Here is a 70,866-nt window from a genome sequence, read left to right on the forward strand (position 1 = left end):
TGGGTTTGTGAGGCCCAGAGCTCTGGCTAATACACAATGTGGAGTCCCCTCTGGTACAGGATGGGAGTGGGACAAGCCTTTCCCTGTGTAGTGAAGACTTTCACCCACATAGCCAAAGACTCAGACCTGCAGCTCCTGGATCCACCTGTGAGGACTGGCCAGGGACTTGGCATCTGGTTCATAGTGATAGAGGGGCTTTACTTCAGTGGCTGGCTCTCATTATCCAGCCTTGTGTGTGCACCTGGTGGAAGTTGTCAACATGAATTCACTTATGTCATCCCCTGTCAAAATGGAGGCAGGAAGATATGAAGATGGAGCCCTATGCCTGTGGCCCACATAACCACGAAATTCTTCAAAACTGCAGGTTCCCAAGTGAGCTCCTTGCACAAGGTTGTTTACCTAGCAACAGCTGTCTCCCCCATGATTGAAGCCAACTCCTTTCAAAAGACCCTGTGACCTATGGGCTTTCTTTCAAAATAGTTCTTGATGGCTTCTTCCTAAGACACATCCTGCTACAACCTTGAATGCCCCTGTGAGGTGACATAGCAAGCATATTCCAGAATGCATTTTACTGTAACTCATAAGTCAACTTGACATTTGAGAATGGGTCTCAGATGCACATTTTTGGTTGACCTTCTTTTGTGTAGGAATCAAAAGAATATCCATAGCAGGAAGTAAGGATAAGATAAGTAGAGTGTGGGACGGGATGATCAAAATGGCCCCATTTCATTGGATGCTGTGAAGTCCTGGGACCACATCTCATTGAACAGACACAGATTTCTGTGGTTTACACTGGACACTAGGTGAAGTGATCATGGAGGACACCAGGTTGTTTACACTTAGGTTCTCTTTATTTCTAATCATTTCTTTTCAGCCATCCACATAGGGGTAACACCCTGGGCTACCTCTCAAGCAGGGCTTACCTCTCAAAATTCATTCCTATTGCTTTTTTGTTTTTTCTGAATCTTTATAAGACTCTTGTCACCTAATGCCTCATGAAGTATCCAAGTCAACATTGCTACCTCCAAAGAACCCCTAGGTCCCTGGCAGGAAGCATCTATACCTGAGGTTTCTGTGCCCAAGTGCCCAGAGGAAGTTGTCAATGTCTCTACTAACTAGATAGAGCTACGCCCAAGACACTGGTTCAGCCCCTCTTCATACAGTGCCTGGTTATCACAGAAAGGACAGGCAATTATCAGCACTGTCGTTGGACATTTTAATGGCTGCACATTCATGGTCAGGTCATCCCCAAGCTGGCCCAGTTTCCTCAGGTGGTGTGCACTCTGAGCACCATAGACCTCCAGAGGGGAGGAATACATCGCTAGGCTTAAGTGGTGCAAGTCAAGGGTACGGCACCGTAGCTTCTCCAGGTCAGCCACAGACGAGGAATGTCTAACGTATTTGAAGGTGCTGAGCTGGTGCCTCAGTTCACGGCAGGCAGGATGGCAGTGAAAGGGGGCAGAGAACCCACAGTCCTCTAGGCCCGTGGTCTTCAGGGTGGCTGTGACTCTCCCTGTCAGAACTCGAGGAGCTCAGGACTAAAACAGGTCAAAGTGACACCACTCAGGTTCAGATGTTTTAGCTGGCAGGTGATTGAACACTGGGACAGATGCTTTGAGTCTGATTCTGCAAACTGGCAGTCATTCACTGAGAGGGTCTGCAAGGGGAACCTCAGGCACCTAAGAGAAATCAAGTAATCGGTTGTTGGAATTGGTGGACAGTGTTGGGTGGGGAGCAGGAATGACCTTAAGGTGGAGAAGAACTCCCACCCACTCTCCTAATCCCCCACAGCTGGCACAGGGCATGGAGATCCTTCCCAGCCATCCAGTGCACCATAGCCCTCTGCCTTCACATGGTGACAGTGTATGTGAAACATGGCTTCTCAACTGATTAGTGAATAAGACAAGCAGTGATATTCTGGTGTCTCCATCTCTGTGATATCCTTAGAACTGGCACGCAGTAGGTGCCCACAACATTTAGTGTGATGAAGAAAGGCTTCCTTGCGTCTGCAGGTCCAGCTCTCCATCCTCTTCCATCTTCCTCACCTGAGCACCTGGACTAGGTGACCTTCAAGGACAAAGACAGAATTCAGGGAATGCTCTAGCAAGGGGCCAGGTTGAGAAACTGAAAGATAGATTGGACGACCAGCTGTTCCTGCTCCTCTGGGAAGATGGAGGCAGGCACATGGATGTAAGAGAGAAGTAGTTTGAGATTTCTGATCTGGCCCAGGTAAGGAGCAAAGATAGCCAGTGTGGACAGCTGTCAGGGACAGTGCACTTGTACTTTTCACAAATCCAGCACTTGAAATTTTCACCTCCTGTGGGTGAAACAGCAGCTTCAGAATTCAGGCAAGGATACAACTTTCTACATTTTTTTTTTATACTGGATCACACTTGTCCAGGTTTACCTTAAACTTACAATACTCCTGACTCAGCCTCTGGAGTGGCAAGGAATGCATGTGTTCTCCAAGATATTGGGCCTTCCCTGTGCTTTTACACCACTTCCTCTACAGCTGCTGATCCCTTCTTTCTCTGTCTCACTTTTCTACACCCCCAACTCCTTCACAAAACCTGATCCCCTCTTCTGGCTTCTATGGGAAGAGGCAGGTACAGCCTCCTCAGCCATCCATGCAGCCATCCTAAGCATTTTGTATACCCTTGAAGTCCTGTCCCATAGGGTCCAAGCAATGACCTGGTGCTCTCTATTCCTCCTGACTGGTGCCATCAGAAGTCTCTGGTCTACCCTTAGTGCTCAACTCTCCCTGTCCACAGCTGTATCTCCCTGGATTCCCAGGGTCCTTCCTTTCAGGCTACCTGGGTTTCACTGACCTGGGCGATCCTGCTGGCCAAACAGCACATCTTGCAGCTCCAGTGTGACATGTGAGGCCTACAGATCTTATATCTTCATCAGGACACCCAAGGGAAGACAGGGGAAGGGCCAGGCCTACACCATGGTCTTTATGATCTCAGTGTATCTCCTTGCTAAGGCCTCCATGAAGAGAGGAGGGAAGAGCTCCCTGGGCAGTGTCTCCAGAGCAGAGATGTCCAGGGCCTCATTCCTCAGCAAACTCTATTCTGCCAGCTGCAGGAGGGTGGGTGGGGCCTTGTTGCTTATCCTGTTGGCTCTGTCGGGAAAGGAGCCTGGGAAGCATCAGGAAGAGGCAGAAAAACTAATCTCAAAATCAAAATTTAAATATCCTGAATGGCCTGGGGGTATGCTTCATTTGGCTTAGGGTTGCCCTGAGTTCAATTCCAGGCATGGGGACAGAAGGAGAGGGAAATTTCCCCTCTTTATCCTTCATGACTACCCCATGCTTCCATTTTCTCTCCATTCCTATTCACAAGGAGGAAAGTAGGTAATTAGGCAGAGAATGGGACTCAGCCTCCACATGGGGCCTACATTGAATCAAGATTCATCAAAGGGGACAGATGTAGCAGGCACCTGGGGTGGACAGTGAGGGAACAAGTGGACTCATGGGCTTGTGGCTGATGTGGTAGAGCTTCTGCATAGCAAAGGGGAAGCCCTGTACAGGAAACAAATAAGAAGCACCTGGATTCACTTTTAGTGATCAGCATTTGTGTTGTGGTTTTGGTTGAAGTTTAAACAAGAATTTAAGTATAAAAGGATAAAGCAAGGTTGCACAGGGGTTAAAGGGAGAAACATTTCCTGCTTGCCATGCAGAAAATGGGATTAAAGACTCTTACGTTGTGATGTTTAGAGATAATAAAGATATGAATTGCTTTGAAAATTATAAAGGAAATTTAGAACTTTCAAAGTATGCAGTAGGGTGTTAAAGTCATGTTTAACTTCCTTTGCTGGCTCAGAGCCAATGAGACTTGCTCTGGGGAAGTAGCTCAGTGGTTTTGAGCTTTTCTAGTTTGCCTGAGTTCCTGGGTCCCATCCCTACCACACCCCTTCATAAAAAGAGAACAATGATCAACAACTAAGAAATGAATCTGTGTGACATTAAGCAGCAACGAATGAGAATGTTATTTAATAAATACAAGAATAAAATGTTAGAGCTTGAATTGCTAAGCTTATTTATTAACACAGACTCTGAGTGTGTGTGTACGTGTGTGTGCATGTGTGTGTATGTGTGTATACGTGTGTGTGTGTGTGTGTGTGTGTATGTGTGTGTGTTTGACACTGGGTTTGAACCCAGAGCTTTGAGCCATATCTCCAGCTGAAGCTGGTTATTTTTTCCCAAGCAGTTTTAGAATCACAGGATAATTGGGCAGAAGCTCCACAGTTCCCATCCCCGGCACAGCCTCTCCCAGGAGCAGCAACTCTTCCAGAAGGGTTGAAATGCTACCATTCATAGACCTCAAAGGCACATCTTTACAAGTCATATATGGATGACCTTGGAGCTCCTTCAGTGAGTTTTGAACAGCATGGAATGAATGCTCTCATGGTACAATATCATACAGAAAGGTCTCGTGCCCTGAAATTCCCCTGTGCTCTAGCTGTTCACCCCTCCACCCCACCAAAATCTGCCAATCACTGAGGTTTATGATGTCTCAATGGTTGTGAGATTGCAGACTAAAGTGGCCTCTCAGATTGCCTTCTTTCACTTGGTAATTTGCATTTAGGATCCCCCTGTCTTTTCTTGGCTTGATGATTTTCTATCCTCTGGCTGAACCAGGGTTCAGTTGTTCATTCACCTAATAAAGGAAGTCTTGGTGCATGCCAAATGCTGGCAGGGAGGGAAGCAGCCATAACCATGCAGGTTCTCCAGTGCTATATTGGACAGCAAGGCTGTGACTTGTTTTACAAAGTCTTGCCTGTTAGAAGAACTGCCCATGACAGGGAAAAGACTGTGTCCCCATCACCCTGGGTTCCCACATCTGAGGATGGCACCTGGGAATTAGTACGAAGTGCTCATCACCTGCAGGTCACATGGAACCTCTACCCTCAGTGACAGCCACTAAAAAGCCAACTGGGAAAGAAGAACACAGCTGGCTAAAAGTAACGTGGAAGACACAGCACTCAGGCTGCTGCTCTCACTGCCTGTGTGTCAACGTCCAGCCTTCATAAGGGCTCATGAGCTGAACCTCACTTATTTCCATACATTTTCCCCAGAAATTCAGGACATCGTCACTGTCAAACTGTCCCACAACACACGCAGAGCAACGCCTTCCCTTACCTTCCCGGCATCCCAGGCCCCTCTCTAGAGGGTTTGGGTTAGTTGCTTCATTCCAGACCTTTCTGACTTCCTCTCCATTTGTTCATACACATGGAGGCCTCTGGTGTCATCTACCCTTCTAGAAAGGGTGTCTTACTGTGGAATGAGTCATGGTGCTTTTCCCACAGAAGTGGAAGGATTGAAGGTCTGTCCTCATTCTCATTGGCTGGCACAGAACATCCCATAGCTGAGGACTCAGGTGAGCGCTGTGTCTGTTTGTGGACATCTAGCTTCTTATGATTTGTTGCTGTTACTGAACCTGTGGCCCTAAGGATCTTGACCCACTGAAGCTTCTCTTTGACTTCTCAAAGTTTTCTCCTTGTTCTCAGCTCCATCTGTACTGAACCCTCCATTTCCCCTTCTGTTAGGTTATTTTCATCAGTATAAAGAGGCTCTCTGCAATCTTCTATTTAGAAGAAGATGCAGGCAGGCACTGGTGGCTCACACTTATAATCCTTACTAGCCACCTAGGAGGCAGAGATCAGGTAGATAGCAGTTTGAAACTAATCTAGCAAATAGTAAAAGATACCCTATCTAAAAAAATACCCAGAACAAAAACAGGGCTGGTAGAGCGGCCCCAAGTGGTAGATCACCTGTCTAGAAAGCATGAAACTCTGAGTTCAAACTCCACTATGGGGGAAAAGAGAAAAGCAAATGAAGTAAAAATAAAACTTCTTCCTTTGCCTCTATGTCTTTTTTTTTTTCTCTTTCATAGCACAACTTTACCACAGAGATCTCACATTTCCTTCTCACATAGGCTCAATGTGATCTTAAAGAAATATTGCAAATGCACAACAAAATACACTCAGTAATTAAAAACACTTGGGTCCTCACACCCAGATTTAATTTGTATGCAAATGAACATTTAGGCTAGTCAGATAGCTAACAGTAGGCAGGACAGAGAGGACAAAGGGGGCCCCTGCAGAAGTCCACTGGGAGAAGGAGAGCACTGAGAGTCGTCCATGTGACCTAAACCGACAGCAGTACATGAAGCAGACTCAATGGCTAATTTATCTGGGAAAAACATCTTGTCCAGCCTCCCAGTGACTTAATTGGGAAGAGGGAGGGCAGGGAGGACGGACATGAATGAGCACTACCATGGACTGCAGTCTGCTTGGATAGCTACTCACACCCTATTAACATTAAGGATGCTCGACCAATAGGCATACTGTATTTCCCACGTCTAATTAGCATAAAACTTGAGGAAAACCCAGAACCATGTGGATAAAAACCCTAGACACTGCCACCCCAGTGGCATCTCTCTTTGGGCGCTTTTATCACTTTTGCTTAAATAAACTTCCTATCGTTATGTTCACTCTTGGTTTTCTTGAATTCTTCGAATTCAGAAGACAATGACTGAGAAAAGAAAAAACCAATGTCATTACCTGTTCGTTCTATTTGCTCCAGATTTTCTAAAGCCTATTTTGACATGATCTGCTATCATTGAAGCCTGATCTTCCCTCCTGCCCCAAGATATCCATGTTTTAAAATTCCTTATTTATCATGAGAAAAGATACATTAATGAAATTGTCCAGCAATCTAATTAAAATGTCATGAATGTTAATTGAAGTTTGTTTTGAGACAAAGTCATACCCTGGACTGCTGATAGCTTCACCTTGAGATCCTCCTGATTCAGCCTCCTGAGTTTTCCCTAGAGTTTTATCTTATGTTCCTCATTTCTGTGTTCCCATGAGAAAAGATTTCCCACAAGTCAAAAACATGGTGGAAGTAATAGCAAAGGCTATAAGAATAGGGAAGTTTATGAAGAAAAGGAAGAGCTTACCTCCACACAGTAGAGCAGTGTTCTCAGAGAAGAGGATGTCATCCCCCTTAACTGTTTCCAGCTGTGATGAAGTTTAAGTGATGATTTTGGAGAGACTGTTATCAAATAATCAAGACAGCATTGGCTCTTTGGTCAATTATATCTCTTTATGAGTCTTACCACAATCCTTCTGTGACACATTGCAAAAGGAAAATAGAGAATGGGATTAAAAATTCTATAGCAAGCAGGGCACAGTGGCTCACGCCTGTAATCCTAGCTACTCGGGAGGCAGAGATCAAGAGGATCTTAATTTGAATCCAGCTACAGGCAAATAGTTCAGTAGACCCTATCTCAAAAAATTTATTATAAAAATAGGGATAGTGGAGTCACTCAAGCTGTAAAAGTGCCTGCCTTGCAAGTGTAAGGCCCTGAGTTCAAACCCAAGTGCCGTCAAAAAAAAAAAATTCCATAGCAACAGAATTGAGGCCTGAAAAGTCATCTGAACTATGCTTAAATTGCAAACAGACACCAAATTCAACTTGGGCCACTTCTTCTAAACACTCTACACTGAAAAAATCTAAGCCCACACACCAATCATATCCAGCCATCTACTGCTGATTGTGGAACTTGAACTTTCTAAGAAGGTGATGGAGGAAAAGGAAACTTTGAACTGGTGTGGTTGTGCCCCCACTGTGTTCATCCCCAGCTACTGCAGAATCTGAAGCCAGAGGATCAATAGCTCAAGATCAGGTTATGAAACAAGGCCAGATCTCTCTCTTTCTCCCCTGACTCCCACAGAGGATCGAACCCAGAACCTCCTTCATGCTAGACAAATGCTCTACCCTTGAGGCATGCCTGCAGGCTAGCTTCAAACTCCTAATCCTCCTGCCTCAAGTTCCTGAATAGCTGTGATAACAGGCCAGGGCCACCATATCAAGCTTGGCAAGAACCATCTCTAAACAACAAACAAACACCAAAGGCTAGTAGTTACAACCAGTCTAATAATTTGCTTTGTTTTCCTGTTTCCATCCTCAAAATACTTGCTCTGACAGATTTGGTTTCCTAATACTGAACCTCTTTCCTTCTGGTGTCTCCCGATTCATAAAGAGATTTTTCAATTCAAAAACAAATCTTAACATCTTGCTTGGCTCTATTTCCCAATCTAGAATCAGATAAAACTTCATTTAATCAAAAATAGAATAAGTCTTCCTATGAGTGAAACCCTATACAGCAAGAAACACCAGGCTAGAGGAACTGATTTCAAAGCCCATTTCCACCAAAAATAACAAAGATAAAGACACTGAGGAAAGCAGGGCATGGTGGCTTTGCCCTGCCTGTAATTCCTGCAAATAGGAGGTTGAGGCAGGAGGACAATGAGATAAGACTTTCCTGGGCTAGCTTGTGAGACAGTGAGATACTGTTGAGAAAGAAAGAAAAGGAAGCAAGGAAGGAGGCAGGAAGGGAGGGAAGGAAGAAGGGAGAGATGAAATGAGGGAGAGAGACCAAGAGCCGAGAAGAGGCACAGTAGCTGAGGCCTGGAGTCCCAGAATTCTGGCGTTTGGGGCAGGAGGATCACTTGAGCCCCAGACTCTCCATAGCAGCCTAGGAAACATAGAGAACCCCATCTCAAAAAGAAACAGAGACTGGGGTGTGGCTCAAGTACTAGAGGGCATGATGACAGGTAGGTGACTATGTCTTCATCCCTAATACGAACAAACAACCACAACAAGAAAACGAGTAAACAAATCAGGTCTTTGATTGCAGCGTTCTTCCTGTCTGAGGTAGGATGGGGAGATAGAGCCACTGAAGCTGGTCCCCATCAGATTATTCCTGGTTCCTCTTTAGGAATTAAAGGATTCAGGCTCATACTCCCAAGCCTTAGGCATACAAGATATTAGGTGTGTATCTTTGGTTACTTTTTAGAAAGGATTAAGGATAGAAAAGAAAAGAGATTCCATAGTTATACTGCTCTTAAAGATTTCCAGTCATGCAAATGAGATGCCCAGCTGAGTTGTGGCTAGTGGCAGAGCACTTGCCCAGCATGCTGGAGGCCCTGAGTTCCATCCCCAGCACTGCAAGAAAGAAAAAGCCTTCTCCTCCTAGTGCAATACAATAGCATGTCTACTTGCTGCATTTCCTACATTTTCAGATAGAATGAAAATGATGGTCTAGGCAAGAAGCAGGCCTGTAATCCCAGCTATGCTGAGGAGGAAATCTGGAGGAGGAAATCTGAAGGATGCCCATTTGAGGAGCCCACAGTAAAAAATAAAACGCCCTATCTAAAATATAACTAGAGCAAAAAATGCTGGGAGCCTGGTAGAAGTGGTAGAGCCTCTGCCTAACTATTGTGAATCTCTGAGTTCAAGCCCAAGACTGCCAAAAGAAAACAGAATGAAACAACAGAGATAAGATCCTGCAGGACTCCCTTTTCAGAAACTTAATGATGTGAAACTTAATTGTCACTTAACTATTTACACATTTATTTAAATGTGTCTGAATATTTGCTGTGTCTCATTTTTGACAGGAGGAGAGAAAGCTCAAGGCTAGCATGGGCAAAGTAGGGAGACCCTGGCTCAAAGAAAATGCAGGTATGCACACATACCCCCACAGGGTGGTGTTTCCTGGATGATTTTTAATGTGAATTATCTTTTCTGGTCTGTAGAAAGAGAGACTGAAGAGGTTTATTCCCCTTACCCATCATCCACTGCAGCAAGGGTTCCACACGTTAAAACACCATGGGCTCCCCTGACTTTTTGGGGGATGGTGTTCTCCTGCTGTAGTTTTTAGAACTGGGGTTGGCTCTGCAGGATCCTTGTGAGCTGTGGTCCAGGCTGAGAACCTGTGGGGAGGGCCTGTGTCCTACAGCTGTGCTGTGTTTAGGCAACAGGAGAGAAATCCTCAGTTTTAATAGAGCAGTGTAGCGATCAGTATAGTTCTACCACAGATTATATGAGAGATTTATGTAGCTAATTTTTCCTTGAAATATAAAATACCACAAACTTTTTGTTTGTTGTTTGTTTAGTGCTGAGGATCAAATCAAGGACAACTCCTATGCTAAGCCCTTGCCATACCAGAGAGCTACACCACAGCCCAAAGTACTTCAAGTTTTTTTTTTCATATGTGGAACATCCTAATATAATGAAAACCTTTCTGTGCTTGTAAGATTTAGCTTCAAATCAATCAAGTGGAAGACCAGGATCGATGACCGTCTATTATGAAATTCCTATTTGTTTTTGCAGTCTGAGGATGGAACACAGGTGATCTACCCACCCCTCACAATTACCTGGGACTGCAGGTGTTCACTGCCAAGCTTGGTCTGGATTCATTTTTTTAAAAATCTGGAGTTAGCCAAGCGCTTTGTCCATCTAAACAAATAGTATCTTTATTAGCCATAGGTCTTGTGCAGACAAGACCACTGATCTACCACAGAGCTATGACCCCAGACTGTCAGGGGCACTTCCCTGCCTCACACTTGGTAATGTGAGGGTCATGCAAGAGGAAATAATCACCACTAAAGTGGACTAAATTAGTGAGCAGATCCTTGGCCCCCAGCTATATCTAATTCCCTTCCCTGTTCTGAGTTTCGTCCACTGTGGTTTACATAGACAAAGCCTGTCTTAAGCACTACTGACCAAGGATACATCTGAAGTTATCGCTCAGTGATCGAGCCAAATACATGAGGCTGTGGGTTCCATTCCCATCACTGCAAGAAAAAGCAAAGGGCAGCTGAAAAATATTCTCTGCAACATTTTACACCAGAATCAGAGTGTGGAACAAGGACTGTTGTGTATTTGGGGACCTGAGCGCACACTCCAGAATACATGAAGTCTTTTTTAAGGCTGGATACTGCATGTGAAATACCCCCCCCCCCCAGTTCCTCTTTCACATCATGGCTGTAGGCACTGATGGCAGGACGTAGGCCTTTCCCCTGAGTGGGCACCCTCCCAACTCAGGAGGGGCCACAGCTTGCACCCTCAGTGGCTTTCAGACTTTGAAATGTCTGACTCCCCTGGTCTGAAAGTCAAGACAGCTCCCTGCCATGAGCCCCAGCACCCATTCTTTGACTTCAGCTTCTCAAGGCCAGTTAGCTGAGCCGATGAAATATGAAACTCCCTAGACCTCCTGGGGAGCCACAGTCTACATCTCCCTTCCTGCCCCAAACTCAGTATGGGATTAACAGAATTTGTTGTCCTGTACACAAATCCCAGTTTCTTCATCCATGAAGACAAAGTGTTCCATTCCTGATCCCTTGGACCCTCAAGAAAGCCCATGAGTTTTACACCACCCTGGGTCTTTCACAGGGTCGCATTAAGATCACCCAGCCAAACGGCACAGACCTCTCAGAGTCATTTTGTTCTGATTCTCTTCAAAGTGGCCTTGGCACCCACCTCACCCTCAGCCCTGCTCCTGAGCCTCCCCGAAGGCCCACGACCTGCTACCACCCAACATAGCACCCAGTGTGCTTTCGGTACATCAAGATAGCTATTGTTTTCTTTGAGAAGGACAGCAGTATCTTCATAAAGCTGACTTAACTCTGGAAAATTTGTGTAATTTTGATGTGGCCAAAATCTTCCTGCAATGATATTTTCAGCTTTATTTTTGTTCCTAATGTCAAGGTCAGATAAAACAATTATTTCACACTAAGAACTATAACAGGTCACATATGATAGAACTCTATCATCAGGTGAAGAGAATCGATGGGTGAGTCCTTGATTTTTACCCCATCTTTCAGTCTTTCCTTTTAAAAGTAGATATCTGGCCTGAGTGAGGCTCAGGTGGTAGAGCGCTCACCAAGCTAGTGGCACTGAGTTCCATCCAGAAGTATAAAGAAAAAAAGATGGATATCTAATTCACTGTCCCTGGAGAAAGCTAAAAACCAACTAGGGTTAACTGTGCTTTGGTTCAGGAATTGAATCACATAGTACATTCTGATTCCAATCTAATAGTTGAAAGGTGATGGTCTAAAGTATGAAAAGCCCACTTTTCTCACCTAGGAGTTCATCCTATTCCTGCCTCTGCCTACCAGCCACCTCAGGTGGCCTATAGCCAGTGCTCATAGCACCACCAGACAGAGCTGGAGACAGGCAACCTATGTATGCCTGGCTTTGGACCCTGGAGCAATCTCTCTTGCACTACTGGAATGTGCAGGGAAAGGGAAGAAAGCCTTTGGCTTATGTCAGCCCTAGGCCTGCCTCTAACCTGGGTAAAAATTCTCACATAACAAACACTGCCTGGGTTTTTAGATTTCACTTTGGGGTTGGAGGTCAACTACTATGGCAGTGTTCATTTGCTAACCTGGCCAGTTAGTCAAGTTAGATAGGAAGGTTAGAGAATAGCTGGCAGCCAGAAAAAAAAAAAAGAAAGGTGAGATATGATTAGACAGATAAATCAAAATTATTGAGGAAACATCCAGAAGGCTGAGCAAGGGTCACTGCCTGGCCTGCTGGGAGGCCTGAGCTCCTGCCAACCTCATACACACCTGGTTGGGATGAGGACACCCCATCCTACCTACCATCAATCAATCTCAAATGGTGGCAGGCAACCAAGATGCCATGAGGGAATTTCCTTTTTGTGTAGCCTCAAAATTCAGTGCTGGCTCTCATCCTAATCACTTTGATTTCTCCCTTACTTTATGGGATTTTTTTTTTTTTTGTCTGCTGGAGTTAGACCCTGCAGCCTTGTAGATGCTATTAAAGTATCCCACCACTGAGCTAAATTCCCAATCCCTTGCCATTTCTTGTTTTCTTTGTTCTTTTCTTCAGTGCTGGGGTCAAAATTCAGGACCTTATGTTTGCCAGGCACTCGATTTACCACTGAGCTGAATTCTTAATCCCCTTACAAATATTCTTAATGCAACACTTAAAAAGAAAGAACATCTAATTGGAAATTTATCTCTTCACACTTTAGTGTTTTGGGTGGCCCTAAAATGATTGATCATAAAATTTGTGGCTTTATGATTTTATAAGTTTGATATTCCTTTGTACTCAAAGATTACTCACATTCCATACAACAATTTTAAAGCAGAGTTGTGTTCTGATTTATTTCTTCTCCATAGCCCAGCATGGTGTTAAGTTCCCGGATGTGAACAGGTACACATGGGGACCTACATCTCAAAGGGTCTGTTCTCTTCTCTAACACCCAAGTGCTCTATAATACTGTTACATGACTTTCACAGTAGCTTTTTAAATTTTTTCACATTTGTTTAGGATAGAAATAGCTAGTAACCAGGGAGACAAAGATTGAAGGGAGAACAGGAATTCCTTTCCTTTAGTCTTTGATTTTTGCAATGTAGCCACCATCATCTACAGCTCTTGTAATTTAATTGTCATTCAAAATGTAGAAGGGAGCACCCTTCGATAGCTCAGCTGGTAGAGCGGAGGACTGTAGACTGCACACAAAATGTAGAAGGAAACATAGCAGTGTCTCAGACTTAAAGAACACTGTATGACTTGGGACTATGCCAGACACATAATAAGCACATAGCAGAAGACAGTAGGGACTTTAGCTGGCAGTGTCAGGATTTGCCTACACACAGTTCAATCACATGATACCCAGACCTTGAGAGCCTGGCACTAACACATCACTAGAATCTGCTGAATGGGGAGCCAAGGAATGTTAGGTCCCTGCCCAGGCTACATAGCTCACTAGGACCCTAAGCAGCTAGCAGATTAGAAGAGAACAATAAGGATGATTGTTTGTTCCTCTGTGACTCTCCACCCTCCTCCCTGGACTTTTCAGTGTCTCTCTGCTCCATCCCACCACTGTCCATCAGAAGAAGTAAAGCCCAAAGCATTGAGACTTGGTGCCCCTGGTGGCCACCATGTCCAGTGGAGCAGCACTAGGGGCAGACAGGGCATGCCCCTGGTGAAGAGGCTGGGCACAAGGTCGCAGATGGACCTGGAAAAGTGGTCTATCTTCATTTCTTCATCATGGTCCACAGGGAACAACTGTGGTAGGTGGATTGTGATCTGGCTGTGTGGGTGGGAATGGCAGTAGTGCAAAATAGTCCCTTAAGACAGTGAGAGAGATGGAGGGGCATGTGAGTGAAGGAATATCTCAGAAAAATGTTTGCAAGCCTTGTGACCTTGGGCAGATAAACTAAGGTCCTTAGCTCCAAATCCTCAATCCAATTGGGAGTAATAAATTAGTGCCTCCAATACTTAGTGGGAAACAGGTGCAATGTTTCTTCATTTGCAGGTTTGGAAAACAGAGAGGCTGAAGCATTTGGCCCGCCATTAATTCCAGCAACTGAGAGGCTTAGAACATGGAGTTTGTTCCATAGGGGTGGGTTGAGAGGCTACCTCTTCCTGATGCTCCCCAGGCTCCTTTCCCTAAAGAACCTTCAGAATGAGCATGAAGGCCCCACCCACCCTCCTGCAGCTGGCAGGTCAGAACCTGCAGAGAAAGAAGGCCTGGTCACCTCTCCTCTGGAGACACTGCCCATGGAGCTCTTCCCTCTGTTCATGGAGGCCTTTGCAGATCATAATTGTGGAGGACATGGTGCAGGCCTGGAACTTCCCAAGGCCCCTGGGGGCCTTGATGGAGACACAAGATCTGTAGACCTCACAGGTCAAACTGGAAGGGCTGGATGTGCTGCTTGGCCAGCAAGTTTATCCCAAGTGAGTACAACCCATGTAGCCTAGAAGGAAGGGCCCTGGGCATCCAGGGAGGTACAACTGTGGGCAGGAACAGTTGAGCACTGAGGGTAGACCAGAGGCTTCAGATGGCACTAGCCGGGAGGAATAGAGAATTCCACCACGGCATTGCTGGGCCCATATGGGACAGGACTTCAGGGGTGTTCAGATGCTTAAGATGGAGGTGTAGATGGCTGAGAAGGCTGTACTTGCCTTCTCAGAAGAGGGTATCGGGTTGGGTGAAGGAGTTGGAGGTGTAGAAAAGTGGGTCAGAGAAAGAAGGAACTTGGGCAACAATGCAATGATCCCTAGCAAAAAAGCAAAAAAAAACTAAATATGTAAAACGTTGGATACTTGTTGAGGCTCCTGTTTCATCCACAGGAGGTGGAAATTCATTCCAAGTGCTGAATTTGCAGAAAGTGCAAGTGCTCTGCCCCTGGCAGCTCTCCATGCTGGCTGCCTTTGCTCCTTTCCTAGGCCAGATGAGAAATGTTCCCAAACTACTTTTCTCCTACATCCATGTGCCAGCCTCAGGTCTCCAGAGGAGCAACTGGTTGCCCAATTCACCTCTTAGTTTCTCAACCTGGCCCACTTGCAGGAGCTTTCCCTGGACTCGGTCTCCTTCCTGGAAGGCCACTTGGACCAGGTGCTCAGGTGAGGAGGATGGAGAGCTTGCCCTGCAGACCCAAGGAGGCCCTGCCTCATCACAGTAAATTGCTTGGGCACCATTGCTTGCCAACACTGGCATTTCACAGAGATGAAGACAACAGAAGACCAGTGTCTGTCTTCTTCCAATCAGTCATGAAGCCAGGTCTCACATCCATAATCACCATGTGAAGGCAGAAGGCTCTGGTAGAGTAGATGACTGGGAAGGACCTCCATGCCCTGTGCCGGCTGTGGGGGAGCAGATCTAAGGCGAGTGAGTTGCATTCCACCTTAAGGTCATTCCCTGTTCCCCACACCCTCCTGTACACTAATTCCAACATCTGACTATTTGGTCTCTCTGTATGTGCCAGAGATCTCTCTTGCAGACCCTCTCAATGACTGACTGTCGGCTTGCAGAATCAGACTCAAAGCATCTGTCCCAGTGTTGGAGAGTCCACCAGGTAAAATGTCTGAATCTGTTTTGCTCTGAGTAAACCCATTTTAGCCCTGAGCCCCTCTGACTTCTGGTAGAGAGAGTTTCAGGCACCCTGCTGACCATGGACTTGGAGGACTATGGTATTCGTGACCCCCCCAGTTCACTGCCTTTCTGCTTCCCTGAGCCCTCACTACCAGTTCACTACAGTCAAGTACTTAAGGAACACTATGTCTGTGGCTGACCTAGAGAATCTGCCGTGTCATACCATCAGATGTGCCATTTAAGACAAGAGATGTACCCCACCCCTTTGAAGGTCTGTAGTGCTCCAAGGGCCCACCACCAGAGGAGACCGGGCCAGTTTGGGGATGAGCTGACCATGATTGTGAAGCCATAAAAACGTCCCAGCACAGTGTGGTTCAGTACAATTCCCTGTTGTCCTCTCTATGGCAACCAGGCACTGCTCAAATGGGGACCGAATCAGTGTTATGTGTTAGCTCTGTCTAGTTAGTGCAGACTTTGAACACTTTCTTTTGGGCACTTGGGAATAGAAACCTTGAGTGTAGGTGCTTCCTACTGGGGACCTAGGGGTTATTTGCAGGTGGCAATGTTCACCTGGGGACTTGGTAAGGCATTTGGGGATAAGTGTCTTATATAAATTCAGAAATAAGAATCCAAAAAAAAAAAGAAACAGCAAAGAGTTTCCAGAGGTAGAATCCTGTTTAAGTGGTACCCCAGAGCATTACACCTGTGTGGATGGTTATAAAGAAATGGTCAGAAATAAAGAGAACCTCAGTTGAAATCACCTGGTATCCTCCAGGATCACTTCATCTGGTGTCAGTGTAAACCACAGAAATCATTGTCTGCTCAATGAGGGGTGGCCCCAGGACTTCACAGCATCCAATGAAATGAGGCATTTTGAGCATCCCTCCCACACTCTACTTCTGTTTTCCTTACTTCCCATTTTGCCTGTTCTTTTGATTCCTACACAAAAGATGGTTGGCCAAAAATGTGCATCTGAGACTCACTCTCCAAAGTCAAGTTGGCTTATAAGGTACAGTGAACTGCATTCTGGAATATGCTTACTATATATCACTCCACATGTATATCCAAGGTTGAAGTGGGATGTGTTTTAGGAAAAAGAAGCCCTCATGAGCTATTTTGAAAGAAAGACAATTGGTCACAGGGCTTGTGCAAGGAGTTGGCATCAGCCATGGGGAAGACAGCTGTTGCTAGGTTAACACCTTTGTGCAAGGAGCTCACCTGGAATCCTGTGGTTTTGAAGAATGCCTTTCAAATGTGGACCATATGCTTAGGGCTCCACCTTCATAACTTCCTGCCTCCATTTTGATAGGGGTTGATGAAAGTGAATCCATGCTGATAACTTCCACCAGATGCACACACAAGGCTGGGAAGTGTCAGGTGGATAATGAGCGCCAGCCACTGGACCACAGCCCTTTCTATCACTACGAACCAGATGCCAAGTCTCTGGCCAGTCCTCACAAGTGGATCCAGGGACTTCAGGTCTGGGTCTTTGGCTGTGTGAGCAAAAGGCTTCACTGCAGGGGAAAGGATTGTTCCTCTCCCACTCTGCACTGGAGGGGACTCCACACTGTGTATTAGCCAGAGCTCTGGGCCTCACCAACCCCTGCCTGCCATCCTGGTGAGTTGAGCTAAAGTAGTTGTGTTCAGGAAAGACAACCACATTCCCTTAGAGAAATGTAAATCATATAGGTAAATAACATATTATGAATATTTGTCCATAGTAAAATGGTACATCCTTTTCAAGGGCTAGGTCATAGCAATGAGATACCTTGCGAATTCAGATCTCCTCTCCTGTCACGAGAGACTAAAGTGGTCACTGGTGAATTTCACATGTCCCCACAAGATTAATAATAGGTTCTCTGCGGCTAAATGAGTGACCTTTTCTGGGATGTTTTGTCCTAAAGAACAGCAGCTCTGGATTTAGAGGCTGGTGGTGTGGCAGGGTCACTGAGGCAAGAGCCAACTTGCCTGCCCATGAGGGTGGTCAGAGGAATGGAGATGATGTGCACAGTAAGAGCTCAAGAAATGTTGGGTTTTTTTCCTTTTCTACATTCATTCTCTTTGTTGCTATACTGTTTTTAAATCAGTACCTCACAATTGCTAGCCAGAGGCTCTACCATCTGAGCCACTCCACCAGCATGGTTCTTCCTTCAGTATCTTCCTAGGAGACATCCACCCAATCATATCCTTCAGTTATCCTCTGTTCCTGGTAAGTGAGAGGAAAGCAGGGACACCAGCACATAATGGGATGTCCCTTTTACCTGCAGTGCAATGTATCAGGGTTTATCCAAAAGGCAGAACTTTGACAGCCAGCAGTGGGACAAGATGGGGCACACCACTGATGCATCTCTAGTGAGCTTCTGAGAAATTTCCAAGTGACAGGATCTTCTCACCCCAGTTCAGACCACATGGAGTAAGTTACTGTTACCAGTATCTCTCTATATGGTTGTTGTTAGAATCTGCTGTTAGGGCTAGGTGTGTGACTAAGGTGGTAGAGCACTTGCCTAGCAAGTATGAGGTGCTGAGTTCAAACACCACTACTGCCAAAAAAATCTGCTCTTAGTTAAATATTATTTGGATTTGTGTTTTTATGTTGTAATTTATGTAAGTAGGCATTTAATATCTAAAGGCAGCTTAGTACTCTACTGTATATAATGCAGATTTTGAAGATCAATTAAGGAGAATTTTTTTAAAAAATACTGAGAATAGTATAATATTACAGCTGACCCAATGTACTACCTTACATTTGGACAAAGGCATGATTTTCAGAGGCATAGTAGCATCCCAGTGACACTAAGAAGGAAGTAGAGACTTCCTATGAACTTTCTGCCCCACACAGGCCAAGCCTTCCCCCGGAAAGACAGCTGCACCAGTGTGCTACAGGTGTTACGCCCTGCTCCCCTGATCTTCCAGGTTACCTGCCAGTTCAGTGTCACCTTCCTTGGCAGCAAGACTACAGAAATGCCCACCATAGCATGGCCTGGGGCTGAGGAATGCTGATGCTACCCAGTTTTACAGAGAACCTGAGCGAGTTGAGGAGTCTGGTGGCCCAGATCCATGGCATGGTCCTCTGCATCTCCCCACAGGTTGCCATGTCTCAGCTACTGCCGCCCCACCTGCCATGGGTCATCTACATGTGTGTGTGTGCCACAGATGGCTTCAGCCTGGGAGTGTTCCTGCTGCAGAGCAGAGTGTGCATTCCCCTGCACGATCACCCAGGCATGCACACGACACTCAGGGAGCTCCACAACACCATGCACATCAGCTGCATGGACCAGCTGGGGGCAGGTGGAGAGCAGGGGACAGGGGCCTTGCAGGAGAACTTCTAGCCTCTGCTTCAGGACCAGGAGCAGGAGGACCTATGGAGATGAGTCCTATGTTCACAGGAACACTATAGGGAGGACAAGGACCCCTGAGTTCTCTAGCCATTCCTGGACAACCTGCAACAGAGGGATGTGGTGAACAACCTGCTACCTTCCTAGGCTCCTGGCCCCACTCTATCACCTTGACCCCTCTGAGAATTCCACTAATAGAGGGTACTGAATCCCCTCAAGCCCAAGAAGAACTCTGGCTCTGCTAGTGACCTGCCCAGAGCAGTGTGGCTCCTGGACCCTACCACAACTGATGGCTTCTGAGGCAAGGAACAGCTCTATCCAGGTCCAAGGTCCTCTTTGAAGCCACCAGCTCCTGAAAGCAGCGGACCTAGGACATTTCCTGTATTAATAACAGGCTGCTTAGACCCTCCAGAGGACTCTCCCTGCCACAGCCTTCCCTTGAATCAGCAGCTGCTTCCCCTGCGGCCTTGGGAAACCTAGGCCACACAACAGTAGCAGCAGACAGGGGAATGTGTCAGGATGGGTAGGAGCCTTAGATGTGTGCTGGTGCCATCACTGCCAACCCAGCTTTGATGGGGGGCAGTGTGGACCTTCTGAAGTGCCCTCATTCTAAAGCCATAATGACAACGTTCTTCCACTTTCCCCATTCTACACAAAATACACTGAGTGGTTTTCTACTCCTACCTTGGATTTTTCTGCCCATGTAGTTTTAACTTATTATTGACTGTGTTTGACTTGGTGGTTTGAATTGTTTGTTTAGTTCAAGTCATTGGTAAAAACTAGGTTTCAAGAGTAGGGTTACTTTTAACACAAGCTATCTGTCCTGCATGGCTACTTCTCTAAAAACCAAGTCTCCTTTTCACAATTCTGGGCTCATCCTCAACACACAACTGTGCAGGTAGATGACAAGACTCCCTTTCTTCCTCCCTTGTATGGTGGCCACAATGAGCGGATGCAGGCAGTGGCTACTGACCAATTCAGCACCTACCTGTCTCAGTGTGTCTGATGGCTTAGATCTGATCATAGTGATAAGACCTCAGACCTGTCTGCTGAGCATTGTTTGGTGTAGACTCACCTTTAATGCAATGACTGTATTACCCTCGGGTAAATTTTTTCTTGTCCTAGTGTACCTTAAGATGAAACAGGGTTCTGTAATCTTCTGTGTTCTCTAAGAAGAAGATTCAGAGGTGCTGAAGTGTTCATGAATTCAGATGACTAACTGCAAAGCACCCTGAGCCAACAGCTGAATTCCAACCCCTGCTTCCTTCCAATCTCCTCAAATAAAATAGAGGAAAGGATAGTCCATGACCTGTTCAGTCTCCCAGGATTCCCACTGTCCAGAGCTGGGATTCCTGCTATGCTGCTGGTGGCCTTATGTCAGTCCCTCCTCAAACAGCAGAGCTAGTGCTTGCTTCATCAGGGCTGGTTTTCTGTAGGAAGATCGAAGGCACGGGTGACTTAGGCTGGAGAATTGAGAATTACCATCCTTCTAGACATTTTGGAAACAAAACTGGGATTAACCAGGGCCAACTCACAAGTCTTGCAATGAGCACTTGTGCTATCTGTAATCAATTTTATTTTTTTCCTTTAGTAGACTTAGCAACTCCCCATCCTTTCCAGGTACATTAACACCATTGCTTCAGATCGTGGAGATCTGTTTCCCTTTGATACTCTTTATAGGAGTCCTTTTTCACAAATCTGTTCATAAAAACAAACTGCAAAAATAAACACATTAAATTCTGAAAAAATAAAAGATGTTAATCATAATGATTTATGATTAATATGTTTTGTCAAATTGTATTAAATTTATAAAAATGCACCCACAAAACTGGGCACTGGTGGGTCACACCTGTAATCCTAACTATTCAGGAGGCAGAAATCAGGAGCATCGTGGTTCAAAGCCAGGAAAGGCAAATAGTTTGCAAGACGCTATTTCAAAAAAAAAAGTAGTGAGGGCCTGGTGAAGAGACTGAAGATGTAGGCCCTAGGTTCAAACCCCATTACCTCCAAAAAATGCCCTTGCAAAATCAAGGGACCCTATCTAAAAAATACTTAAAAAGCTAATGGACTGAGGGTATAACTCAATTGCTGGAATCCTTGCCTAGCAAGCTTGAGGCTCTGAGTTAGTCTCCAGTACTGTCCTAAAAAGTAATAAATCAATAAATCTTAAAAATAAATCAATCAATAAATACTGGGTGAATGTTAAATGTCACTTTTTTTTTTTTGCATCTATACTGGGAATGGTATAGTTTTTGTATTCTTCTGATGTAGAGTGTTACATTTCTTGACTTGCAAATGTTGAACTATCCTTGCATCCCTGGGATGGATCCACTAGATCACAGAGAATGATCTCCTTGATGTGTGCTGTATTCTTCTTGATAGTATTGCCTTGATGATTTGCATCTATGTTCATCAGGGATATTGGCTTACAGGTTCCCTCCTTCCCATATTTTTTCCTCTCCTCTCCTCTCCTCTCCACTTTTTAAAGTTTTTAAGTATATGGGTTTGAGTTCAGGCCCTCACATTTATGAGGCAGGAGCTCTACTGCTTGAGCCAGGCCTTTAGTCCTCTAAATTTCCCATTACTACTAACTTCTACTTTGCAGGGCATGGAGACAGGGGTTAGGGGATCACATTGAATAGGAACTCAATGACACATGGCTGTACTTGAACTTGGGATGCTCCTGTTTCCCACTCTAAAATGCTGATATTATGGAGTCCTGCTATGGACATCTCATGTTACTCCACTGTGGTCAGAAAAGTTACTTGAAATGATTTTAGTATTGTTAATTTGTTAAGATTTGTTTTGGGATCTAACATATGATCTGTCTTGGAGAATGTTCCATGTGCTGTTCAAAAGAATGTGAATTCTGCAGCTGTGGGGGGAATGTTCTATCAATGTCCATTCATTCTAGAGTGTAGTTTCAGTCTGATGATTGTTGATTTTCCCTCAGGGTGATCTGTCCATTGGTAAAGTGGGGGTATTGAAGACTACTACTATTATTGTGCTGTAGTCTATCTCTGCTTTTAGATTTAGTAAGATCTGCCTTCTACATTGTGGTGCTCCTGTAACTGGTGCACAGATATTCCCAATTGTTATATCTTCATTCTGGATTAACATCTTTGTCATTATATAATGACCTTCTTAACCTTTCTAAAGACAATTTCATCTGATGTGAGGTTAGCCATCCTGCTCTAATTTATTTTACATTGCGTGGAAGATCTATTTCCATCCCTTCCCTTTGCCTGAGCATGTCCTTACAGGGGAAGTGAGTATTTTCTAAATAGCAGGTGATTAAGTCTTTTTTTTCCTTAAAAAAAAAAAATCAGTCCAGTCATTGTAAGCCTTTCACTGGGTAATTATATTCATTTAAATTTAAGGTCATTATTGAAAGGTAGAGATTTTTCTTGCCAATTTTGCCTTTGATTTTCTTGTGGAACTTTTGTTCCTTTCTTTCTTCTCTGCTTTTATTGTTTGTTGGTTTTCTCTTGTGAAAAGACTTTTTTTCAGGATTTTTTTCTTTTTTCTTGGTACTGTGTTTTGAATCCAGGGCTTTGTGTTTGCTAGACAACTATTCCAGTACTTGAGACTTGACCCCACATCTTGAGTGAGTTTGGAACTTTTTGTTTGTTTGTTGATTTTGTTTTGTTGGTGCTGTAATTTAACACAGTGTTTCCAGCATGTTAGGCAAGCAACTTATCACTGAGCCCTAGGCCCTTATTGTGTTCCTTTTTTGAGACAGGGTTTCACTATGTAGCCCAGGCTGACCCTGAATTTGCAATCCGCCTGCCTCTGCCTCTGGAGTGCTGTGATTGTAGGCATGGATCATGCACACCTCTTTGAGGATGTTTTAATTTCTAACTTATGAACATCCTGAATTTTCTTCTTATGGCTCCTCTAGGATTTATATAAAATTTTATCATTATCAAAGTCTGTTCTAAGCAGATCACTAAACTTTGATCCCTTAAGTGCTCTGGGTCTCATCTTTCCCTTACAATTTACATCTAATTGGGATTCTTTGATCTTTGAGAACCTGTCACCTAATACTGCCAATTGACCTAGCTGAATTTCTATCCAACTGTAACCTAATTTATCTTGAGGACAGGACACCTGAAGACCAGAAATTCCTGTTCTGATGGGTTAGACAAATCTGCTTGATCCTCTTAGGACTTCTTAAGTTGCCTGGTGACCTGCAGACAAATGAAAAGTTCATTAACAATATATGCTAAATCTATAGTTCCATGACAGGTGACAATTGCCCTGGTGTCAAGTGGAAAGAACCACAAAAGGAGGGAAAATAGGTGGAACTGAACTCCTGGAAAATTCCTATCTGTTGTGTCTGTTATGCAGGTGCCCTACCATGTACTTGAGCCGTGTTCTCATCCTTATAGATTTGTTTTTCTCAAAGATATGGTAGTTTTTCTTGTTTTGCTTTTCTCTCTCATCTCCCTCTCCCCAGCCCTCCCTCTTTTTGTGAAGCAGGCTCTCCCATGAATAACAGGGTGAACTTTAACTCCCAATCCTCTTGCCCCTAGCTTCTGAGTGTTGGGATTACAGGTGTAATGACTGACTCAGTAGTCAAGGGGACCTTAATTATGGCATGGTGTTCAAGCTTTTGTGTCCTAGGAACACTTTTCCTAGGATATTTGTGCTACCTTCAGAGTCACACGTGTTGGGCCACATGAAGGTGTGTGACATTCATATCTTCTTATTTTGGTTTGGTGGATGTTTTTCAGCACAGACTTCTAGGCCTTCACAGCCTTTGCTTTGGCTTTGGGAGGGGTAGGAGCTTCCTTTTTCCCTTTTGGCACCACCTTGGTGAAAAGAGTCAACTTTAATTATTTAAATACTCATTTAATTGTCAATAATTGTAAACACACCAGTTCACACTGGCTTGGTGGACCAGGGGTGCAATCCCAGCACTCAGGAGGCAAGAGAGGAGGACAGAGCTCATGGAAATCATGAACTACATAGGAGACCTTGTCTAAAGAAGCAAAGAAGCAATCAAGAAAGTACAAACCACAGACTGACATTTCAGAAATCCTTTTCAATGTGAATTATCTTTAAATCCAGAGTCAGGATAAACAGATACAAGTTAAACTCTGCATCTGCCTTTGGTCATATTATACAGCTCATGCAACAAGAACTGAATGTAGTAAAATGAGCATTGCATCTTTTCGGGCTGTGGAGAGAGTGAGCAGAGAGACTTATGCCCCCACCCTTCCCATTATCTACTGCAGCAAGAGTTCTACACAATGGCCTTCCCTCTTATTGTTGGGGTGTGTTTTCACCTGCAGTGGTGTTTTGAAATGGGACAGGGACCTGCAGTGTCCTTGTGCTCTATGGCCCAAGATAAGAGCCTGTGGGGAAGACCAGTGTTCTGGTACATAGAGATCATCTCTGAATATTTTAAATGAATTGCTCAAATGTATTTTCTGTTGATTCAAGTAATGTTGTGTTCTCTATTGCTGGATACCTTTATTTGTGTATTTATTTCTGTATTTCTGCATTTACTTATTTTTATATTTTTTCTATCTTCTTTTTTTCCTTCCTTCTTTCTTTTCATTTACTTTTTCTTCATTTATTTATTTGAGAAGGGTCTCAGGGCGATGCCCAGGCTGGCCTCCAAGCTGTTGGCTCAATTCACCCTCACCCCTCAACCTTCCAATTAGTGTGCACACTGTACCCTGCCAAGCTGTTTTAACTGTGGAACCTATTCATAATGTTGACATGGCCAAACATCTCAAAAAAAGATTTTTAGAGTTTGCTTTTTTAACATCAGGAACAGACTGAATGCTTTCCTGTCTCAAACTCAGGATTATGATGGTCACAAAGCAGAAAATCCTTAAACTTTGCACCATTCCTGAGTCTTTTCCTTTCAGAGAGGAACATGACTCACTCAATTAATCTGGAAAGAGTTGAACAGTCAGAATTAACTGGGTGGAACTTCAGGAATCTAGTCAGAAGCTGCTTCCTGATTGAACAGGAGGCTGTTGAAAAAGGTACTTGTAGAAAGGTCAATAAAACTTCAGAGGAACCAAAGGAAGAGAAACAGAGTCCTGTAGCCTGGAGTCACTGCCTGGCCCTGCTGGGATTCAGAGAGCCCTGGAGCACCTCTTGCACACTGGTAAGTGACTTACTGCCATAAGGACACCCCACACCCTCCCTCAGTCAGGCTCTGTTGCTGCTTTGGACCATGGTGCCACTGAGAATATTATGAGTTCTACCTCTTCAGTTAAACAGGTTTCAGATTTTTTTTCCTTTTTGGCAGTAATGGGATTTGAACTCAGGGCTTCACACTTGCTTGGCAGGCAGCTTACTGCTTGGGGCACTCCTCCAGCTGTTTTTTGTGTTGTATATTTTGTGTGTGTGTCAGAGTGGTAACATACCAACATTGTAACCAAGTTTGATGGACGCGCATGACATGCAAAAGCGTGAATGTCCAGTCATCATGCTCTGGAAACAAAAAAGGATCTATGTAGGGTGTGTTTGAGATAGGGTCTCTCAAACTATTTATATGAGCTGACTTTGAACCATAATGCTCCTGATCTCTGCCTCTGTAGTAGCTAGGATTGCAGCCATGAGCCCCAAGCACACGGTCCCCAAATATCTTGAGAGTTCCTGGGCTCGTGCCATTCTTAATTTTGTGTTGTTGTTTTGGGTTTTGGAGAGAATGTCTGGCTACATAACTCCAGCTGACATTGAAATCACGATTCTTTCCTGTTTCTGTCTCCTTATGGCTAGGATTACAGTCCCATGCTTGGCTTTCATTTGTAGACTTCTGACACAAGAGGATTTATTTTATTTTCTAAAACAGCACCATCAATTTGACTGGACTTTTATTACTTAACAATTTAAATATTACTGTAGTACCTTAAATTATAGTATCTAAGTGCTCTTGTGATTTTACACATTAAATTCTCCTTATTTATTTATTTATTCATTCATTCACTTATTATTTTGGAGACTTGTTTTCACTACTCAGCCCAAACTTAATGAAATTCTTATAATCTTTCTGCCTTACCTCCCCAATGGTCTGATTGCAGGCGTGGGTGCCCCCAGCATCTACACCACCCTTGCAATGAAAATTTTAAAACAAAGCTGGGACTGAGCATGGTGTCTCAACTGTAATCCCAACCTTTGGGAGGCTGAGGCAGAAGGATCAATTGTTGGAGGCCAATTGTAGCTACAGGGAGAGACACTGTCAAAACAAGAAAAAGAATGAAAGAAAATGGAAAGACAAGAAGGAAGTTTAAAAGCACTTTGTACAATATTTTGTACCAGGGTCTTATGTATTTGGTTCATTTTATTTATTTATTTATTATTTATTTATTTAGTGTAAATGGGGATCAAACCAACCCAGCATCTCATGTAAGTCTGGCAACCCTCTGGCACTGAGCTCCACCCCAGCCTCTGCAGACTTTAAAGGTGGAGCCCTCTCCTAACCCAGGCTTCTCAATCTCCTCTCCCAGGGCTCAGTGCTCCTAAGAGCAGGGCTGGTAGGTGAAAATGTCCCTCTCAGAGTTTGCCTTAGACCTAGGGTTTCCATCTCAGAGTCAGCATTTCCCACATGCTGTCTTCTGCTGCTCCATGGCTTCCACAATCACTTATTCAAGGATTGGAAACTAATTGTATCATTTTCTAGTCTCCTTACTGCTTCAAGCAGGAAGACATAGAATGAATAAAGAATGTAGGGAGGGCGGGCACATGGGACTTCCCTTGCTTTTGTTTTGGGATCTTGAGTGATGACCAGAAACCTTATGACAAAAAGGCTGGAGTGAGCTGTCCAGCTCCTTGATGTCCCTTCCAAGAGGACCTGAACTACCAGGAGCATTGGTAGGAAATGCAAAAGCAATTGTGAACTTGTGCCCATGTTGGTACTGGTGAGATGCTCATCCTGCTGCCTGATGTCACAGAGCTGTGAATTTGTGGCCCTCAGGTGCTAAGGGGTAATGGAGTAAACTCAGTTCTCTTCTACTATTGCAGAGCAATGACTTGGTTCCTGAGTTGGGTCCTTGAATGGTGAATAGGGGTTTTCTTGGCTTTGGCCTGACAGGTGTCTTCCTGGATGCTTGGCAGGAGCCTCTCATTACAGATTCTTCAGAATGAGCATCAAGGCCCCACCCACCCTCCTGCAGCTGGCAGGGCAGAGCCTTCTGAGGAACGAGGCCCTGGACATCTCTGCTCTGGAGGCACTGCCCATCGAGCTCTTCCCTCCTCTGTTCCTGGAGGACTTAGCCAGGAGATGCAGTAATATCATAAAGGCCATGGTGCAGGTCTGGCCCTTCCCCTGCCTCGCCCTGGGGGCCCTGATGAAACCTTGGGACATGGAGGCCTTACAGGTTGCCCTGGATGGGATTGACATGCTGCTTGGCCAGCAGGTTCACCCCAGGTGAGTGTGACTCAGGGAATATCAAGTGGACGGTGCTGTGGTCTATAGAAAACTGAGTTGAGAACATAGAGAGAAGGGAAAGTGACATCTGATCAGGAAGGAAGAAATTAGAAAGGCGGGAGCTATCTCTGAGCTCCACCTGGAAAACGCCTTCTGGGAGTAGAGGACTAATTAGGATGGATGTGAGAATGGCAGAAGGAGCTGAACCTGTGTCAGGTGTTAGAAGTGGGAACCATTATTGATTCAATTGGAAGAGGGTGGAGAAAAGGAAGTGAGAGTTCTGCTCATGAAGCCCAGCCAAGGAGCTTTTGTCTAGTAAGCAAGTGGACCTGGGACTGTGACTCAGCACGTCAAGAAAAAAGAGGGAGAAAGACTGGAATAAAAACAGAAGGAAAGAAAGAAAACTAAGATGGAGATGAAATTGAAAAGGGCACAGTGATGTCCAAGATGGAGGCTGGGGAATAGAAGCACAGGTGAATGATGGGAACACTGACAAGATTCTCAGACTCTCCCCGTTTCTCCTCAGGAGGTGGAAACTGCAGGTGCTGGACCTCCGGACTGTGCACCAGAACTTCTGGAAGATTTGGTCAGGAAACATGGCTGGGCACTGCACACCACAGGCCAAGAGCAGGAACCAAGCAGAGGCGATCCCTCTGAGTACAGGGGTGAAGCAGCCCTTGAGGCTGATAGTTGACCTTAACCTGGAGCTCAGTGACCTGGATGAACTCCAAATATACCTGTTTGAGTGGGTCCTGCAGAGGAAAAGTTTGATATAGCTCTGCTGTAAGAAAATGCAGATTTGTGGATTGTGTACCTGCGGCTCCAGGGCATGGCCCATCCATAGGGTTCTGTGCCTGTTGGAGCTGGACTGGATGGAGGAGTTGGAAGTGCACTGTCCATGGAACCTGTGCACCCTGGGCATTTTTGCTTCTTACCTGGGCCAGATGAGAAACCTACACAAACTCTGCATCTCTCATACCTGTGTGTTGTCATGCATTTCTCCAGAACAGAATGAGCAGCTTGTCACCACCTTCTCTTGTGAGTTTGGCAAATTCAACCGCCTCCAACAGCTCTATATGAATGGCGCTTATTTCCTCCGTGGGCACATGCACCAGGTTCTCAGGTGAGGATGAACTGGATGGTCTAGGCAGCACGGAGTCAAGCCTTTCCTTGTTATATTAGACATGGGAAACACAAGCTGTTTGCCATCCATTGGAGATGTCAGTTGATGTATGCATTAAATGTGTTAAGTGTTGAGTTTTTCTAGTCTATTCTGTAGTGTGGACACTCATAAACCATCAGTGTCAATGTGTACACTTTAAGGTGGATGACCTAGAAAGGGTTACCATGCTAGGAAGCCAGCTGTAGGGGTCAAGCATAGGGGATAGACTATGAATTCTTCTCTGGGAGGTGTTCTAAGCTCACGTGTGGAAGTAGGAAGGAGGGGGGACACTGAAGGAGAGAAGCACCTCACACCTGCACAGGTCACCACGGGAGCTCTGAGCTCCCCACCTGTGTGAGCATGAAAGAGCCTGTCTCTAAGTCCCTTTCTCTGAATGGTGGTGTTGCGCTCAGGCAAGGGGGGAGTGGTGGGAAGTGTGTGGCACTGGGGCTGAGGGTGAGGAGCAGGAGAGAAACAAGGGGACAGTGACAGATGCTGTGCTGGGGATACAGGCAGGAGTGAGGTTTCCAGAGCTTGTCTTGGTTTGTCCTTCCTGCAGGCCTCCATTGGCCAGAAATGGGCATTGTGTGCGACACTGAGGAGAGGGTGCTGTGTAGAGGGGCATTGAGCCAGTAACACAGTGTAAAATGCCCCACCCCAGATGTGGTGACTAGAGAACACACTAGGCATTGAGGTTTGAACTCAGGCCTTCATGCTTGCTTGGCACTTGCTGTTACAACTTGAGCCACTCTACCAGCCCTTTTTTTTCATGGGATTTTTCAGAATAGGTTCTTAGGAACTATTTGCCCAATGCTGATTTTGAAACACAATCCTCCTGATCTCTGCCTAATGAGTAGCTACGATTACAGGAGTGAGCCTCTGGCACCCACCCTGTGACCACACTAATAACATGCATCATCCTTGGTATCAACCATGTACAGGTTCACCTTGGATGTGGATGGAAAAGGTCCACCTCTCCAACCTAGGTCCTTCCTGACTCTCCTCAATTCTATAATCTATTAGCCAGAAATAACTGCTTGGTCTGTCCTCAGGTGCCTGAAGCTCCCCTTGGAGTTGCTGTCAATAACTCACTGCCAGCTTGTAGAATCAGACTTGAAACATCTGTCCCAATGCCCTAGCATCCACCAGCTCAAACACCTGAGTCTGAGAGGAGTCACGCTGAGCTATGTGGGTCCTGAGCCCCTCCAAGTTCTACTAGAGAGAGTCACAGACACTCTGAAGACCCTGGACTTGGAGGACTGTGGGATCAGGGACTCCCAGTTCACTGTACTCCTGCCTGCTCTGAGCCACTGCTCCCAGCTCACCATTTTCAGCTTCTATGAGAACCACATTTCCATGAGTGTCCTGAAGGACCTGCTGCACCACACTGCCAGGCTGAGGCAGTTGAGGCAGGAGCTGTACCCTGCCCCTCTGGAGAGCTATGATGGGCTGGGTTCTGTGGTCACAGGGAGACTTACCCAACATTGTGCTGAGCTCATGGATACACTGAGGACCATAAGGAAGCCCATGATGGTGCTGTTCGGTACTGAGCACTGCCCTCAATGTGGCAACCGATGGGTCTATAACATGGAGCACTGTCTAAGCTACTGTTGGATGCACGCCTAGTTGATTACAAATATCCAAATCCTTTTCTTGGCTACTATTAAGTGAAAGCCAAGGCCTAGGGATCTGATAATGATAACAACGAGTAAAGGGTTTCAGCCCACTGTTCAATAGGTTTGGGAAAAATGAAGGTGATGGAGGGGGTTTCAGATTAGAGGGAATAGGTTGCAACAGGGAGCAATGGATCCTTCTGACATGTGTCTTATGCAGTCAGAGATATGAATCATAAATGGCAAATGTGGCTTCAGGCTGGAGAGGTGCATGAGGCTGTTGCCCCTTCATAATCACCAATATCAGAATAGTCTGAACCTCCATGCAAACACTGTTTGTCTGCCTGGTCTGTTATCCTGGTGTCCAGTGTGAAGGGAGGAAAGTCCTGTGACTTTAGGGAACCACGGGCACTGAGCAGTCTCAGCAATGAGGCTGAAGCCCAAGAACTCTTGTCATCAACAACTGGAGCCACTCTGACCACTGTCTTCCATTCTGCCTTCTCTCTGGGCATCTGTGACATCCGTGTGTGGCTGGTCAGTGGTTAATGCACACAGGCTGTCAGCTGAAGTGAGCACTTCAAACCCACTCTAAAGGACAGAGTCCATTTGGGATCCACAATTCTGGCTATGGTGAACCATAGACCCATTCATGGAGGATAAGGAAAGGGAAAGACGAAATGGAAAAAAAGAGAATTGGATTAAGCCATATTTCAGAGGTCATATTCTTGGGTCTCCAAACCATTTCCTTGGCTCCAGGAGAGAAGGCTTCCAGTATGGTGACAAATATTCCTCCCTTGTAATAATGGTTTACTTTACAAAAATTAGTAAAAGTCTATCAAGAAATGAAAATTGTAAAACCCCACAGGGCTGGGGGCATGGCTCATGTGGTATAAGAAGGCCCTGGCCCATCTGAAGCAGGGGGAGGCTTCATGTAAGGGGAACTCCTCCTTTGCCCTCTTTATCTCGCCTAGCAGGAACCAAGGCTACCAATTCTCCTATTCAACCTCCATTCCTGTTAACAAGGAGGAGAACAGGGAGTCTGGCACAAAATGGGAGTCACCCTCTACATGGGGCCTCCATTTAATCAGGATTCACCAAATAGCAGAGATTCAGCAGGTAGCAGCGGTGGGAGGTGGGAACACAAAGCTGGATTCAGTGATGTGTGGCTAATGTGGTAGAACATCTGCATAGCAAATGAGGAGTCCTGAGTTCAGTCCCCAAAACCAAAAAAACACACCTGGATTCACCTTAAGTGATCTGAAAAGATCCAAGCAATAGGCTTCCTGCACCCTCTGCTGGACATTCAGGACAGATGCACCACTGAGTGTCTTCCAACACCAGTTTCCTGCAGTCATTACAAAACTCCTGTGATGATACACTATTAACCATTAATAATGTGATTTGTTTTTTGAAATTTTAGCAAGTATTTATTTTAGTATAGCAAGATGAAATAGTGAGAAATGGGGGAAAAAAGGGAAGAAACAGTCCCTGCTCACCGTGCAGGAAATGGAAATAAAGTTTACTATGTTGTGATTTTAAGGAATAATAAAGATATAAACCACTTTGAAAATTATAGAGATAATTTAGATCTTTCACAGAATGCAATAGTATTAAAAAATAGTGTTTAACTTGATTTTCTGGTTCCAAGAGAAGAAACTTGCCCTGGGGTGTAGTTCAGTGGTAGAGTACTTGCTTAGCAACTGTGAGGCCCAGGCTTTCATCCCCAGCACTGAAAAAAAAAGTAACTGAGTAATAGTTGAAAAATTAAGCTGTTTGTGGTGTACATGCCTGTAATCCCATATTCAGAAAGATGCGGTATTAAGATTGTATGTTTGATATCAGGATATTGTGAAAGCCTTTCTTAAATTAGTAAAATTAAATGAGACATTGAAAAATAGATGTGTCAATGAATGATAATATTACTTATTTAATAAATGTTTAGAAGAATAAAATGATAGAGCTTGAATTGGCACACTTAATGTTTTTGGCAGCACTGGGGTTTGAACTCAGGGCTCATGTTTGCCAGACAGGCATTCTACAACGTGAGCAACTCCATCAGCCCTTTTTTGCATTGGCCATTTTTGAGATAGGGTGTCTAGAGCTACTCACTGGGAATGGCTTCAAACCACAGTCCTCCTCACCTCTGTCTCCTGAGTAGCTAGGATTACAGGTGTCAGCCACTGGCCACATTTATTTTTTAATGTTGCCTTGGTTACTTCTGTGTTTAGAATCACAGAAAAATTGATCAGAAGCTCCCCAGTTCCCACATCCCCTGCTCCACACGGGCACCACTTCCCCAGGAGCAGCGTCCCTTTCCAGAGGGAAACAGACATCACTGTTCATAGACCCCCAAGAACACACATTTGCAAATCTACAGTTGACCTCTAGGCTCATTCTTGCTGTTGTCCAGTCAACAAGTTTTGAAAAACATGTAATGAATGAACCCGCATTGCAGGATCACACAGAAGTTTCTTGTGCTCAAAATCCTGTATGCTCTGCCTGTTCACACCCCCTCCCACCAGAACCTGCCAACAACTGGGTTTTCTGTTGTCTTTCTGCTAAAAACCAACCAGGGTTAACTGTGTTTTGTTTCAGGAATTTATTCAAATAGTGCATTCTGATTGGACTCTAATAGTTGAAAAGGTGAGATATGAGTAGAAAATCAATAAAACTTATTTAGGAAAACATCCAGAACCCTGAGCAGGGGTCACTTCCTGGCCTGCTGAGAGGCCTGAGCTCCTACCAACCTCACCCACATCTGTGAGTCACCAACGTCAGTAAGGACACCCATCCTACCTACCCTCAGCCAGTCTCAAATAGTGACAGACAGTCAGGATGTCACGGGAAACTTTCCTTTTCATGTTGCCCAGATGAACAGATGGAAGGCCGTGATTTTGCCTCAAAATGTAGTGTTGGCTTTTATCCTAATCACTTTGATTTCTGCTTCACTTCATGGCATTTAATTTTTTTATCTGCTGGAGACAGACACTGCAATCTTGTGCATTCTAGGCGAGTGTTCCACCATGGACCTGAATTCCCAGTCCCTCACCATTTCTTGTTGTTTTCTTTTTTCCTTTTCTTCAGTGCTATGGGCAGAATTCAGGACCTTATGCTGCTAGGCATTCAATTAACCACTGAGCTGAATTCCTAACCCCTTGTGAATTCTTAATCAAACACCTAAACATAGAACATCTGATTGGAAATTTATCTCTTCACACTTTAGTTTGTTGGGTAGATCATAAACTTTGTGGCTTTATGATTTTAAGTTTGATATTCCCTTTAACTCAAAGCTGAATCATGTTCTATACAACAATTTTAAAGCAGAGTTGTGATTGATTTGTTTCTTTTCCATAGCCACCCCAGAGTGTGAGGTTCCCGGATGTGATCATGTACATATGGGGATATACATCTCAGAGTGTCTGTTTTCTTCTTTAATGTCCAAATGTTGTATATTACTGTTACATGACTTTCACAATAGCTTTTAAAGTTTTTTGACAGGATTGGAGAACAAAATGGCTAATAGTGACATAGGAGGCAGAGATTGAAAGGAGAATTGAAATTCCTTTCCTGTAGTCTTTGAAATAAACATGTCATGTATCCACCACCATCTACAACTCATGCATTTGGTTTCCATTCAAAATATAGTGAGGTGGGGCTGGCAGAATGGCTCAAATGGTAGAGCACCCACCCAGCAAGCATTAGACCCTGAGTTCAAGCCCCAGTACCACCAAAACAAAACAAAATCCTGGCCCACCTGCAGAAGGAAAAGGACATAATAGGGTCTTAAGTGACACTGTAAGATTTGTGGCTATGGTCAAGATAGAAGGGACTTTAGTTGGCAGTGCCAGGCTTTGCATGTGAGCAGTCCTGGCATTATTCACGTGATACCCAAACCTTGTGAGCCAGGTACTAACACATCACCAGGACCTGATGAATGGTGAGCCCTAGTCACCTGCCCAGACTACAGAGCTCCCTAGATCCCCAACCCATCCAGCAGGAGACTAGGAGAAAAGGACAGGAAGAATGATTGTCCCTCTGTGACTCTCCACCCTCCTCCCTAGAGTTTTCAGTCTTCTCTGCTCATCCCACCACTGTCCTTCAGCACAGTAAAGCCCAAAGCATTGAGACTTGGGCCTCTTTGTGGCCACCATGCAGTGGAGGAGCACCAGGGGCAGAGAGTGCACACTCACGGTGAAGCGGTTGGGCACAAGGTCCCACATGGACCTGGAAAAGTGGGCCACCTCCATTTTCTCATCACGGTCCAGAAAGAACAGCTGTGGTAGGTGGGCTCTGACAGGGCTGAGTGGGGATGGCACTGATGTAAAATAGACCCTGAAAACAGCGAGACAGATGGAGGTGTATGTGAGGAAGGCAAATCCAAGAACAATGGGCAGGAGCCTTGTTACCTTGTGTAGACAAGCCAAAGTCCTTAGCTCCAAATCCTCAATCCAAGTGGGAGAAACAGATTAGCACCTCCAACACATAATGGGGAACAGGTGCGGTATGACTTCACGTGCAGGTTTGGAAAACAGATAGGCTGAAACATTTGTCTACCCCTTTAATCCCAGCTATTGGGAGGCTTAGATAAGAGCATTGAAGGGTTCTATGGGGTGGGTTGAAAGGCTACCCAGGCTTCTTGCCTGAAAATCCATCAGGATCAGCATCCAGACCCCACCCATCTTCCTGCAGCTGGCAGGGCAGAGCCTGCTGAGAAATGAGGCACTGGCCATGGAGCTCTTCCCTCCTCTCTTCATGGAGGCCTTCACCAGGATACACACTGAAATCATGAAAGCCGTGGTGCAGGCCTGGCCCTTCCCCTGCCTCTCCCTGAGGCCCTGACAAAGACACAAGACCTTTAGACCTCACAGGTCATACTGCATGGGCTCAACGTGCTGTTGCCAGCATGTTCACCCCAGGTGAGTACACCCAGGAAGTCTGAAAGGAGAGGCCCTGGGAATCCAGGGAGATACAGATGTGAACAGGGAGAGTTGAGCACTGAGTATAGACCAGAGGCTTCTGATAGCACCAACCAGGAGGAATAGAGAACACAGGGGCATTGCTGGGCCCATATGGGACAGGACTTCAGGAGTGTACAAAATCCTTAAGATGGAGTCAAGGATGGCTGAGGAGGCTGTACCTGCCTCCTTCCATAGGGAACAGAAAAGGGGATCAGGTTGTGTGAAGGAGTTGGGGTGGAGAAAAGTGAGACAGAAAGAAGGGATCAGCTGCTGTGAAGGAAGAGGTGTAAAAGCACAGGGAAGGCCCAGTGTCCTGGCAAACACAAGCTTTCCTTGGCACTATGGAGACTGAGGCAGGAATATTGTATGTTTGAAGTGAACCTGGGCAACAATAGCGTGACTTGTATTTTAAAAAGAAAAAGAAAAAATCCCCCAAAACAGCTAGAAAGTTGGGTCCTTGCCTGAATTCTGAGGCTCCTTTTTCACCCGTAGGAGGTTGAAATTCCAAGTGCTGGATTTTTGAAAAGTGCAAGTGTACACCCTGGCAGCTGTCCATGCTGGATGCTTTTGCTCCTTGTCTAGACCAGATGAAAAATCTCCCCAAACTACTTCTCTCACATATCTACAGGTATCACAGATGGATGCCTGCCACCATCTGCCCAGAGGAGCAGGAACAGCTGGTCATCTAATTCACCTCTCAATTTGTCAACCTGGCCCACCTGCAGGCACTTTCCCTGAACTCTGTCTCCTTCCTTGAAGGACACCTGGACCAGGTGTTCAGGTGAGGAGGATGGACAGCTTTACCTGCAGACCCAAGAAGGCCTTGCCTTATCACAATTCATGGGCACCTACTGTGTGCCAGCACTGAGGTTGTCACAGAGATGGAAAAAGAGAAAGATTAGTGTCTGTCTTGCTCACCTGCTCAGTTGTGAAGCCAGGTGTCAGTGTCATGTAAGCACCACGTGAAGGCAGAGGGCTAAGTGGACTCTTTGGCCTAGGAAGGAATTCCATGCCCAGAAGCCAGCTGTGGGATCAGATCTAGGGAGGGTCTCCACCTTAAAGTCATTCCCTGTCCCCCACCTCCTACTGTCTACAAATTCCAACAACTGATTACTTGGTCTCTCTTTAGGTACCTGAAGACTCCGTTGGCGATACTCTCAGTAATGGGCAGCCAGCTTACAGAAACAGACTTGAAGCATCTATCCCAGTGTCAAAGCATCCACCAGCTAACACACCTGCACCTGTGTGGAATCACTATGACATATTTCAACCCTATACCTCTCTGAGTTCTGCTAGAGAGAGTTGCAGACACCTTGAAGATCCTGGGCTGGGAGGACTGTGGGGTCTGGGACCCCAGCCTTTTCCCTCCTGCCTGCCCTAATCTGCTGTTCCCAGCTCTGCACCTTCAACTACTTATGACACCCCATGTCTGTGGCTGTCTTGGAGAAGCTGCTGTATATTCCACACCTGTGGAGGTCTATGGTGCCCAAGGGACCACCAGAGAAGACTGGGCCAGCATATGGATGAGATGACCATGATTTTGAAGCTATTAAAACACACCAGGACAATCTAATTCAGTAATTAATTCCATGTCCTCTCTGTGGCAACCAGGCACCTTATGAACAGAAACCTAATCAGTGTGATGAGTGTAGATCTATCTAGTTACTGGAGGCATTGAAAACATTCTTCTGGACACTTGAGAACCAAAACCTCAGGTGTAGGTGCTTCCTAAAGGGAACCCAGGGGCTTCTTAAAGGGGGCAATGTTGACCTGGGGAGTTATGACACACCCATAGACAAGTGTCTTACATAGATTCAGAATTAGGAATTGAGTTTCTAGAGGTAGAATCTTGCTTGCGAGTTATCCCAAGGCATTACCCCTGTTGTGGACGGTTGTAAAGAAATAAAGAGAACCTCAGTGTAAACCATCTGGTGTCCTCCATGATCATTTCGCCTGGTGTCCCGTGTAAACCACAAAAACCCATGTCTGCTCAATAAGGTGTGGCCCCAGGTCTTCACAGCATCCAATGAAAGGGGGCCATTTTGATCATCCCGTCCACACTCTGTTTCTCCTTGTTTTCTTCTTTGGCTGTTCTTTGAGTTCCTACACAAGTGGCCCACCAACCATGTGCATCAGAGACTGACTTCCCAAGGTCAGGTTGAGCTGGGAGTTGCAGGAAAGTACTCTGGAATATGTTTGCTATGTCACATCACAGGTTCATCCAAGGGGAAGTGGGATGTATTTAAGAAAAAAAGCCCTCATACACTATTTTGAAAGAAAGACCATAGGTCACAGAGGCTTGTGACAGGAGTTGGTATCAATCATGGGGAAGATAGCTATTGCTAGGTAAACAACTTGTGCAAGGAGCTCACCTGGAATCCTGTGATTTTTTAAAGAATCCCTTGCATCTGTGGGCTATAGGCATAGGGCTCCACCTTCATAACTTCCAGCCTCCATTTTGATAAGTTATGACATAAGTGGATCCATGTTGACAACTTCCACCAGATGCACACACAAGGCCTGGAAAGTGTTAGGTGGATAATCGGTGCCATATTGTGTATTAACCAGAATTCTGGGCCTCACCAACCACTGCCTGCCATCCTGATGGGTTAAAAGTAGTTGTGGTCAGGAAAGACAACCACATCCTCTTTAGTGAAATTTAAATCATATAGGCACATAACACATTATGGATATTAGTATCCCATATTAAAATGCTTCATCCTTTTCCATGGCCAGGTCACATCAATGAGAGGCCTCAGGAATACAGCCCTTCCACCAAGAGAGACTAATATGACCTTTGGCGAATTCCACATGACATCACAAGATGAATAATAGGCCCTCTGTGAGTAAACGAGTGATCTTATCTGTGGTGATTGGTCCTAAAAAATGAACAGCTGAGTGACTACTCCCTGCTCAGGATTTAGTTTAGGTGCTGGTGGTGTGGCAAGGGCCCTGAGGCAAGAGCCAAGGATGCCTGTCCATGAGGGTGATAATACACACTCAGCTCATGGACACTTATAAGAGCAATGAGATGATGTATACAGTAAGAGTTCAATAAATGCTGGTTGTTTTCCTTTCTTAAATTCATTCTTCCTTTTCATTGCTGTATTGTGCTTTCAACTCAAGGCCTCACACTTGCTAGGTAGGGGGTTCTACCACCTGGGCCACTGCACCAGCATAGTTCTTCCTTCTTTATCTTCCTAGGAGACATCCACTAATTACCCATCCTTCCATTCATCCACTGTTCCTAATAAATGGGAGGAGAGCAGGGCCACAGGTATACCATGAGATGTCCCTTTTACCAGCAACCCAATGAATCTTGAAAACAGATGTGGGGGAGGAGTTGGGGGGCACGCCACCGATGCATCTCTAGTGAGCTTCAGAGAATTTTCCAAGTGACTGGACCCGCTCACCATAGTTCAGATCACATGGAATAGTTTATTGTTACCAGTATGACTCTATAGGGTAGTTGTTAATATCTGCTATTAAGGCTGGGGGTGTGGCTCAGGTGATAGAGTACCTGCCTAGGAAGTATGAGGTGCTGAGTTCAAACCCCAGTACTGCCTCCAAAAAATCTTGCATTAGGTAAATTCTGTTTGTGTATGGGTTTTCGTGTTGTAATTTATATAAGTAAGCTTTTATTTTTTAAAGGAAGCTTGGTACTCAAAGACTGCTATATAATGTGAAAATAATGTTCCTGAGTTGCTGTATGAAAACAAATAAAAATTGAAAAGCAGATTTTAAAATCAATGAACATAACTGTTTTCCTTATAAGAAATGTTGAGAATAGTATAGTGTTCAAGTTCAAACCAAATGCTGCACTTCTTCTTGACATGGATGTGATTTTCAGAGCTGTCGTAGGATCAAAATGACACTAAGAAGAACCTACAGCATTCCCGTGAGTTCCCTGCCCCACACAGCCCAACCTTCCCCAGGACGGACACCTGCACCAGAGTGCCACATGAACCAAAGTGGCACAGCATTGCCACCAAACTCCACACTTTACACCAGGCCTCACTCTTGGTGCTGTGTATTCTATGGGTTTGACAAGTGAAGACTGACTTGTTCCCACCATTATAGGGTCCTATAGAGTAGTGTCATTGCCCTAAAAAACTTTTGTGCTCTAACTATTCACCCCTCCTTCCATTACTGGCAACCAATGGCCTTTTACTGTCTCCATATTTTTACTGTTTGTAGAATGTTGCACCTTAAGCAGCATTTTCAAATTGTCTTTTTCTCTTAGTCACATGCACTTGAGAATTCCCATGTCTTTTCAAGGCCTGGTAATATTCCACTCTCTGGATGGACTAAAGTTTACTTATGCATTCAGCCACTGGAGGGAAGCTTGGTCCTTTTCAAGTTTTGTAGTTACAAATAGAGTCGCAAGTTTACCTATCTGATGAAATTCTAGGGAGATGGTATCTGGAGGGTATGTAATGTGCGATTTATTTACTTGAAAATCTCTCCTGTTAGACAGAGATTCCCCCCTAAAGGAGACGAACTGTGTCTGTCACCTTCTAAGCATGAAACCTGGCATATGACAGGAACTACTTGTTTACTGCATGACGAAACCTTGTAAGCTGTTCATATCCTCAAAAATGCAAATTTTCAGATAGTCTGTATTAGCTGGCACACAATACTGTTCTGGATTCATGGTTCTAAAACAGCAACACTGTTTGGAACTCCTGTCTGGCTTGTCAGACTCAGGAGTCCAGAAAGAATCTTCCAAGCTGTGCATTTCTGCCCCCTGCTGGACAGTTCCACCATATGCAGTTGATTTCACTAATTTTTTCCCTAGAAGGATTTCATCCACTCTTGGTGTGATTTGTGTCTTCCAGGATGGAGGAGGCTTTCCCCTGCAGAAAGGCTTGGCCAACAGTAATAAAAATGACTGAGACATGTGTTTTCCTAGTACTAGTTCCATCCTTCTGTAAGGATCCAGCAACATGAGAGACTCACTCTGCAAATTGTTATCAAAAAGTTAAATAAGATTTTATGAATCAAATGGCCATAAGCTTATCATATTCAATCTTTTGAAAAATCTAGTAGGAAAAAGTATCCTGAAAGCAAACTGAGCTAAATGAAGAACTGATGGGTGGCTTTTGCCCAAAAGTTTTAGCCCTGGCCTTAATGGCAGCTAATCCATTCTTATAAGAAAAGACCAACAGACTCATTATGAAATGATTCCTGAAGACCTACCTGAATTGCAAACTTTTAAGGAACATAAAGTAAATAATAGCTGAATAAGTAAATGAACAAACATGGGAATGGACCATGGTTGAACCTCCTGGTAATTGCCTGTCTGTGACTGAGGAGGTTAGCTCAGGCCTGCACTCAATGGGCAGGAACTTGTGGGGCCTAGGGTCATTATCTGAGGCTAGGGACAGTCAAGGCAGCTGCAGGGGACCGGAAGAGGTGGAAAAAATGGTCCTTAATGGATGGAGTATGGGGTGGGATTGATTGTGGTGTACAGAGACCCAGCCTAACCTGCCCTCAGACAGCCCTGCTCCCTTATCCAGCAGGTCACCTTCCAGACGAATGTCACCCTCCCAACATCAGATACCACAGCAATGCCCACCACAGCATGGCCTGTGGTGTGGACTGCTGATGCTGCCTGATTTTGTGAAGAACCCTAACAAGCTAAAGAATCTGGTGGCCCAGATTTGTGCCAAGTTCCTCTACATCTCCAGACACCTCAGTACTGCCTCCCCTCTGCTGCAGGTCACCTACATGCACATGCGGAATACACATGGCTTCAGTCTGGACTGACTGGCGCATTCATCCCAGCATGACCACCCAGGCATGCACACAGTGCTCAAGGCGCTCCATGGCACTGTACATATCAGCTGCATGGAGCAGCTGTAGGCGGTGGCCAGCAGGACCAGGACAAGGAGGCCCTGTGTCTGTGAGTCCTGTGCTGGCAGGCCCAGTATAGGGAGGACAGGGACCACTGTGTCCTCAAGCCACACTTAGATAAGCTCCAACAAATGGTCGTGGTGTACAACTTGCTGCTTCCTGGACATCCTGGCCCTACCCTACCATCCTGCAAACCTCTGAGAATGCCTCTATTACAGGTGCTGGATGCCCTCAGACTCAAGTTGGCCTCTGGCTTGGTCAGTGATCTTCTCAGACAACTGTGGTTCTTGGAGGCCACCAAGGCTGATGATTTCTGGGACAAGAAAGTGCCCTATCAAGGTCCCAAGGAACTCTTTGAAGATATCAGCTCATAGGAACAGTGGACTTAGGTCATGTCCTGTTCTGATCAGGGCTTGGCTACCCTTGACCCACCAGAGGGCTCTCCCTGCCACCAGTCTTTCCTTGGATCAGCAGCTGCTTCCATTAAAAAAATTGAATATGTAAGCATTTTTAACGTATTTTTACAATAATATATCATTAATATATTTTCTCAAATTGTATTAAATTCATAAAAATGTCCCTAGGAAAGTAAGGAAACTCATTTTAAAAAAAAAACTTTAAAAGCAAAAGGACAAGGAGTGTAACTCAACTGGTAGAGTCCATGCCTAGCAAGGTTGAGGCCCTGGGTACTATCCCCAATACCACCATAAAAAAAATAAGCAAAAAACCAAATATAAATAAATGAATGAATAAATAAATAACCCTGAATAAATGTTACACGTTACATGCCTCAGAATCTATTCAGGCAACGGTGTAGATTTTGCCCCTTACTCTTTTAATGTGGAGTGTTAACATTTCCTGATTTGTAGAAGTTGAACTAACCTTACATCTGTGGAATGGATTCCACTAGATCATAGAAAATAATCTCCTTGATGTGTGCTGGATTCTCTTTGCTATTAGATGATTTTTTACCTATGTTTATCAGGTATATTGGCTGGTAGTTTTCTCCCTTCCTTCTTTCTTTCCTTCCTTCCTCTCCCTCTCCCTTTCCTTCTTTTTCTTTCTTTTTTTGGTCTCTCTCTCCCCATCATTTCTCTTTCTTAAGGATAAGGTTTTGAACTCAGGCCCTCACACTCACTAGGCAGTGTTCTGCTGTTTGAGTCACACCTTCAGCTCTCTAAAGTTCATGTAACTAGTGCCTTCTTTTTTGATGGAGAGGAAGAGAAGGGGACAGAATATCAGGTTGACCAGGAATTCGATTATAGATAAAGCTGGCCTTGAACCTAAGATCCACCTGCATCCCCCTCCTGAATGTTGACATTGTAGAATACCTGCTATTGACTTCTCCAGTATGTATGCCATTGTGATCAGAAAAGATACTTGAAATGAGCTTTTTATCCATGTATATATATGCACTTTTGTGATACTGGGGTTTGAACTAAGGGCCTCATGTTGGCTAGCCAGGTGCTCTAACACTTGAGCCCTGTGGCAACCCCATTTAATTATTAAATTTGATTTCTTCTGTGATCTAACATATAATTTGTCATGGAGAATGCTCCATGTGCCGTTCAGAAGAATGTGTATTCTGCAGCTGTGGGGGGAATGTTCTAGAGTGTAGCTTCAGTTTGATCTATATTGATTTTCTCTCAGGGTGAACTGGCTGTTTTAGAGTAGGGTGTTGAAGTCTACTACTACTATCGTGCAGTAGTCTATCTCTACTTTTAGATTTAGTCTGCTTTCTATGTTGGGATGCTACAGTAAAAGGTGCACAGATATTTCAATTGTTTATATCTTATTTCTGCATTGACCCCTTTATCATTATGTACTGACTTTCTTAATCTTTCTTTTTATTTTTAAATCTATGTCTATTTCATCTGATGTGAGGTTAGCTACCCTGCTCTAATTTGGTTTCCATTGTGTGAAAGATCTATTTCCATCCCTTTCTTTTGTCTGAGCATATCCTTACAGGGGAAGTGAGTTTTTCTAAATAGCAAGTGAGCCAGTCCTTTAAAAAAAAATCAATCCAGTCACCTTAAACCTTAACTGGGTTTAAGTTAATTTAATCCATTTATATTTGAGATTATTATTAAAAGGTGGAAATTTTTCTTGCCAATTTTTCCTTTGGTTTTTTGCTAGATCTTTTATTTCTTTGGTCCTCTCTTCTTTGCTTTTATTGTTTATTAGTTTTCTTTAGTGATAAGACTTGCCTTTCAGTACACTTTTTTCTTTTTGTAGGGACTGGGGTTTGAACTCAGGGTCACACAATTGCTACACAAATGCTCTACCACTAGAGCCTTGCCTCAAGCCCTTGAAAGAGTTTGGAATTTTTTTATCTGTTGTTTTTGTTTTGGTGGTGCTGTAATTTAACTCAGTATCTCCAGCATGTTAGGCAACCACTTTATCACTGAGCCTTTGACCCTTATTTTCTTCCTTTTTAAGACAGGGTTTCACTCTGTAGCCCAGGCTGGTCTGGAATTGTCTATGTAGCCAAAGCTGACCCTGAATTTGTATTCCTCCTGCCTCTGCCTCTGGAGTGCTAGAATTATAGGCATGGGTTACCATGCCCAGCTCTTCTAATACATTTTAATTTCTAATTTGTGAACATGCTGAATTTTCTTCTTATGGATTCTCTGGGACTTACATAAAATTTTTTCATTATTAGAGATGGTTCTAAATCAATAACCAAGCTTCGGTCACATAAGTACTCTGTCTTACCTTCCATTATAATTTGGGTCTTATTGGGATTCTATGAGATTTTTGGATCTGTTATCTTGGATCTTGCCTAGATGACCTGGCTGAATTTCTATTCATCCCTAATCCAGTTTATATTGAGGTAAAGATGTCTAAAGTTCAGAACTTCCTGTTCAAATGGGCTAGAAAAAACTGCTTGACTCCCTTAGGACTTCTTAAGTTGGCCAGAGTGACCTGCAGACAACCTAAATATTCATAATGAAAATCTTTATGAAATTTGGCATTAAATCATAATGCCAAATCTTTAGTTCCTTGAGAGTTGATAATTGCCATGATGACCAGAAGAAAGAAACATAAAAGAAGGTAAAATATATGGAACAAAACTGGAAAATCCCCACCCATTGTGCTCATTAGATTGATGCACTACCACTTGAGCCATGTTCCCAGGCCCCTAGATTTGTTTTTTTGTAAGGAAATGTTACTTTGGGGGATTTTTAAATTTTGTTTCTTTCTCTATCACTCTCTCCCTCTTTTGAGGCAGGATCTCCTATGAACCACAGAGTGAACTTTAACTCTTAATCCTCCTATCTCTGCCTCACAATTGTTGGGATTACAGGCATATACAACCCTGCCCAGTGGCTATGGTATTTTTCCAATAATGATAAAGTGATTCTCACACTGGGGATGGAGCTCAGGGGTAGATCACTTGCCTGGATTGCTGGAGGCTGAGTTCCATCCCCATACTGCAAAGAAAAAAGTTCTACTACTAAAATACAATAGTTAGTCACTTGCTGGTCTCACTATATTTTCAAATAGGATTGAAATGGGGGAGCACTCCCTTTTCAGATACTTATAACATTCACTTTAGTACAATGTTAATTATTTAAACACCCATTTAAGTGTCTCTGCATATTTTTTGTGTGTTTTGTTGTTCTAAACACACCAGTTAAGCATGGCTTGGCAGGACAGGCATGCAATCCCAGCATTCAGGAGACAGAGAGAGGAGGATAGAGTACAAAGGCAGTATGAGATACACAGGAGACCCTGTTTAGAAAAAACAAATAAAGAATCAAGAAAGAACCCCACACAAATGTTTCAGAAATGCATCTTAATGTGAAGTACTTTTAAATCCAGAATCAAGAGAAACAGACATATATTAAACAGTGAGTCTGGTTTTGGTACATAGCATTATACGCCTCATGCAACAAGTACTTAGTGTAGTAAAATGAGTATTATATGTTTCTGGGCTATAGAGAGATTTGTGCACCTCACACTTCCCATCATCCACTGCAGCCAGAGTTCTACACAGTGGGCTCCCTTGGTATTGTTGGGATGGGTTTTCACCTGCTGTGGTGTTTAGAAATGTAATGGAGCTCTGCAGTGTCCTTGTGATCTGCGGTCCAGGAAGAGAGTCTGTGGGGAGAACCAGTGACCTGGGGCATAAAGATCATATCTGAATATTTTTAATTTATTGCCCAAATGTGTTTTCTGCTAATTCACAGGTTGTGCTTTCTACTGCTGGATATCTTTATCTATCTATCTATTAGTTATTGATATTTGTATTTATTTGAGAAGGGTCTCAGGGTGATGCCCAGGCTGGCCTCCATGGTGTTGGCTCAACGGAACCCCTCCTCCCTCAACCTTCCAGGTAGCGTGCACCACTGCACCTGCCCAGCTGTTTTAACTCTGGGACATATTCACAAAGCTGACATGGCAAAATGTCCCTAAATGATGATATTTTCAGGTCTTGCTTTTTCTGACATTAGAAACAGACAGAACACTTTCATGTCTCACAATCAGGATTATGACAGTCACAAAGCAGAAAAACACCACCAATGAGGTACAGTGGATCAGTGAGTGGGTCCTTGACCTTCGCACCATTCCTGAGTTTTTTCTTTTCAGGGAGGGACATCTGACCCAATCAATTAATCTGGAGAAAGCTGAACAACCAATCAGGATTAACTGTGTGGAGCTGCAGGAATCTGAGCAGATGATGCTTTCTGATTGGACAGGAGGTTGTTGAGAAAGGGGAGGTTTCAGAGGAACCAGGGGAAGGGAAGCAGAATCCTGTAGCCTGGAGTCACTGCCTGGCCTTCTTGGGATTCAGAAAGCCCTGGGCACTGCTTCAACATCTGGTAAGTGACTCATGTCCACAAGGACACCCAGACCCTCCCTCAGGCTCAGTTGTGGGCCATAGCACCAGGATGTCACTGAGAATCTTCTGATTTCTACCTCTTCAAATCAACAGGTTTCAACCTTTTGTTCCCTTTTGATGTACTGAAGTTTGAACTCAGGGCCTGTAACTTCCTGGACAGGCCCTCTACCACTTGCTCCATACCACCATCCTAAGACTGTTCTTGATGCCAACTCAGCTGTGTCCTCATCCCAAATATCTTAATGTGCGCTGTTTCAGGTCACTTTAAAATTTGTTGTTTTTGCATTTTTTGAGACCATCTCTGGCTATAGAGTACCTGCTGGCCTTAAAATCAGGATTCTCTCTTGTTTCTGTCTCCTTAGGCCTGGTTTGACATCCTGGCCACCATGCTTGGCTTTCATTCTTAAACTTCTCAAACAATAAAATTATGTCTTGCTTCCTAAAACAGCACCATCAACTTGACTGCACATTTATTACTTGACAATTTAAATATTACTTTGTATTCCCCTAAATTATAGTATATGATTAGGTGCTCTAGTGATTTTGCATGTTAAATACTTATTTATTTATTTATTCTTTTGTTTATTCATTCATTCATTTATAATTTGGGAAGTTGTTTTTGCTATGTAGCCCAGACTGACCTGTAACTCTGTCTCCCAATTCTCCTTCCTTACCTGTTCCAATGCTCTGATTGCAGTCACTGGTCTCTACACCTCCCTGGCAATTAAAGTTTAAAAACAAGACTAGGATGGGCATGGTAGCTGAGCTGTAATCCTAGCATTTGGGAGACTGAGGCAAGAGGATCATTTGTTAGAGGACAGGCAACTCTACAGAGATAGACACTGTCACAACAGGAAACGACCAAAGGAAAAGGAAGGAAAGAGATGAGTTTAAAAACATTTTGTACAGTATGGCTCTTAAAATCTGTATTTATTTATTTATTTATGCATTTATACATTTATTTAGTGGAGGTGGGGATCCAATCCAGTGTCTCATGAATGCGAGGCAACTTTCTGTCATTGAATTCCACCCCAGGCTGTGCAGACTTTAAAGATAGAGTCCTGTTCTAACCTAGATCTCCCAGGTTCCTTTCCCAGGGCTCAGTGCTCCTAGGAGTAGGGCTGGCACATGAGAATGTCCCTCTCAGAGCTCACCTTAGGCTCAGTGTTTCCACCTCAGAGTCACCATTTTATACATGCTGCCTCACACTGCTCCATGGGTTCCATGGTCACTTATTCAAGGAATGGAAAAGGAAATGAATGGCACCATTTTCTCCAGTCTCCTCTATCCTTCCTGGGCAGGGTAACATAGAAGGAACAGAGAACGTAGGAAGGCCAGGCACATGGGATTTCCCTTGCTTTTGTGCTAGGGCCTTAAGTATGACCAGAAACTTTACGACAAAAAGGCTTGGAAGAGCTTATGGCTCCTTGGTGTCCTTCTAGGGGGGTCTAAACTCAAAGGAACAGTGGTAGAAAATGTGTGGGTAATAGTGAACTTGTGCACATGTTGGTGAGACACAAATCCTGCTGCCAACAGAACTGTGGCTTTGTGGTCCTCAGGTGCTGAGAGGAAGTGGTTTAAACTGAGGTCTCTGCCACCATTGCAGAACAATGACCTGAGATGGGTACTTTGATGTTGAGTATGGGTTTTCTTGGGCTTGTCCTGAAGCAGGTGTCTTCCTGGATGCATGTCAGGAGCGTCTCATTACAGATCCTTCAGAATGAGCATGAAGGTCCCACCCACCCTCCTGCAGCTGGCAGGGCAAAGCCTGCTGAGGAATGAGGCCCTGGCCCTTTCTGCTCTAGAGAAACTGCCCATGGAGCTCTTCCCTCCTCTCTTCATGGAGGCCTTAACCAGGAGACACACTGAGGTCGTGAAAGCCATGGTGCAGGCCTGGCCCTTCTCCTGCCTCCCCCTGGGGGCCCTGATGAAGACAAGAGACCTGGAGACCTTACAGATCACCCTGGATGGGATTGACATGTTGCTTAGTGAGCAGATTCGTCCTAGGTTAGTGTGATTCGGGAAACCTTGAAGGGAGTGTTCTGGGGTCTGTGGATCACTGAGTTGGGGACATAGAGAAAGAGGGGGAAATGGGTGGGCCAGATGGATCTGATGGAGCCAAAGAAGATATTAGAAAAGCCAGAGCCACTGAGGAGCTCCACCTGGGAAAGGCCTTATGAAAGTGGTGGATTGCTTGGGATGGATGACAAGATCACAGAACGAATTGTACCTATGACCTCCACAGGTGTTAGAAGTAGGGATCTAGCTTGATTCATTGGGAAGGGAGTGGAGAAAAAGAAATGAGAGTTCTACCCATGAAGCCCAGCCAGGGAGCCATTGCCTAGTGAGCACGGGGCCATAGTATTGATGCTTGGCCCCTCAAGAAATAAGAGGAAGAAAGATAAGAATAAAAACAAAAAGAAAGAAAGGAAGAAAGAAGAAAGAGAAAGAAAGAAAAGGAGAGAAAGAAAGAAGGAGAGAAAGAAAGAAAGAAATTTTAGATGAAAATGAAATTGAAAAGGGCACAGCAATGTCTGGGATGGGGGCAGGGGAACAGAAGCACAGGTGGATGTTGGGACCTGACAAGATTCTCAGACTCTCCCTGTTTCTCCTCAGGAGGTGGAAACTGCAGGTGCTCGACTTGAGGACTGCACACCAGAACTTTTGGAACGTGTGGTCAGGTGCTATGGCTGAGTACTGGGCCCCACAAGCCAAGAGCAGGAACCAAGCAGAGGAAGTTCCTCCCTGGAAAGGGGTGAAGCAGCCCTTGAGGCTGATAGTTGACCTTAACCTGGAGCTTGATGACCTTGATGAACTGCAAATTTACCTGTTTGAGTGGGTCCAGCAGAGGAAAAGTTCAATTCAGTTGTGCTGTAGGAAGATGCAGATTTGGGGACTGTGCACCTGTGGCTCCAGGGCATGGCCCATCCACAGGGTCCTTGGTCTATTGGAGCTGGACTGTATGGAAGAAGTGGTTGTACACTGTCCCTGGACTCTGTGCGCCCTGGGTATGTTCGCTCCTTACCTGGGCCAGATGAGAAACCTGTGCAAACTCCGAATCTCTCAAATCTGTGTGTCAGAAAACATAGATCCAGACAACTATAAGCAGCTTGTGGCCACCTTCACTTCTCAGTTCAGCAAACTTGGCTGTCTCCGAAAGCTCTGTATGAGCAGTGCCTACTTCCTGCATGGCCACCTGCACCAGGTGCTCAGGTGAGAAAGGAAGGGAAGTCACCACTGCACAGAATCAAGCCTTTCCTTCTGACATTAGACACAGTGACACCTGCAGTTTGCCAGCCAGTGGTGACATCAGTGTTATGTATACATTAGACTCTAACTGTTGATTTTTTCTAGTCTATCCTCTCATGTGGTCTCTCATAGCCCTGGATGTCAAAGGGGACACATCATGGTGTGTGGCCTGCAAAGAATCACTTGGTAGGAAGCCAGCTGTGGGGGGGCAGGTGTAGTGACAGTGGGTGTGAGTTCCTCCCTAGGAGGAGTGTCTAAACTGAGGTGGTGGAAATAAGAAGGAGAGATGAACACTGAAGGAGGGAAGCACATCCCACCTGCACAGGTCACCATGGCAGCACTGAGCTCTGCAGCTGTTTGGGCAGGAAGAAGCCTGTCTTTAGTCACCTTCTTTGAATGGTGGTGTTGAGCTCAGGTTGGGGAGAGAATGGAGGAAATCGTGTGGCACTGGGGTTTGGGTGAGGAGCAGGAGTGAAGCAAGGGGCAGTCACAGATGCTATGCTGGGGATGCAAGAGGGAGTGAGCCTCACAGGTAGCAACCCCAGCAATGTTTCCAGATCTTGCCTTGGTTTGTCTTTCCTGCAGGTCTCCATTGGCCAGAGCTGGACCATTATGTGTGACACTGAGGAAAGGGCACTGTGGAGATGTGGCAGTGAACTAGTCACATGGTGATAGTGAAAGTCCTCATCACCCTAGAATAGGGAGACTAGAGAACACACTCTTTGATATGTATCTGCCATGTTGAGATGGTCAAGTAGACTTAAGTGTGGGTGGAATAGGTTGTCCTTCCAACTTCAAGGTCATACCTGACCGTCCCCCATTAGCCAGAACAAACTGCAATTCATTAGCCAGAACTAACTACTTGTTCTTTCCTCAGTTGTCTGGAGGCCCCCTTGGAGTCCCTGTCAATAACTCACTGCCTGCTTGAAGAATCAGACTTACAATGTCTGTCCAATTGCCTAAGCATCCATCAGTTGAAACACCTGAGTCTGAGAGGAGTCATGCTGACCCATGTGTGTCCTGAGCCACTCCAAATTTTGCTACATAGAGTCGCAGACACGCTGAAGACCCTGGACTTGGAGGACTGTGGGATCAGGGACTCCCAGCTTACTGCCCTCCTGCCTGCTCTGAGCCATTGCTCCCAGCTCACCACATTCAGCTTCTTTGGGAACCGCATCTCCATGTCTGTCCTGAAGGACCTGCTGCACCAAACTGCCAGGCTGAGCCAGTTAAGCCAGGAGCTGTACCCTGCCCCTCTGGAGAGCTATGGTGGGCTGGGGGCTGTACGCACAGGGAAAGTTTCCCAACATTGTGCTGAACTCATGGATACACTGAGGGCCAGAAGAGAGCCCAGGGTAGTCTTGTTTGGGATTGACCCCTGCCCTCAGTGTGGCAACAGATGTGTCTATAACATGGAGGGAATTCTACGTTGCTATTGGATGGCTGCCTAGTTGGCTGTAAATATCTAAATTTTCCTTCTGATTACTGGGAAATGAGTTCCAAGTCCTTGGGATCTGGTACAACATAACCATAGGTGGGCTTGAAGGATCTTAACATTTCAATCTGTCTTGTGTCTTTTGATAAATTGATTTACCACAGATAACAATAAAACCATCTTGGCTGAGAGCTCTCTACAAATTTTTCCTCCCAAACTTGGTCAATTGGAATAGACGTGATTCCCACCATGGAGGCAGACATACACACGGGCATCACACACTCAGGAGTCTCCTCTCCTTTCACACCTTGCTCAGCTGATCCCATTGTAAGCACCGTTGACCAGTCCAGGGAGGGAAACTCAATCTTCCTCTTCAAATTTCTGAACTCCATCCACACAGACTTTCCACCTCCTGTACCCCACCTCACATCCCCTGTGTTACCCTGTCCTGGGTCAGAACAAAGTGCTTGTGGGCAAATGGGACCTTATCTGGACTGGGGCTGCTGAACAAACAGCCTCTTTGTGAGATGGCTGCTGCTGAGGACCCAGGCTTTGGGGGTTTGCAAGGGCACCTGATGGAAGAGCCTTAGTTTGCCTCTCAATGAACACAGTGACATCCACCAGCTGAGGAACCGTGGAGGAGCAAATGAGATAATGTGTGTTTAGGGCATGGCATGGTCCGGCAAACAGTAAGTGCTCACTAGGGGCATCTTGTCAGAAGAGGTGGGGCAAACCTGTAATCTCAGCACTCAGGAGGCACAGGCAGGGTTCTGACTTCCATGCCAGTTTGGACAAATTTAGCAAGACTCTTACCTCATAGCCGAAATATAAAAACCTGCCTAGGCTGGGGGCATGTCTCATTTGACTTAGTGTTACCTAGGATTCAATCCAAGGTATGGGAACAGGAGGAGAGTCAAATTTCCCCTCTTTATCCCACATGGCTACTCCATGCTTCAGTTCTCTCTGCATTCCTGTTAACAAGAAGGAGAGCAGGTAGTCAGGCACAGAATGGGACTTGGCCTCTAATGGTGCCTCCATTTCATCAGGATCCATCCACAGAGAAGAGATTTAGCAGGCACCAAGGGTGGACAGTGGAGGCACAACTGGATTCATGGGCGTGTGGCTGATGTGGAAGAGCATCTGCACACCAAAGGGGAAGCCCTGTACAGGAAACAAAGAAAGAACCTCCTGGATTCACCTTCAGTGATCAGATGGTGGAGGTTCCAAGGCAAGGGTCTGTGTGCCCTCTGTTGGAACCTCAAGGAAGGTGCTCCGAATTTTACATAAACCACTGTTGTGTGCAGTCTGTTATGAAATCCTATTGAGCATTTGTGTTGTGATTTTGCTTGAAGTTTCAACAAGAATTTAATTTAGCATAACAGGGTACAGCGGGGTGACATTGGGAAAAGGGAGAAACATTTCCTGCTCGCCATGCTAGAAATGGGAGTCAGATTCTTATGCTGTGACGTTTAGAGATAATAAAGATATGAATTGCTTTGAAATTTATAAAGGAAATTTAGAACTTTCAAAGAACGCAGTAGGATGTTGAAATAGTGTTTAACTCCCTTTGCAGGCTCAAACAAAGGAGACTCACTATGGGGTTGTAGCTCAGTGGTTGAGTGCTTGAGCACGCACAAGGCCCTGGGTTCCATCAGCAGCACCCCTTCCCCCATTAAAATAGAAGACAAAGCATGAACAATAATTAAGAAATTCTCTTATGTGTGGTGCCACTCACCTTTAATCCCAGTTGCCAGAAGACTGAAGCAGGAAAATTGTGAGTTTGAGGCCAGCCTGAGGTACACTGTGAGACTCTATCTCAAAATAAAAATAAACAAATAAGTCTTCAAAATGACTTTAAACAGAAATGGAGGATAGTATTTCTTATTTAATAAATATTTAGAAAAATAAAATTCTAGAACTCAAATTGCTTTGCTTTTTGTTTTTCATATATTTTCCCCAGTAACGCAGGACATCGTCACTGTCAAACTGTCCCACAACACACACAGAGCAACACCTTCCCTGGCCTTCCCTGCATCTCAGGCCCTTCTCTAGAGGGTTTGGGTTAGTTGCCTCATTCCAGACCTTTCTGACTTCCTCTCCATTTGTCCCTACACATGGAGGCCTCCGGTTTCATCCAGTCTTCCAGAAAGGGTGTCTTACTGTGGGATGGTCATGGTGCTTTTCCCACATAAGTGGAAGGATTGAAGATCTGTCCTCATTCTCATTGGCTGGCACAGAGCATCCCATAGCTGAGGACTCAGGTGAGCGCTGTGTCTGTTTGTGGACATCTAGCTTCTTCTGATTTGTTGCTGTTACTGAACCTGTGGTCCTAATGATCTTGACACGCTGAAGCTTCTCTTTAACTTCCCAAAGTTTTCTCCTTGTTCTCTGCTCCATCTGTGCTGAACCTTCAGTTTCCCCTTCTCTGACAGGTTATTTCATCAGTATGAACAGACTCTCCACAGTCTTCCATTTAAAAGAAAAGCAAAGAGAGTGAAAAGAAACCTCCTTCACCTCCATGTCATTCTTCTCCTGCACACACAGCTTCTCCTCAGAGGTCTCGGCATTCCCTGTCTCTGTGTCTGGTCTCTTACATAGGCTCAGTGTCATTTTAAGGAAACATTCCAAGTACACAGAAGAATACTCTCAGTAGTATAAAATAATGTAGGTGCTCACACCCAGCTTTACTTGTATGTAAACAATTGGTTCTACTTGCTCCAGATTTTCCTAATACCTGCTGCAACACCATCCCCTATCATTGGAGCCTTGATCTCCCTCCTGCCCCAAGATACCCACATTATAAATGTTCTTAGCTATCCTTAGGAAACATGTATTAGTTCCATTGTCTGTGAATCTAATTCCAATGACATGAATGGGTAGTTTCAGTTCTTTTTGTGTTGTTCTTGAGACAGGGCTCCCCTGTGGACTGCTGAATGGCCTCAAAGTAGAGCTCCTCCTGCCTCAGCCTCCTGAGTTTTCCCTGGAGTTTTATTTGGGGGCCTTGGTTCTTGTGTGCCTATGAGAGATGACTTCCCAGCAAGACATGAGATGTGGTTGAAGAAATAGGAAAGTTTATGAAAAGAAGGAAGAACCTGCCTCTACAGGAGAGAGCAGCTGTCTCAGAGAGGCTGGCTCTTTCCACCTGTGAGGGACTGTAAGGGGGATTGGGAGATCCTTTTATCAACTTATCAACACAGCATTGGGATTTTAATCAATTATGTCTCATGAATCTTACCACAGTCCTGTGATCTGCATTTTATGTTTATTTTTTTCTCCTTTACTATTTTTAGGTTCTTTTTTACTTGATTGCTTGTTTTTTTTCTACTCTATGCCACATGATTTTTTTTTTTTTTTGGCAGTGCTGAGGTTTGAACTCAGGGCCTCCTGCTTGCTCAGCAGGTGCTCTACCACTTGGGACTCCACCAACCACATGACATGCTTTTACCTTCCTTTCCCATTTGGGAACAGTTCTTAACCTTCAGACAAAACCTTATTTCAATATAAGAAAAAAATTATTTTGATATTCCTGGGGTTTGAACACACAACTTCAAGCTTGCAAAGCAGGCACTAACTCTTAAGCCACACCTCCTTTCCATTTTCCTCTGATTATTTTGGAGATGGAGTCTCATATACTATTTCCCTGGGCTGGCCTCACCAATTGATCCTCCCGATCTCACCCTCTCAAGGAGCTAGGATTACAGGTATGTGCAATGAGCATTGCCTAGATTTTTTAATTCAAAGTGTTTCTGTCTAAGGTGTGGCAGGGAGATGGAGCAACAGAAGCTGGTTCCCATCAGATACTTTCAGGTTCCTCTGGTAGGGATGAAACATTCAAGGCTCATACTCCCAAGCCTTAGGCATGAATTGATCTGGTGTGTTCTCTCTTTTTACATTGTACAAAGGATTAAGGATGGAGAAGTGTAAGAGATTCCATACTTCTGCTATTCCTAAAGGAATGGTGTTTATCCCATCATGCAACTGAGATGCTAAGCTGGGAGGGGCTCAGTGGCAGAGCCCTTGCCCAGCGGTGCTGGAGGCTCTGAGTTCTATCCCCAGCTCTGCAAGGAAGGAATAAGCCTTCTCTTCCTAGTGCAATAAAACTGGATGGTTATTTTCTTTGTTTACTGTATTTTCAAACAGAATTAAAATGCTGATCTGTGCATGATAGAAGGCCTACAATCCAGCTATTGTAAGGAGAAGCTCTAGAGAATGCCAGTTTGAGGCAAACCCCCAGTAAGAAGAGCAGTGAGCTATCTAAAAACTAAAGCAAGAAAGGGCTGGCAACATGGAGTAAGTGATAGAGGGCCGGCCTAACAAATATAAGGCCCTGAGTTCAAACCCCAGTGCCTCCAAAAGAAATGAAAAGATAAAACGAAACAACAACAAAACCCAGATAAAATTTTAGAAGTCTCCCTTTTCAGAAACTTACGAGGTCAAACTTAATTATTTAAATGCTCACTTATATGTGGTTCCAAACTTCTGCCTCATTTGTGATGACTCAAGAGATCAGTTAATCTTGGATGGATAGGACACATCTGCAATCCAGGACTGAGGAGGCAGTCAGAGGAGGATGGAGAGTTCAATGCCAGCATGGGCTTTATAGGCAGATCCTGCATCAAAGAAAACACACATCACAATCCAACAAGGACTGATGTTTCAGAGAAGATTTCAGTATGAATTACTTTTTTAAATCCAGAATCAAGAGACACAGCTGCATGTTAAACACTGGGTCGGGTTTTCGTCCACATTACAGAGCTCATGCAACAAAAACTGAGTGTAGTGAAAACTGAGTACATGAGCATCGCATGTTTCTGGGCTATAGAGAGAGTGAGCAGAGAGGTTTATGCCCCTCACCCTCCCCATCATCCACTGCAGCAAGGGTTCTACAGGTTAAAAACGCAATGGGGTCCCTGACATTGTCGGGGTGGTGTTCTCCTGCTGTGGTTTTTAGAACTGGGGTGGGCTCTGCAGGTCCTTGTGAGCTGTGGTCCAGGATGGAGCCTGTGGGGATGACCCGTGTCCTGCTGCTCTGCTGCGTCTGGCCACAGGAGAGCAATCCTCAGTTTCAACAGAGCAGCCTTGCATTCCATAGAGTGATAGCTCTTCTTTGCTTTTAGATATAAAATATTAAATACGGAATGTGAACCACTTTTTTTGTAACCTGCAGTGAAATCCATGGCCTTGCACAGTCTAGGCGAGAACTTCATTATCACTTTTTATGTTATTTTATTATTATTATTATTATTTATTTTTACTGGGGTGATAGTAAAATGTATTAGGAAAAGAATACACTTGGTTTTTATTTTTCTTTTTTTTAAATGGAACACTTCAGGACCTTGGTGTCATCCTGGGCAGCGCCATGCTGATCTCTGAATGGAGGAGCACACTTCCAGTAGACTGAAAGCGGGTCACCTCCAGAGAGAGAACGGGAATGACCCAGGCAAGCACTTTTCTGCTGAGCTGGTCCCCAGCCTGAAGGTACTGACTGTGGAGGGCCGGGGCATCGCTCACGGGGACAGTGCTTGCCCAGCACGCATGGAGGCCCTGGGTGAGGTTCCCCATCCTGCAGAGGCGAGTGCACGCATGCTGGGAAGGAAAGAACACGCACACACAGCATCACAGCGAGGTGAGTGTGTCTTGTGCAAAAGGAAAGTTCCGCTTCCAGGTCATCTTGGAATATTTTATTTTATTGCTCAAATATATTTCCCATTGATTCATGAAATATGTACAAAAGTGGATGATTGTTCTAGTGGTAGAGACCTTTTTACTTATTTATTTGTTTATTGACATAATTGCTTGCTTACTTACTTACTTATTTGAGTAGTGTCTCTGGATGTTCACAAGGCTTGCCTCCATGGTGTCAGCTCAAGGCAAACTCCCCTCTAACCCTCCCAAGTAGCTGGGACTAACAGTGAGCACCACTGCCCCCAGCCAAGCTGCTTTAACTCTGGAACATAATCGTAATGTTGACATGGACAAACATCCTTAAACAATGACATTTTCAGGTTTTGTTTTCTCTAGTATCAGAAACAGACTGAATTCTTTCCTCTCTCGCACTCTGGATTATGATGGTCAAAGAGCAGAAAACCACCATCAACGGTGGCGTGCAGCGGATCAATGAGTGGGTCCTCAACCTTCACACCATCCCTAATTCTTTCCCTTTCAGGGAGGGACAACTGATTCAATCACTTATTCTGGAGAAAGCTAAAGCCAATCAGAATTAACTGTGTGGAGGAATCTGACCAGATGCTGCCTTCTGTTGGACACTAGGAGTTGAAAAGGGGAGGCGTGAGGAGAAAGGTCAATAAAGCTTCAGAGGAGCCACAGCGGAGAAGCAGAGTCCTGGAGCCTGGAGTCACTGCCTGGCCCTGCTGGGGTTCAGAGAGCCCTGGGCACCTCATCCACATCTGGTAAGTGACTCACCTCCATAAGGACACCCTGACCCTCCCTAGCCAGGGTCAGCTGTGGCCTTGCACCAGGGTGTCACTGAGAACCTTATGATTTCTGCATCTTCAGATGAACAGCATTAATCATGGTGCTGGTGGTCTCTTCTGGCGGTACTAGAGTTTGAACTCATAGCCTCTGACTTGCTGTGCAGCTGCTCTACCACTTGAGCAAAGCCACTTTGTTATAAGCAAAGACTTTGGTTTTTAATGCCACACAGCTTTGTATTCATCCCAAATATCTTGCTGTGGTCTTTGCTTGTGGAGACTGGGTCTGGCTATACAGCCCAGGCTGGCCTTGCAATCTTGCTTGGCTTCTTAGGGCTGGGATTACAGTCCTGCCCCACCATGTTGGCTTCCATTTTAAAACCTCTGAAAATGAAGTTTCCTAGAACACCATTATCAGTTTGACTGGACTTTGGTTACTTAACAGTTTAATATTAGACTCTAGGATCTTTTTTTTTTATATGGAACGCTTCACGAATTTGTGTGTCATCCTTGCACAGGGGCCATGCTAATCTTCTCTGTATCTTTTTTTTTTTTTTTAGTGTATGTGCTGCCAAAGCGAGCACCAACTCTAGTATATTAAATTATATTTCTCTAACTAGATACTATTGTGATTTTATAAGTTAAATTTTTTTCATTTATTGAGTTAGAATGTTTTGCACTGTTACTCATTGGGTTCCTTCCTTCTTTCCTTCCTTCCTTCCACTCTAGGGATTGAACTCAGGGCCTCAGGCTTGCTAGACAGTTAGTTGCTCTACCACTTTAGCCACTCTGGTGGCCCTGTTTTCTGTTGGGTTTTTTCAAGATAGGGTCTTACAAACTACTTATCCAGGGATGGCTTCAAACTGCCATCCTCCTGATCTCTGCCTCCCTAGCAGTAGCTAGGATTACAGGCATGAGCCACTGGCACTCGACTACTTTTCTGCTTATTTAGTGGAGATGGGGATCAACCCAGCATCTCCTGGATACAAGGGAGCCCTCTGTCACTGAGCTCCACCCCAATCTGTATATAATTTAAGGGTGGAGCCCTGTTCTGACCCAGTCTTCCCACACTCCTCTCCCAGGGCTCAGTGCTTCTACGAGCAGAGCTGGCGCATGGGAATGTCCCTCTCAGAGCTCGCCTTAGACTCAGGGTTTCCACCTCTGTCAGCGTTTCCCACATGCTGCCTCCCTGCTCCATGGCTTCCACAGTCACTTACTCAAGGATTGGAAAGGGAAATGAATGGCACCATTTTCTCCAGTCTATATTCTACTTGGGCAGGGTAACATAGAAGGAACAGTGAATATAGGGAGGCTGGACACGTGGGATTTCCCTTGCCTTTGTTTTAGGGCCTTAAGCGATGACCAGAAACCTTATACAAAAAGGCTGGGATGAGCTCACTGTCTTCTTGGCATCCCTTCTGGGGGGGTGGGGGAGGTGGGTTCCGAACGTGTAGGAGCACTGGTGGGAAATGCATGGGTAAAAGTAAACTTGTACACATGTTGGTGCTGGTGAGATTTTCATGCTGCTGCCAGCTGTCACAAAACTGTGGCCTTGTGGTCCTCAGGTGCTGAGAGGAAGTGGTTTAAACTGAGGTCTCTGCCACCATTGCAAAACAATGACCTGAGATGGGTACTTTGATGTTGAGTATGGGTTTTCTTGGGCTTGGCCTGAAGCAGGCATCTTCCTGGATGCTTGGCAGAGCCTCTCATTACAGATCCTTCAAGGCCCCACCCACCCCCCTGTAGCTGGCAGGGCAGAGCCTGCTGAGAAATGAGGCCCTGGACATCTCTGCTCTGGAGACACTGCCCATGAAGCAATTTCTCTCATCTGTTCATGGAGGCCTAAGCCAGGAGATGCATTGAGATTGTGAAAGCCAGGATGCAGACCTGGTCCTTCTCCTGCATTCCCCTGGGGGTCCTGATGATGACAGTAGAAGTGGAAATCTTACAGGTCACCCTGGACAGGATTGACATGCTGCTTGCCAGCAGGTTCACATCAAGCTAGTGCGACCCAGGCAGCACAGAAGGGAGGGTCCTGGGATCATGGGAGAACTGAGTTGAGGACATGGAGAGTGGGAAGTAAGGTGAGCAGATGCATCTCATAGTGCCAACAAGGAGATTAGAAAGGCCAGGGCCATTGCTGAGCTCCACCTGGGAACCAGCTTGCAGGAGTGGAGGAGTGCTTAGGATGGATGGAGAGATGGCAGAAGGAGCTGTCCCTGCCTCCTCCCAACATGGTACACGTAGGGACCACTGGATTCAAGAGGTACAGGGAGGAGAGTAGGGAGAGAGTTCTGCCATCATAGCCCATGGGAAGAGCCTTTGCCTAGCTTGCCTGAGGCCTGGGCCTAGAGCCTCAGCACTTGAAGAGAAAAAAGAAATACAGAAAAAACAAAACAAGGAAAACTAATACAAACATGAAATTGAGAAGGTAGCAGGGATGTCTGAGGTGGGGAAAAGAAGCACAGTGGAGTTTGGGACCCTGACAAAATCCTCAGACTCTCCTGTTTCTCTTCAGGAGACAGAACCTGCAGGTGGTGGACCTGCAGTCTGTGCGCCAGAATTTCTGGAAGGTGTTTTCTGGAGCCATGACAAGAAACTACACACCACAGGCCAAGAACAGGAACCAAGCAGTGAAGGTCCCACCAAGGACAGGGGTGAAGATAGTTGACCTTAACTTGGAGCTCCATGACCAGAATAAACTCCAAATACATCTGTTTGAGTGGGTCCAGCAGAGAAAAGGATAAATAAGCTATACTATAGGAAGATGCAGATTTGGGAACAGAGCACCTGCAGCTCAAGGGCACAGCCCATCCACAGGGTCCTGGTCCTGTTGGAGCTGGACTGGATGGAGGAGGTGGAAATGAATTGTCCCTTGACGCTGTACACACTGGCCATGGTTGCTCCTTACCTGGGCCAGCTGAGAAACCTGCTCAAACTTCGCATCTCTCAAATCATTTTTCTGGCATGCATTTCTCCAGAACAGTACGAGCAGCTTGTGGCCACCTTCACTTCTCAGTTCAGCAAACTCAGCTGCCTCCAACAGCTCTGTGTAAGCAGGGCCTACTTCCTGCATGGCCACCTGCAGCAGGTGCCCAGGTGGGGATGGATGGGGAGCTTGCTTCAGAGCAGAGCCAAGCCTGCTGTGTGCCAGCCAGTGGCAATGTTAGTGTGATATGTGCTTTGGATATCTAAGTGCTGGCTTTCTCTAATTTATCCTTTTGTGTGGATGGTCATAGCCCCTCAAAGTCAGAGGGGACACATGGTGGATGGCCTGGAGAGAATCACCATGCTAGGACTCTGAGGTCAGGTGTAGGGAGGGTGGGCTGTGAGTTCCTCCCTAGGAGGTGTGTCTTCCTCAGGTGGTGGAAATAGGAAGGAGAGGGGGACACTGAAGGAGGGAAGCACCTCACACATGCACAGGTCACCATGGGAGCTCTGAGCTTCCCAGCTGTGTGAGGAGGAAGGGACCTGTCTCTAAGTTCCCTTCTCTGAATGGTGGCTTTACCCTTAGGCAGAGGTTGGAGAGGTGGCAAGTGTGTGAGACTGAGATTGAGGGTGAGGGCAGCAGAGAAGCAAGGGGACAGTGACAGATGCTATGCTGGTGATGCAGGGAGGAGGGAGCCACACAGGAAGCAACACCTGCCAGGTTTCCAGACCTTGCCTGAGTTTGTTCTTCCTGCAGGTCTCAACTGGCCAGAGTTGGGACATTGTGTGTGAGAGAGAGAAAAGGGCGCTGTGGAGAGGGGGCAGTGAGCCAGTCACACGGTGATGGGGAAGGACCTCAGCTTAGAATGGGGAGACTAGAGAACACGCTCTTTAACATGTGGCATCCTTGGTATCGACCATGTGCAGATCGTCAGGTCCACTTGGGTGTGGATGGGAAAGGTCATTCCTGACCTCTTCCACCCTACAGTCCTTTAGCCAGAACTAACTGCTTGGACTCTCCTCAGGTGCCTGAAGACCTCCTTGGAGTCACTGTCAATAACTCACTGCCAGCTTGCAGAATCAGATTGAAACATCTGTTCCAGTGACAGAGCATCCACCAACTAAAACACCTGAGTCTGAGAGGCGTCACACTGAGCTATCTGTGATCTGCTCCCATCCATGTTCTGCCAGAGAGATCTGCAGAAACTTTGAAGACCCTGGACTCAGAGGACTATGGGCTCAGGGATCCCCAGCTCACTGCCCTCCTGCCTGACCTGAGTCACTGAGCTCAGCACGATCAACTTATTTGGGAACCAATCTCCATGTTTATCTTAAAAGACCTGCTGTGGCACACAGCCAGGTGAGCCAGTTGAACCAGGAGCTGTACCCTGCCCCTCTGGAGAGCTATGATGGGCTGGGTTCTGTGGTCACAGGGAGACTTACCCAACATTGTGCTGAGCTCATGGATACACTAAAGGACACAGGGAAGCCCAAAATGCTGCTGTTCGGTACTGAGCACTGCCACCGATGTGGCAATCAATGGGTCTATAACATGGAACACTGTCTAAATTACTGTTGGATGCATGCCTAATTGGCTGAAAATATCAAAGTCCTTCTTCTGTCAGCTAAGAAGTGAAAGTGAAGGCCTATGTGTTTGATCATGGAAGCACAGAACACATGGTTTCAGATCACTGCTCAATAGGAGTGGGTAAAACGAAGGGAAGGAGTGGGGCTCAGATTAGAGGAGAAAGGATGACCCAGAGAGCAATGTGTCCTTTGGACATGTGTCTTATACAGTCAAATACAAATCAGAATGTGTTGATATGTCATAATGCTGGAGAGGTGCGTGAGAGTGTCACCCTGCACAATCATCTATATAAAAATGGTCAGAAATGAATGGAACATGAACCTCCATGCAAACACTCTTTTTCTGCCCATTCTGCCATCCTGGTGTCCAGTGTAAATGGAGAAAAGTCCTGTGACTGTAGAGAACCAAAGGCACTGAGCTGTCTGATCAGTGAGGCTGAAGTCCAAGAACTCATGGCATCAACAATCAGAGCCACAATGACCATGCCTTCCATTCTTCCTTCTCTCCGACCATGTGTGGCTGGCCAGTGGTTATGCACACAAGGCTGTCAGCTGAAGTGAGCTGCTCAGACCCACTCAAAAGGACACTGTCCATTTGGGAATAAAGAGGTTAGGAATCCATGGTGCTCAGGCTGGGGTGGACCATAGGCACATCCTTGGGGGCTGGGGAAAGGGAAAGACAAAATGCATGGAAAGGGAATTGGGTGTAAGCCATATTTCAGACACCATGCTCTTGCAAACTCATAACCATTTGGTTGCCCCTTGCACTCAAGGCCTGCACTATGGGGACAAATATTCCTCCCCTGTACTAAGGGTTCCATCTGAAACAGGGGGGAGGCATCATAGAAAGGCAAGTGCTTATTTTTCCCTCTTTATCCCTCTTAGCAGGAACCAAGGCTACCACATCCTTCAGTTCACTCTCCATTCCTGTTAACAGGGAGGACAGCAGGGAGTCAGGCACAGAATGGGACTCAGCCTCCACATAAGACCTCCATTTAATCAGGATTCATCCAAACAGCAGAGACATAGCAGGCAGCAGGAGTAGACAGTAGGGGCACAAACTGGATTCATGGGTGTTCGGCTAATGTGGTAAAGTATCTGCATAGAAAGTGGGAAATCCTGAGTCTAATCCCCGTTACTAAAAATCAAAACAATGAAAACCACCTGGCTCCTGGATTCACCTCAGAGATCAGAGAAGATCCAAATTGTGGGCCTCGTGCGCCCTCTGCTGGACGCTCAGGACAGAGGCGTGAGTGTTTTCCAGCACCACTGCTTCCCGTGGTCATTTACAAAATTGCTGTTAAGGGAGACTATTGAGCATCCATAGTGTGTATGATTTTTTTTTTATTATAGCAGGGATTTTTTTTTAGTATAGCAAGATAGAGTAGGAGAAATAGGGGAAAAAGGGAGAAACATTCCTTGCTTGGCATGTAGAAATTGGGAGTAAATTTTCCTGTGTTGTGATTTCTAGAGATTATAAAGATATAAATCACTTTGAAAATTATAAAGGAAATTTAGATTTCACAGAATCCAATAGTATATAAAAACAGTGCTTAACTTGATTTGATGGTTCATAAAAAAGACACTTGCTCTGGGTGTATTTTCATTGGTAGAGCACTTGCTTAGCATGTATGAGGCCCTGGGTTCAATTCCCAGAACCAAAAAAAGTGACTAAGTAATCACTGAAAAATTAAGCTGAGTGTGGTGCACATGCCTGTAATCCCAGACTCAGAAGGCTGAGGTATTAAGACTGTAAGTTTGAAGCTGTGCACTGGGGGCTCATCCCTGCAATCTTAGCCACTCAAAAGGCAGAGGTCCTGAGGATTTGGGATCCAAGCCAGCCAGGGCAAATAATTCATGAGCCTGTATGTTGAAAAACCCATCATTAAAAAGGGCTGGTGGAGTGGCTCAAGCTGAAGGCACTGAGTTCCAACCCCTGTACTGCAAAAAAAGCAAGTTTGAGACCAGCCTGAAGGATATATAGGAAGCCTTTCCAAATATACATTAGTTCAAATTAAGATATGAGACCTTCAAAAATTAATGTAAACATCATTAAATTATATTATTACTTATTTAATATTTAGAAGAATAAAATGTTAGAGCTTGAATTGCCACACTTATTGTGCTGGGTGCAGGTTCATTGTAGCACTTACAAAGATTCGTACAATAAATCAAGTCTATCAAGTGAATTCACCCTCACCACTGCTCTCCTTCATCCCCCACCACACTTAATTTTTTTTTTTTTTTGGCAGTACTGGGGTTTGAACTCAAGGCCTCTAGCTTGCCAGAGAGGCACTCTACCACTTGAGCCACTCCACCAGGTTTTTTTTTTTTTTTTTTGCATTGGGTATTTTCCAGTTAGGGTTTTTCCCAAGTTTGAAGGGCTGGCTTCAAACTGCTCTCCTCCTCACCTTTGCCTCCTGAGTAGCTAGACTATCAGGGGTGAGCTGCCAGCACCCGGACACACTTATTTATTACTGTTGCCTTGATTCTTTTTTTTTATAGCAGTTTCAGAATCACAGAAAAATTGGGCAGAAACTCCACAGCTCCCATATCCCCTGCTCCACAGAGTTAATGCCTACTACAGGAGTGGCATCGCCTTCCAGAGCCTGTCTACCTTGCCCACAAGGGTATCCGACAGAACAACCCAGATAAGCTGACCATGGGAAGCTCCCAAACCTAGTATTGAGACAGCGCACCTGGTGCACAGAGAAGAGCCCACTGTAGAAAGACCTTGGTTTCAAAGGCAGAGCCAGGCATGGTGAAGCACGCCTATAATGCCATCACTCCAAAGGCTTAGGTCAGAGGATCGGGAGTTCTAGGCCAGCAGAGACCACACAGGTTGCCCATCAGCCTGGGTTCATGACTGATTCCTAAACCAACAGTGAAAAGGCTGCCAGACCAATAGGATGACTGTAGGGCTCCCAAGTGTCTCCTTCAGCCCCCACAGGGCATAAGCTGTGACCACAGCATCCCAGCCCTGAGCTCCACCCCAGCCCCTCACCCCTCTTACTGATCCTCTACATTCTCTGCTGGCACTGCCTCTGAGCTGGGTAATTGGGGCTCAGTGGTGTTCCAAACTAGGAGAATTCCTGGTGTCTCCCTGCTTAACAGGGGGAAGCTGTAATAGGCACTCAAATTGCCTTTGCTGAAAAGCACTGACTCCTTCTTGGGCCCACGAATTAACTAATCACAGGAGAAAAGCATCACATCTCTTCCATTTTGTATCTGTCTTTGCTATAAGCCATTCTACCCCAGGAGGCTGGGGTAGGTGCACAAATTCACAAAGATCAAGTTGTTGGGTCCTCCTCACTCCAAGGATATCATTTACAGTGCTGGGTCTTTGCTTTATTGAATAAGGATCTATTGTTCCAGGAACCCACTTCAGGGTTTGTGACTCAAAAATTTCTTCTGCCATCTCATGACCTTGGTGAGCTACTTTGATCTTAACAGAGTCTGTTAAGAGTTGAAGCTTTAATGACAATGTTTTTCTCTAGAGACCGTGAAGAATCATGCATTTTAGGTTCCCTGTGCATATCCCCATCACTCATGGGTAACTGCTACCTAGCACTGTGCAGCTCAGGCTGGGCTGGAACTCACCATCCTTCTGACTCTGCTTCCTGTGTACAGGAATTATAGGTGTAAACCCCCAGCCCTGGTCTCACCCCAAATTGAAAAGCCCTAAAGAATCAACTCAAGGGTCTCCTTAGATCCGCAGGCCTCCCTGTGGATTTGTTCACTTGGTAAATTATGACTCCTGGGAATCTTGGCTCACAGGCATCATTTCACAGATGGCCATGGCTGGCCATGACTATGGTGCTCCCAACTCCCACCCGTGGGCCTTGTGTGTCCTCATGGTTTAAGTACTGTCCTCATGGCTATGGTGCCACCCCTGGGCCTTGTGTCTCCTCAAGGTTCAGCTTCTTCTCAGTAGCCCAGGCTCACTGATTGATGAGGTCAGGCTCAGACATCTAGAGGCGGCCACACTGGCTGAGGAGTTGCTGCTATGTGACTCTGAGCCACAGTCTGTGCTGGTGACCATCACACCTATTTGTCTATTCATCCCGGCTCCATCAATAGTGGTGATCAACACTCAGGCTGTCATTATTGTCTCAGTTTGTGGAGAGGAAGAAAAAGAAAATGGAGCACCAAGAGTTGAAAAATAGCCTTAACCCTGGTTAACTGCAAACATAAACCAACCTGAACTTTGGTGTCTTCTGGGAACAGCATAAGTTAGAAAGGGAGAAAAACAATTGCCCTAGGGGCCAGGTGTGATGGTGCAGATCTATAATTCCATCTACTTGGAAGGCAGACATCAGGAGGATCTTGATTAGAGGCCACACTGGGCAAAAACCCATGTCAACAAATAAGCAGGGTGTAGCTGCTTGTAATCCCAGTCCTTGGGAGGCTGGGGCAAGAAGATTGGGTGTTGCAGGCCATCCTTGAGCTACCTAGTGAGACTGTCTAAGTAAAGAAAAGAAAATGATAGAAAAAATACAGAAGGAAGGGATGGAGCAAAGGAACGCTGAGAAGCAGACCTAGTAACTTAGCCCTGGGGTCCATCACTCTGGAGCCTGGGGCAGGTGGATCACATGAGTTTTGGAGTTTCAGACCAGCTCAGGCAACATAGCCAATCCAGTCTGCAAAGATAAACAAACAAACAAAATGCTGGAAAATGTAGAAACAGAGAACTTAAACAGATCAGTGACTTCACATTTACTTCTGTCTGGGTGTGTTTTGTTTGTTTTGCAGTGCAAAGGACAAAACTAGGAATCTCACATGTTCAACAATTCTCTACCTCTGAGCCACACCCTAGCTGTAAAATGTCACTATTGTTTTCTTTCTTTATGCACAGAATGTCTCACTGTTGTCCAGGTTGGTTGCAACCTCCCAGACACAAGGGATCCTTGTGCCTCAGCCTCCCATGTGCTGGGACTACAGACCTGTGTCACCAAGCCAAACATCTAGGAAATTTAAATTTTCATGTTATTTTCTCGAATGACTCATTGGTTATTCAGACACACCTGGAATAACACATTTGTACATTTCTGAAGTTCCTCTTCTTTTTTCTTTTAATACAGTACTGGGGTTCAAATCCAGGGCCTTGCACATGCTAGGCAAGGCCTCTACCAGTGAACTATATCCTCAGCACCCCCCTTTTTTGTTTTTGTTTTTGGAGGCCGAGGTTTGAATTCAAGGCTTCAAGCTTGCGAGGCAGGTTCTCTGCAGCCTGAGCCACACCTCCATCCCTCTGAAGTTCCTCTTCTGGTATCACGAAATAACTCAGGCTGGTCTGGAACTCGATCAGCTGCCCAGGCTACACTTGAACTCAGGGTCCTCCTGCTGCTCCCTCCCGAGTGCTCACATTGTGGAGGTCCTGCTACTGACTTTTTGTGTTACCCCATTATGGTCAGAAAAGGTACTTGAAATGATTTCACTCTTCTTAAATTGGTGAAGATTTGTTTTGTGATCTGACAAACGATCTGTCTTGGAGATGCTCCATGTGCTGTTGAGAAGAACATGGATTCTGCTGTTGTGGAGGAATGTTCTCTCAGTGTCCATTTCTTCTAGGGTGTAGTTTAGTCCCCTAAGTACTCTGGGTCTCACTTTTACCTTGTAATTTGGGTCTGATTGGAATTCTTCGAGCTTTGTGGATCTGTTATCCTTTGTCCTGCCTAGGGACCTTGCTGAATTTCTATCCAACACTACTGTGGTATATCTTGAGGACAGGATGCCTGAAGGCCAGAAGGTCCTGTTCTGATGAGCTAGACAGAACTGCTTGATCCTCATAGGACGTCTTCAGTTGGCAGAGTGAGCTGCAGAAACCTAAATGTTCTTTATGAACAATCTGCATCCCAAATCTACAGTGCAATGCCAGTTGGGAACCGCCATGGTGACCAGTGGGAAGATCCAGTGAAGGAGGGAAAAATAAGTGGAGCTGAGCTCCTGAAAAATCTCCACCTATAGTGCTCGTTAGGCAAGTGCCCGGCCACTTGAGCCATGTTCCTAGGCCCATAGATTTGTTTTTCATTAAAAAACATGTTAGTTTTTTGTTCTGTTCTCTCTCCCTCCCTCTCCCTCCTCCTCACTGTTTCTCTCTCTCCCTTTCTCTCTCTCTTTGTGAAGCAGGATTTCCCATGAGTCACAGGGTGAACTGACACCTCCTATCCTCTTTCCCCTGCCTCCCCAGGGTGGGATTAACAGGCATGCACCCCCACACCCTGCAGCTAAATGGGTTTTTGGGTTTTTTTTAATTTCCAATAATATAAAAGCAATCCTCAGGCTGGGGTGATCCAAAACAGAGCAATTAGCTGGACACCCAGTGGCTCATGTGTTTAATACTAGCTACTCAGGAGACAGAGATCAGGAGGATGGCAGTTCAAGGTCAGCCCAGGCAAATAGTTCCCCAGACCCTGGGAGTCATTACCCAGTGTTGCTGGGATTCAGAGAGCCCTGGGCACCTGGTCCACATCTGGTAAGTCACTCCCCTCCACAGGACACTCCAGACCCTCCCAGCCAGGCTCGGTGGTGACACTGGGCCTAGCATGCCAGAGAGAACCTTAGGATTTCTGCCTCTTCAGATGAGGAGTTTTAAGGCTTGGTTTGGACTCCAAGTGCAGCTTTGCCCTCACCCCGAATATGTGCAGTCAGTTCTGCCATTTTAAGTTTCTTGAAGTTATTTTTTTTAAACAAAAATCATCAAATTGAATTGAAGGTAGAATTTTTAATTTACAATGGGAATTGTTATTTATTTATTTTATGCTTTGGCAATACTGCAGTTTTTTTCACCGAGGGCCCAGCCCTTCCTAACACCTCTCCACCCAGCCATGATCCAGGCTTTTTGGCTATTTTTGAGAATAGCCCAATAGTTTCATGCTATTATTTGGGGCTTGGCCTGGGACCCCAATCCTCCTGCCTCTGCCACCCAGGAGCTGGGATTACCGAGTCTACTAACAGAGCAGGCTTCTTGCTTGGAGGATGAAATCACCCCAATTTTTCCTGGAAACTCAGTACTACCAATTTTGACCTCCCTAGTAGAAGGGATTACAAGCATGGGCCACCAGGCAGAGCATGGAATTTTATGTTTTATAAATGAAATAATTAGTTTAATTACTCACTGTACCTTTCCATGATAGTTCAGGAACTTGGTGGTTTGTAATCTTGTAAGTTCAACTGTTGTGTTTTTTTGGGGGGAGGGGGTTGAGACATAAAAAAATCAGCTTAAAAATATTCTTTACATTTTTCCACCAGGTTTTTTTCCCTGTGGATGTCTTGTTTCACAGTTTATTTATTTTCTTGTGTTTCTGTTTTTGTTTTGTTAAGACTTCTGTTTGCATTTTATGGTAATGGGTATTCAACCCAGGGTCTAGGTGCAAGCTAGGCCACCCTCTCCCCCCAATTTCCACCCCAGCCTGTGCAGACTTTAAAGATGGAGCACTGTTCTGATTGATCCAAGATTCCCAGGCTCCTCTCCCAAGGCTCAGTGCTCCTAGGAGCAGGGCTGGCACATGGGAATGTCCCTCTCAGAGCTCGCCTTAGGCTCAGGGTTTCCACCCCAGAGTCAGCATTTCCCACATGCTGCCTCCCACTGCTCCATGGCTTCCACAATCAGTTACTCAAGGACTTGGAAAGGAACGAAATGGTGTCATTTTCTAGTCTCCTCAGTACTTTCTGTCAGGGTGACACAGAAGGAACAGAATTTAGGGAGGCTGGGCTTCCCTTGCCTTTGTTTCAGACTCAGAAACCTTAGAACAAAATGGTAGAGTGAGCTTTCTGTCTCCTTGGCACCCATACCAGGTAGCGTGGACCTCAGAGGAGCACGGGTGGGAAATGGATGGGTTAGTGATGAACTTGACTCCAGGTGGGTGCTATTGAAGTGTTCACCTTGCCATCTGCCATCCCAGAGGAGTGGCTTTGTGGGTACAAGGTCCTGAGTGGAAGTGAAGTAAAATGAGGTTTCTTCCACCATTGCCAAAGCAGTGAATTGAACTTTAGTTTAGCAAAGAGTAGGTGAGAAATGGTTTCCCAGCCTCGGCCTGAAAGGATGTCTCTCTCTGGATGCTTCCCAGGATTCTTTTCCGATGGGCAGACCCATCAGGATGAGCACCGAGGCCCCACCCACACTCCAGGAGCTGTCAGTGCAGATCCTGATAAGGAACCAAGCCTTGGTTGTTTCTTTTGTAGACAGCCTGCCACTGGGGCTCTTCCTTCAGCTCTTCAAGGAGGCCTTTGCCTGCAGAAGCACTGAGATCCTGAAGGCCATGGTACAGGCCTGGCCCTTCCCCTGTCTCCCTCTGGGAACCATGATGAAGACACTAGACTTGGGGGCCTTTACATATTGCCCTGGATGGCACTGATATGCTGCTTGACCAGCAAGTTTGCCCCTAGTGAGTGTGACCCAGTCCTCACACCAGTGAGGACCCTGATGTCAAGGAAAGCGTCAGCCTGGGTCAGGGAAAGCAAGAGAAAAAGAGCAGACCACAGGTTTCTGATGGCTCCAGCCATCAGAAGCCTGGGACATCTGGGAAATGGCTTCCTGGTGTGGAGGACTTAGGATGGAGGCAGGGATGGCAGGAGCCTCTACTTGCATCCAAACACAGGTGCTAGGAAGTGGGGACTAGACTGGCTCAATGGAAAGAAGGTGGATGAAAGGAAGACGGAGAATCTGGGGAACAGCTGATGGCCAGAATAAGGAATATAAGCCCAGGCTGGAGTGGGTCCTTGCCTGTTTTCTTAGATTCTGTCCTGTTTCCCTTCAGGAGGTGCAAACTGCAAGCGCTGGATTTACGGAAAGAGCAGCAGGACATCTGGACCAAGGGCTACATGGCCATTGCCAATGCCCGCTCCGTAGAGGACGCGACTGATCAGGGAGCAGCAAGTCACGATGCAGGGATGGTAGTGAAGCAGCCCATGAGGGTATTTGTAGACATCTGCATCCATGATCTATTCTACAAAGATGAATTCCAAGTGCACCTCCTCCATTGGGCCAGGAAGAGAATAGATCCAGCTGTGCTGTACAAAGCTCCATATTAAAACAGACTCAATTTATAAAATGCAGGAAGTTTTTTGTGTGTCATGCAGCTGGACCACATCCAGGAGCTGCAGGTGGATCATATGTGGAATCAGGAGATCATGATGGAATTTGTTCCTTATAGGGTAGGATGAGTAACCTTTGTGTATTTTCATTCACCCTCATAAGAGAGGGATTCTATCCTATGGCCACCGGAACACATGCCGTATCTCCCTAAAAGTCTAAATCTTGGGAAAAAAGGAAGATGCCGGTGAGCTCTGTGTCCATAATAACTTCTTCCTGTATGGAAAAATGCATGAGACACTCAGGTGAGGGTGGATGGAAAGCTGTTTCCTGAGCAAA

The 70,866-nt window shown here is 45.4% G+C and overlaps 2 protein-coding genes, 2 non-coding genes and 1 pseudogene across 9 annotated transcripts; 3 read left to right on the forward strand and 2 right to left on the reverse strand.

Moving 5' to 3' along the window:
* Window positions 1-25,406: 25,406 nt before the first annotated feature.
* LOC141425394 (small nucleolar RNA U13) lies at window positions 25,407-25,510 on the reverse strand. Its single transcript, XR_012450443.1, has one exon. It is a non-coding gene; the product is annotated as a small nucleolar RNA U13 (small nucleolar RNA).
* A 1,813-nt stretch (window positions 25,511-27,323) lies between these two features.
* Window positions 27,324-32,100, forward strand: LOC141424709 (PRAME family member 12-like). Its single transcript, XM_074077981.1, has 3 exons — window positions 27,324-27,428; window positions 27,955-28,551; window positions 29,643-32,100. The coding sequence occupies exons 2-3, from the start codon at window positions 28,220-28,222 to the stop codon at window positions 30,214-30,216; spliced, it is 906 nt and encodes a 301-aa protein (XP_073934082.1). The 5' UTR covers window positions 27,324-27,428; window positions 27,955-28,219; the 3' UTR covers window positions 30,217-32,100.
* Window positions 32,101-34,352: 2,252 nt separating this feature from the next.
* Window positions 34,353-37,085, forward strand: LOC141424894 (PRAME family member 6-like; annotated as a pseudogene).
* Window positions 37,086-45,717: 8,632 nt separating this feature from the next.
* Window positions 45,718-50,738, forward strand: LOC109701889 (PRAME family member 12-like). Of its 6 annotated transcripts, none has more exons than XM_074081307.1 (5): window positions 45,718-45,843; window positions 45,957-46,121; window positions 47,535-47,870; window positions 48,480-49,076; window positions 49,990-50,738. In XM_074081307.1, exons 2-5 carry the CDS (start codon window positions 46,069-46,071, stop codon window positions 50,561-50,563), a joined length of 1,560 nt encoding a protein of 519 aa, XP_073937408.1. In that variant the 5' UTR covers window positions 45,718-45,843; window positions 45,957-46,068; the 3' UTR covers window positions 50,564-50,738. The 6 variants fall into 6 exon arrangements, with proteins under 6 accessions (XP_073937408.1, XP_073937409.1, XP_073937412.1 ...); XM_074081308.1 differs by having other exon boundaries at window positions 47,574-47,870; XM_074081311.1 differs by lacking the exon at window positions 45,957-46,121 and having other exon boundaries at window positions 45,731-45,843; window positions 47,574-47,870.
* A 6,713-nt stretch (window positions 50,739-57,451) lies between these two features.
* Window positions 57,452-57,562, reverse strand: LOC141425180 (U6 spliceosomal RNA). The gene has a single exon (XR_012450271.1). It is a non-coding gene; the product is annotated as a U6 spliceosomal RNA (small nuclear RNA).
* Window positions 57,563-70,866: the final 13,304 nt, after the last annotated feature.

Source organism: Castor canadensis, chromosome 7, assembly GCF_047511655.1.
Source record: "Castor canadensis chromosome 7, mCasCan1.hap1v2, whole genome shotgun sequence".
Lineage (NCBI taxonomy): Eukaryota > Metazoa > Chordata > Mammalia > Rodentia > Castoridae > Castor > Castor canadensis.

What these genes read in the sequence shown, in the direction of transcription:
- LOC109701889 (XM_074081307.1), top strand. Translation starts at nt 46,069, where the DNA reads ATGCCAACTCAGCTGTGTCCTCATCCCAAATATCTTAATGTGCGCTGT. An exon ending in AGTGAGCAGATTCGTCCTAG is followed by an intron (nt 47,871 to 48,479) that starts GTTAGTGTGATT and finishes GTTTCTCCTCAG; the next exon opens with GAGGTGGAAACTGCAGGTGC. An exon ending in CACCTGCACCAGGTGCTCAG is followed by an intron (nt 49,077 to 49,989) that starts GTGAGAAAGGAA and finishes TTCTTTCCTCAG; the next exon opens with TTGTCTGGAGGCCCCCTTGG.
- LOC141424709 (XM_074077981.1), top strand. Translation starts at nt 28,220, where the DNA reads ATGCAGATTTGTGGATTGTGTACCTGCGGCTCCAGGGCATGGCCCATC. An exon ending in CACATGCACCAGGTTCTCAG is followed by an intron (nt 28,552 to 29,642) that starts GTGAGGATGAAC and finishes GTCTGTCCTCAG; the next exon opens with GTGCCTGAAGCTCCCCTTGG.